This window comes from Pyxicephalus adspersus, chromosome W (assembly GCF_032062135.1).
Source record: "Pyxicephalus adspersus chromosome W, UCB_Pads_2.0, whole genome shotgun sequence".
Lineage (NCBI taxonomy): Eukaryota > Metazoa > Chordata > Amphibia > Anura > Pyxicephalidae > Pyxicephalus > Pyxicephalus adspersus.
This window is the reverse complement of record NC_092870.1, coordinates 12680163-12752251: the sequence shown is the minus strand read 5'-3', so window position 1 is coordinate 12752251 and position 72089 is coordinate 12680163.

The window sequence follows — 72089 nt, the reverse complement described above, 5'->3', positions numbered from 1 at the left end:
GTGCTCCTCCAGATCATCTGAAAAGATAAGGATGTCATCCAAGTAGGCAACGACAAACACAACCAGTACATCTCAGAAGACATAATTTATAAAATGTTGGAAGGTAGAAGGGGCATTGCACAGGCCAAAGGGCATGACTAAGGATTCGTAGTGTCCATATCGGGCTCGGAAGCACTCTTCCATTCATCCCCTTCATGAATCTGGATGTGGTTGTAGGCTCCTCTTAGGACTAATTTAGTAAATATTTTAGCTGAACAAAGTCTTTCAAGTAGTTCAGGGATTAAGGGTAGAGGATACCAGTTCTTAACTGTAATCTTATTTAATTCCCTGTAGTCAATACATGGACACAGTGTAGTCTTTCTTTTCAACGAAGAACAGGGCTGCCCCTGCTGGAGAGGTCAAGGGCCTGATAAAACCTTTTTCTAAATTCTCATCCAGGTACTCTTTAAGAACCTTCAATTCTGGAGAATAAATGCGACCGAATGGTATTTCAGCCCCAGGTATCAACTCTATGAGACAGTCATAAGGGCGGTGTGACGGCAGCTTGTTATATTGCAGAGGATGTGCTACTTTAACTTGGGTGTCCTGGTTGAAGGAAGAACCTTGTAGGCAATGTTTTTTACAGAAATCAGATGCAAAAGTTATTGTCTGTGCTCCCCAGTTGATAGAGGGATTATGGGCAGCAAACCAAAGAATGCCCAAAATGATTGGAAACAGGTGATGCTATTAGCTAAAAGCTGATGATCTTGTGGTGGTCTGATTCAATCTGAAGCTCAAGAGGGACAGTGTAATGCGTTACAGGCCCTGAAGATAAAGGCGAGCCATCAACCGTTTCCATATCAATTGGTGCTATTTTGTTTCTCATTTCAATATTGTGGGTTTCAGCGAACTCAATGTCCATAAAGTTTCCCCCTGCTCCAGATTCTAACATAGTGGAGCAAGTAATCTCACGACCTTCAAAGAAAAGTTGAATAGGGATGACAAAGTTTGAGGATTGGGAGCGAATTGTACTTCCATCTTGACTTAACGGTGAGACAGACTGAGCAATTGAATTTATGTGTTCAGACCCTTTAAGATCAGTGGCAGCAATGATTCTCTTTAATTTATTTTGGCAGTTAACTGCATAATGTCCGGGATCCCTGCAGTAAAGACATTAGTTCCCAGAATGACGTCTCTCTTTCTCTTGAGTGGAAAAGGATTACCTTATTGTATCAATCTGCATTAGTTCAGAAGTGTCATGGTCAGAAAAAGCTTTGGAGTCCCTCTGTGCAGGTAGACTAAAAGAAAAACGCCCGGCACTATTATTTCCAAGCCACCCAAGTCTCTCCTTCCTTCTTTCAGTAAGTCTCTGACCAATCCAGGTACATAACTGGATGAAGGCCTCAGGATCATTAGGGGGTCTCTACTCTGGCGAGCTCATATTTAACCTGTTCAGAGAGCCCACGGCGAATCTGACTTTTTTTGTGCTGCTGGGTTCCATGTGGTATCAGCGATCCAACGTCGAAACTCAGCTGTATATTCTGCAACAGAGCCTTTTCCCTGCCACAAGCTGTGCAGCTTAGTTTCAGCCGTAGCACAGCGGTTAGGATCATCAAACACTTGGTTCATAGCAGTTATAAATTCACCAAAGTCATTTAAAGGTCACTGTCCTGTTCCACATAAGGGGAGGCCCAAGCTGGGGCTTCCTCGGTCAGGAGGTTAATAATAAACAGTACTTTTTTCGCTCAGAGGTAAATGCAGAAGATTGTATCTGGAAATAAATACGGCATTGGTTGAGGAAACCTCTGTATTGTCTGCGATCACTGTTGAATTTGAGAGGTAGATGAATACGTGCGTTGGAGTCTGTGGCGAGACTGTCTCAGGAACGCAATTCCTGTAGTTGCCTCTGCAAAACATTGATCTCTTCTAGTTGACTTCTTACCACATTTTGTAGTTCAGAAAACTTTTCTTGGTAAGTAAAATCAAACTTTTGCAACTCTGCAATTTGCTGCCTGAAGGGGGCCACAGCAGCTGCAACAGCGGACTCCATGTTTTAGGCAGGATTAATCTGTAACCATCAGGGGTCAGGAGCAGAAGCAGAAGCAGGCGGAAGCAGTCCAGGATCTATGCACAAGCAGCGGTAGCAGATAAGGAGCAAACACAAACGTAGTCAAAGCACAAGCCGAGGTTGGTAGCCAATGGTGTAAGTTGGAGACGGAGTGCGAGGACGAGTAGTCGTTTAAACAGCAGCCAAGGGTAGGTACACAGATAACAGTTTAGGGAGCGCAATGTAACAGTAGCAAGAAGAGCAAGATATTGGCAGAGCACAATAATCTGGCAACAGGAAGTTTCAGAGACATGGCTTAAATAGGAAGTTCATGGGAGGGGCCCGGAGTTCAAGGTTCAGCAAGATACTAAGGCCCTGATTTATTAAAGCTATCCAAGGCTGGAGAAGATACACTTTCATCGGTGAAGCTGGGTGATCCAGCAAACCTGCATTGGCTCTGATCCAGAATTGAAACTTGCTAATGACTTTTAGGAAATCCATTCCAGGTTTGCTGGAGTATGAAGGTATCTTTTGTCCAAGGAATCCAACAGAGTGCAAAAGGCAAACCCTCAAGTGGCGCAGTAGACAGAGCTACAGCCAAGCGGTGAAGCATTCCTGGGTTTGGATCCTGCCAGGAACCTTTCTTAAAAAGCTTACAACCTAAAAACCCATATAAACATGGCAGAAACATTTACATGTGTTTTTAAAACAGTCCGTTTAGACTAAGCCTAAATATAAAAAGGCATATATATTTATAAATATATATATCGTTGCATATTTTTATACTATATTTATATGTATTTATATATTTATCATAGATATCTATACATGTATTTGAATCTATACATGTATATGTATATATATATATATATATATATATATAGGCAAAGAAGAACGTGGGTGGATGCTCTAGTCCACTGGCAAAAGCGAGGTCTCACCTGCCAGAGGGATTTATCACCAGGCGGATCCTTGGGTCAGGCAGCGTTTAGGTATGCGCCTATGTAAACAGCTGATATCAGTTAACTCTTTCTGAACCCAATAATATTAGGTCATTTAAAAATATGCCTATTTCTAAGATAATATATATGTTTTAAACATTTTGTCACGCACGGAGAGACAGGACCACTAGGGGGGCGCTATGGCTTTCACAGAGGTGGGGTGAGCACTGAGAAGGAACAAGGCGCAGAGTCTAAGCAGTAAGCAGGTTTTCTGCAGAGCCTCTAGTGGTGAGGATATTGCGCCGCTGGTTACTGCCAGGTTGCGGTCCTTGGACACACCAAGGTGGGCAAAACACGGTACCAAATCACAAAGCAGAAGGCTAGTCGAGCAAAGCCTGGGTCGATGCAGGCAGCAAACAAGAGAGGTCAGGTCAGACGCCAGGGGTCAATTGCCAGGGATCCAGGAAATAGACACCAGTGACACAGAGGCCACTGCGGGCACAGGGATCACAGGGGACACTGGAAGTAACAGGAGGCACAGGTGACTCAGGGATATCCACAGACAGACAGGATCACTGGAACAGCACAGAGAAGTTGGCTGGGAACCAACAGACTGTACAACAAGGGGTTAACACAAGAGCTGGACACAGGAAATACTGGAATAAGCAACAGGTGTACAGGAACTAGCCCAGCAGGGGCTCGGCATTAGACTTGTGGCATGAACACTTAGTGCAGTGTGTGAGCCAGCTAAATAGCCAGGGCTGGTCCAGAGGCTATTTTCTGACTGGCCAGCGGATTGGACGTAATTGACAAATTGACAAAGCTTGGAAACAGAGGCACGGCCAGCGTCAGAACTGCCCGCATGTGCAGGAGAGAGGCGTCTGCACTTTGGAGGGGAAGAGGTAAGTGTGACACATTTGAACACATCATACATTTTTATTTAGGGCTAAGTGTAAGATGTGTGCCATTTGAAAGAATTATTTTTTAGGGAAAATTTTACTTTTAATCCAAGCTCGCTAGTGTCAAGCTGCCTCGAAGCGTATGATCATTTCAGTTGATAAATGTTGGGAGAATGTGCCAGCATATACTCGGCGGCTGAAAACCCGTTGATAAATAGGTTTGAGGGGTCCGATGCCTGATCGTGAATACGTGTGTGCGAGCGAACTTCAGATTTTGCTTGATGAATCAGGCTCCCCGTATTGTTATGCTTTTCTTAAGTATTAGTCTTACGGTTCTATAGCAGTTTTATAAAAAGTGTAGGCATAAGCACATAAGTGTAAAAGTAACATAAGGTGTAAAATTGTGGATCTATCAAAACAAAGCATGGATAGGCAACCAATTTTAAAATGTTAACCTACTTTTAACATATGGCAAAATTTTACACATTTAATTGTTACTCAGCTTTAAAATTAGACACTTCAACTAATGGTTGTTCATTGGATTAACAGTCTGTTATCTTTACTTTACATCTTTAATACCCAGTTATATTCTGTCCTTCAAGAAAAGCATCTAGCTTAGATCATATCCCCCTGTAAATGTCTTTTCTCAAGGAAGAATATATTCAGTTCAGCTAATCTCTCCTCATAGCGGAGCTCCTCCATTCCTTTTATTAGTTTAGTTGTCCTTCTCTGCACTCTCTCCAATCCCACAATGTCCTTTTTGTGAACTGGTGCCCAAACCTGGACTGCATATGCCAGATGTGGTGTGAACCTAATGAGGGAGTCTTGACCAGAGCTTGCTGGATGCAACATGTTTCTTTGATCATCTGCCAAGTTATTGATTTCCAGCAGAATCTTTGGGTGAATTCAGTTTTCTTCTGCAGCTAAGTATCTTTTGTTACCGCTTATTAATTGTTATTACATTATTGCATTGTTTTGTCTATCTATCTTATTATTAAATACTATAATCTTTCAGGTCTCTGTGTTATCTCTCTTTGTACACTTCAAATTCAACCCATCAATATTTGCATAAACCGTCACAAATTATATCCGTGACATAACAACTAACTTACATATTAATCGTCTGTAGGGGACTGTGTCAAATGCTTGAGCAAAGTCCAAGTACATTATGTCAACTGCTACTCCACTGTCTACCTGTTTACTTACTTCCTCATAAAAAGAGAGTAAATTTGTTTGACAACTTCGGTCTTTCTTGAAGCCACGCTATCACTTATAATATTATTTTCTAGCAGAAACTCCTCTATGTGGCTCTTTATCTAACTCTCTAGGACCTTTCCAATTATGGACGTTAAACTTCCTGGTCTGTAGTTACCTGGTAATGACTTTACTCCCTTTTTGAAGATAGAAACCACATTGGCCTTACGCCAATCCATTGGTACCAAGCTATTGATTAAAGAGTCTCTAAAAATGAGAAACCATGGCTTTGAAATAACTGAGCTCAGCTCTTTGAGTACATGTGGATGTAATCCATCAGGTCCTGGTGCTTTGTCAACCTTAGCTTTGCGCAACTGTTTCTCAATCAAATCAATTTTGAGCCATTGTGGCTTATTTAGGCCAGTGACATTGCTATTAGCAATATGGAATTGAGCTCTGCCATTTTCCTTTGTGTACACAGAGCTAAATTTTAAATTGGCCTTTTAAAGGAATCCTTTAAGGGGTCTACATGCTCAGATCTGACCATTTTGCTATTTATATTTTCAAAACATTTTTGGGGGTTTGCCTTACTTTCCTTTGCAATTTCCTTTTTACATCTTTTGTTATATTCTTTATAGTTTATAAATCATGAAGGTGATCCTTAATTTTTTATAGTTTTGGAATGCCCTTTTCTTATTCTTTATGGCTTTTTTAACATAAGCTGTGAGCCACATATGGTTTACTTTTAGCCTCTTAAACATATTACCCATTGGAATATATTGTTCAGTGTGTTTGTGTAGAGCAGACTTAAAACATTCCATAAGTCACAGGGAGCCGCCCATAATAATGGAAACTTTGCTCTCCTAAAATTGAATGTTTGTTTTTATCTTACCTGTTTTTGCTTCCGGTTTACAGCTTACATTAAATAAAATCATATTATGGTCACTGCTACCCAGATTCTCTTTTATATACACATTAGTTATAAGCTCTGCATTGATATAAAAAAGAACTAGGTCTAGCAGAGTATCATTTCCAGTTGGGGCTTCTATAAACTGTACCATAAAATTATCTTGTATTAAATTCATAAATTTCCTTCCTTTTGCTGTTCCTGTAGTGCCATTACTCCAGTCAATGTCAGGGTAGTTAAAATCTCCTATTAATAAAACATTGCCAGATTTTGCAGCCATTGCTATCTGTGCTAGTAGTTGATTCTCTATCTCTTCCTTAGCACTGTTGGGCCTATAGCAGACTCCAATAATTAACTGTGTATTATGCATCCCCACATTCACCTCCGCCCATAATGCCTGAACCTCATCGCTTGTTCCATCAACAATTTCTTCTTTCACATTCACTTTCAGATCATCTCTTATATACAGACACCACCACCCTTCCGTGTGACTCTGTCTTTACAAAAGAGCATATAACCAGGAATATTGACAGCCCAGTCATGTGAAGAACAAAGCCAGGATTCAGCAATACCAACTAAGCTATAATTCTCCTCACTCATTAAAGCTTCCAACTCCCCTATTATGTTTGCCAGACTTCTAGCATTGGTGAACAGGCTCTTTAAACCATTACTGTAGCATGTTACCAGCACTGTTTGCCAGTACTAGGTACTGTGCAATCCAATGTTTGTGTATAACTTGGCAGGCTCCTTATATTTATCCATAACCCTCTGTTAGAAACCCATAATTTTATCATACTCATGTACGTAACTGAACATGAAGTGAATGGCAGAACATATGTCATATATTTATCTTACTTGACAGAGTTGAGTTTAAGACTGTCCAGAAGGCTGGAACAAGTATTCATGAGCTGTGTTATCATGTAGTCTTTGTTATCTATTTCTGTATGTATGACCACATTTGAATGTATGGAATGGTATATAACGCCTTGTAACTATATCGTGAGATGTCACATCCATCAGGCGTCACCACACACACATACACATAGTTATACTCATGTATTCTTATTGAACTGCTGCTGTAACTTTCTATGAAGATTTTTGAATAAATACACAAGCTTTTTATGATACAGAAGAAGACAATCCTGTTCCTAATGCGCCCAAACATTAATTTATAATACTTATTTTTTTCACATTGGCGAAAGCCAGCCATCGAAGTCTCCAATCTTGTTGAGGAGGACTATTTTGCATATTTCACTGAAATAAGTGAACAAGATTTGGGAGAAATAGAAGAACCTAGAATCAGGAAGAACAGGAACCCAAACAGATGATCCAGACGTACTGAGACGTTCAGATGGAAGGAAACAGAGGAAGGTTACAGGCAAGAAAAGTTTTAACCCTTTTTGAAAAGGAAATAAGTGCAGAAGACTTCTGGGGAGTAAGTATTGAATTTAATAATTCTTTTGCTGATAAAAGTGATGTGCAGTATTCTGTATTAGGGAATAGGTCAGTTGCAGCATTATGGAATGAATTAGGTTCTCAGTGTATTCAAGAAAATTCAAAGTTAGATGAGAAATTCTTCACAGCAAATAAAGTAAAGCATAAGCCGAGAAATGTGATGAAACTTATCACAACATTTAATACTTTAGCCACAGAAGCTGAACAGTGTTGTTCTGATAACACAAGTGAACAAGTGATCACAGTCAGGATGTACAGGACAGATTTACTGATTGTTGGAATTGTCAGATTTTAAGGGAATATATTGATGAGTTAGAACAGACGTTAGGGGCTCACACACAATTGTTTTTACAATCACAAAACAATGTGAGAGAAATAGCTACAAACAGTAAGAATACAGACGATGATTTTTCATCTTCTCCTGATACAGAGGAATCGGTACAGGAATTGCACAGTGATGCTATATTTAAGTTAAAACTGAAAAATAATCTAATCCATTTAGGCAAATAATTTCCTAAACATGATGAGAATATCAGCATATTTCACAATGCTCTCATATTTGAAGCATATTGTGATAAATATGAGCTATACAATGAACAGATAAATTCTGTTTTATCTGTGGATTCCCATACATTTTTTACTAAGGATAAATTTATCAAGGAGCTTTTCAGATGACAGATGTACTGATAGGTCACAAGACACAGACATAAACATTTGGCTTTCTGTGTGACAGGTGACAAAGTGTTAACTGTTGACATCCTAAATGAATTACCAAAAAGATACATTTTCTTTTATGGGCATGTTTGAAAAAGCATACAATCTCATATTTGAAAATCCTCAACCTAAAGTTCTAATGAGAAAGTTTAATTTAGATGCTGTTACTCTTACTTTAGCCAGTGGGAAAGAAACATTATATGAGGCAGCTACATTTCTTAATAAAATTCTCAAAAATGTTACATGCAAAGTTTCCAATGTTAAAATTAGGGAAAGATCAAATTTCCATTAACCTTATAAGAGAAATGTGTCCAGGAAAAATAAGAACGTATCTAATAGGAGTGGAAATAATGCAAACAGTGTCAGTTCTAATCATAATGAGCAAAATCATTCAAGTCAATGGTGAGATCATAGCAATTAATTACCGCACACCTGCTCTCTGTTCTGTGCTTATTTACAGTCCTTTACAGGTCAATTAGAATCTTTAATGCTTCATTAGATTTCAGCTGCGCGATTAAGGAGGATCTGTTAAGCTCAATGGTGAGATCATAGCAATTAATTAGCGCGCACCTGCTCTCTGTTCAGTGCGTATCTACAGTCCTTTACAGGTCAATGAGAATCTTTAATACTTCATCTTCTTTTGGGTAAGTGCTACTTTTTTAGGTTACATTGTACTCATTCACAAAATTAATTCATTTATTGTTACATTTGTTGCACATGTTGTTTTGTAACTTTTTTGTGTGGTTGCAACACTGCAAACTAATTGAGATCAAGCTGTATACATACTAATTAGCAATTTATAATATGTCATCTCACAATAGTATGACTGTAAAAAAAATTCAAATGGAAATGATTCAAATTTCATTCTAGTTTGGCTTTAGAGAAATCAAATATTTGCAAAAAGGAATGTTGGCAAAGATGGTATAATACATGTATTAAGGAACATTTAGTGATTTCACTTGTGAGTGTATGTCAAAATACATTTTAATGTATAGAAATACATATGCATTTTCATTATTACTATTTTAACTGGACTGGTTTGGGGGGGGGGGGATTAATCAAGTAAGTATGCTTGGATATTACGATTTCTGTTGGTTAGCAATTATTCAGTAATGTTTTTTTTTTTATTTTTTCTACAACTATTGAGTGCAAATGTATGCATGGTTTCCACTACAAATTGCTACTTGACTGCTGCTGTTTGCCTTTGTCCCATTCTCAAAGTCACATTGTCACATATCAGTATTTGAATGTCTTATGTACATATTTCTTTTATGTATAAATTGTCATGGTTTTTATTTCTTTGTTTTTTTTATAGTCTGACATTTGCACTCATATTGATTTGCCCCCACACAAATCCTGTGTACATTTGTAGTAGTGTTATAGGTTTGTTGTCATTGTGCTGTGCTGCCTGATCTTAGCACTATTGTATACAAACACACTTCCACTTGAACAGATGTTGTGTTGTTGCTTAACTTAATGCTGATAAATAGTGGAGTGTATGCATTATTTAGGCGTTTCCACAAAACAAATAGTACTAGTATATCAAACTTCCAGGGACAAATCCACTTTATGCCAAATATATTTTCTTGTTTTTCTAGCCTTTCAGAGTGTTTACGCAGGTTTCAATGTTATTTTAGATCTTGGCCACTATATATATTTACTTACTCACCTCAGCTTGGTAGTGGAAGCACATAAATGTGGATTCCTCCTTTAAACCAAAAGCAATATCATCCATGAATGTTGCTTGGGGCCAACCCCATGACATCAGAAATCATAGGAAGAAATGGGCAATCTTTTCAATTTGAAGCATGTTAACCTCCCTAGTGGTCTAATTCCGTGCAAATTTCTATGCAAAAAGCGGTACAGTTTTTTGCATGGAAATGTATTTTTTTTATTTTTTTTTTTTTTATTTTTTTTTTATTAGCAACCAATAAAAACAGACAATTACAGAACTCAAACCAGTATATACAGATGGCAAAAGCAAATAAAAGCGTGAAAAGGCATAAGAAAACCTCCTCACGCCACCATCTCGAAGCCACGCCCCCATGGAAATGTATTTTTCACTGTAGGCTATAATTTTTAAGCATAAGTCACTGATATTTAATAAGTTTAATACATTTATTAATAAACTTTAAATAACAAAACACATAAATCTGTTAAAAAAAAAAAATATTTAAACATGTAATGTAAGTGTACAGTAGCATATATAATGTGTATATATAATATAATTATATATATATATAATATATGAATATTTCTTTGTATTGGACTTAATACAGCTATTTTTTATTGAATGCAATACAAAATTATTTGAATTTCCTGCCAATCCACCCGCCAACACCGACGTCACCAGGAAACCCCAGAGATTGTCGCTGCATTTGCCGGCTGGAGATCGAGGAGGAAGGACGTGTCCCCAGGACCTGCAGGGACCAGCAGGACAACTGGGGACGACAACAGAGCAATGTAAGTGGGGTTTTTTTTTAGTTTAAAGCTACCCCGAGTGTGAGTCACACTCGGGTATACCGCTAGGGGGGTTAAGCAATATGCCAAAAAAAAACCTCTTTGCCTATTTCTTCCTAAAATTTCTCTTTTCTATGTATATGTACACACATATAAATGCCTGGAAAATGGAACGGAGAACTTAAAATGTCCCGATCCATTCCCACTTGAGGGATGTTTTCTCTAAATTTCATATCAGTTGTATAATGGGAATGTGTCTCTCAAATCGAGACGGATGGGGATACAAATTAGACCCCCAGGTCCCAGGATGGGATCCACTCTACATGAGGGTTTGTGGCGAAGTCTGGTGAATGTACCAGAAAGATTATAGAACACCCAAACAACCACCCTCTTATATCCCCTTATACCCCCAATTGTCAGTAGATGAGGATGAGGAACATGATATCTGTCTGCTACATAGTCAGACACAAGCACCCCCTCCAGCCCCTGCTCTGGCGCCTGCAGTGGCGACCGCAGCATCCTCCTCCTCCCCCGCCTGTAACACCCAAGCAGCCTAAGTCACTACAGAAAGTACCAGCCGATTCCACCTTATGCCATGCAGCACCTCTGGTCCCCCCTTTTGTTTGTCTTTCCCAGACGGGACCAGTCACCCGCTCAAAGGCGAAGAGCAGGGAGAACCTAGTAGTACCTTGACCATGCCCTTTATAACAATGGGAAACCAAATGATTGTTAAACCTCTGGGCGTGCAGGTCCTCAATCATTCAAATGTAAAAGGGCTAGCTCCGGGCTGTTACGTATATCTACCTCTGTCAATTCCTCAATAACCGCCGCCACCCCTGACCAGAAAGATTGCAACTTAGAGCGCTCCCAGAATATATGAAACAGGCTGCCAGCAGCAGCTTCACAACACCAGCATCTATCATCTACTCCCGAATACATTTTAGCTAACACTGTCGACACTCTGTACCACTGCGTGAGCAATTTATAGTTCATTTCCTGATAAGAGTTGCTAAGAGCGGCTTTATGACCCGTGTACAGGAGACAATCCTGCTGTTCTGGGGAGAATGCGGTGTCAAGATCACTTTCCCATTTATGCAAAAATGGTAAAGTTGAGGTCGAGGGGGCAGTATCCGTCAATAGCATCTGGTAGGCACTAGAGAGAGTCCCCCTAATGGTGCCTTGGGCCACACATACCCCCTCCACCTGTGATAGGGGGTGCACAAACCTGGATGGTGGTGGGAGAGAGTGAAGAAAATGACATAGCTGTAAGCTGTGCCATGTTCCCAGATCTGGAAGTTCATGAGCAGTTGTCAAATCCGAGACAGGTGCCCACTCCGTGCCCCTCAAAAAATGAGATGCTCTGAAAATTCCCCGCTCCCTCCATGAGCGAAACCTAGGATCTGATGCGCCCGGGGGAAACCCCGGGTGTCCCAGAATTGGAGACAATGGCGAAGGGTAAGTATACACACCAGAGACCCTGAAATAATTCTGCACAACACGTATAGGCGTTCCTGCATAGGCGTTCCTATCAGCGGCAGCTTGAGAATGGGAGATAGTGTGTCTGGAGGGGACCACATGGCCCCTGCTAACGGTAGATTGGCAATGGCTCCCTCAAGCGTCACCCATGGCTTAAGGCCTCCGTTTCTGCACCAGTCTATCAACCGTCCCACATGCGTAGCCTGGTGGTACAATAGGGGATCAGGAAACGCAATACCTCCACGTACTTTAGGCAACCTTAAAACCCGGCGCCCGATACGAGGGCTGTCACCCCCCAGACAAACTGGAGAAACTCCTGCCTAAACTTGCAGAGTACTTGTTGTGGGATATAAACCGGGAGGGTTTGAAGCAAATATAGCAATCTCGGCATAATATTCATTTTCAGAATGTTACATCTACCGAACCAGGAGAATGCATGTTGTTTCCACCGCTGCAGGTCCCGTCGCACCCTGTTTAGTAGAGGCAGAAAGTTCAGGTTAACCACCGAGGACAAATCCCTAGGAATCCTGGAGCCCAAATATGGGATATCTGATTTTGCCCACTTAAAAGGAAAAGATGGTGTCAGGGAGTCCACTAACTGAGCAGGTAATGTAATGGATAACGTCTCTGACTTCTGCAAATTGATTTTATACTTATATAACACTGAATATCTATGGACCTCATGTAATAAATTAGGCAAAGAGACCCTAGGAGAGGAAACAAAAAAAAAGGAGATCATCAGCATAGGCCGCCACTTTATGCACTTGGTCATGTACTTCAATCCCATGAATACTTGGGTTCGCTCTAACTTGCCTCAGAAAAGGTTCCAGGACCAGTATAAACAAGAGAGGAGACAGGGGGCACCCCTGTCGTGTGCCATTACTAATAGAGAAAGGTCTGGACAATAAACCATTCACTTTAACCTGTGCCGTAGGGGTAGAATATAGAGACCCAATCCAGGTCACCAAGGCAGTGGGTAGGCCAATATGGGCCAGGGTAAATTTAAAAATTCCCAGTCAACACGGTCAAAGGCTTTTTCAGCATCCGCTGCTAGTAGTAGTGCCTGAAGTTTACGAGAATGAATATAATTAATTAAATTCAGCGTTCTAACCGTATTGTCTCTAGCCTCACGTCCTGGTAGAAAACCTCTCTGATCTGAGTGTACAATGGATTGGATCAGGGGCGTCAGGCATTTTGCCAGAATGCTGCTAAATAGCTTAATGTCACAGTTCAATAGTGAGATTGGCCTATAACTAGCGCATGAGTTGGGGTCCTTATCAGGTTTCAGAATTAAAGAAATGTGTGCTGCCAATGTGTCCCTGGGTAGAGTCAAACCCTCTGTCAAGGCATTAAATGCTGATAGATAGTATGGGGAAAGTATCGAGAGGAAATTTTTATAATATGGCAGGGTTAGGCCATCCGGGCCCGGTGCCTTCCCATTGGGTGCTCTAGCAAGCGCCGAGGCTAATTCCTCTGCCGTGATCGGAGCCCCCAGGGACTCCACCGCCTCAGAAGACAAGGAGGAAAGTCCTGAGAAACCCAGATATGCCTTAATCGGCTCCCTCGTATGCCTTAATGGCTTAATCCACCCTCGTGGGACCCGCTGCAAGAACTGTATCTTTGTCTAAATTGTATAACTTATCAAAAAAGGACTTGAAGGTCTCCGCAATATCTGAGGAGGTGTGCACCCGCCCGCCCGACGGGGAATCCACACTGGAAATAAAAGTTTTGGCCCTCTTTTCCCGAAGTGCCTGGGCGAGAGTCTTGCCACATTTGTTAGAGTATTCATAGTAGTAACCCTTGCATTTGTTTAACATAAATTGGGTCTTGTATCGCAGAATTTCTCTGATACGCTCTCTAATGCCCACAATCTGCTGTTCAACTTCCGCTGTGTGCTGCCGTTTGAGTGGTTTCTAAGTCATGTAATTCTGCCAGAAGCCGATTCAAATTCGCTTCCCTTTCCTTTTTGCACCTATGACCCGCCTGAATAAGCAAGCCTCGTATGTAACATTTGTGCGCTTCCCAGAGGTGAAGTGGATTGTCCACAGAGGTAGTATTAATTGAGAAGTATGACCTGAGCTCAGCCTCCATTTTATCACGTATCTCCGGTGTATCCAGCAAAGAGTCATTTAGTCTCCAGGAGGAAAATTTCGGCTCACTAGGCGATGCCCACACAGTCGGAGCAATCGGGGTGTGATCCGAAATAGAAATCACACCCACGTCTGCAGATATCACTGTCGCTATTGAGGAGTGTTTGGTGAGAAAGAGGTCAATTCTGGAATAAGTTTTGTGCATATGAGAAGAGAAGGTGAAGTCTTTCTCAGTGGGGTGTAGAATACGCCATATAGATACTAGTTGATGCATGTGTAGGAGGCGTTTGATCTTCCTTAGGGCTGCTTCAGACATAGCTGAAGCACCCCTGGTTACATCCACCAAAGGATTGGGGGCAAAATTAAAGTCACCACCCACAAGCAGTGTGCCTTCACTAAAATCTTCAATAACTTTGAGTAGAGACTACAAAAATATTACCTGGCCATTGTTGGGAAACTAAACATTACCAAAGGTATATATTTGTGAATCAATTGACCCCTTACAAACCGATTTATGTAACAGGATACATACTCCTTTGGATTTGGATTCAGCGGAGGTACTATGATATGACTTATCAAAATAGCGATCAGTCATTTTCTGCACATGCCCGTATTTAAAGTGGGTTTCTTGTAAGAACGCCACTTGACACTTACATCTGTACAGTTCCCGGAGAACTATGGAACGTTTAGGTGGGGAAATCAGCCCTTTTACATTGAGTGAGGTAATTTGCAATGCCATGGATGGGAGGAGAGGAGGGGATTGGGTTAGCGTTAGACACAAAAATTAAAACAAAAGGGAAAAGAAAAGCAAAGACAAAAAATAAAACTAATAAAAAATTAAGTATTAAATCTTATTGGCTCCAAAATTATAAAAATTCCCCTTCCAAGAAGGAAGAGCCGACCTAAGTGGGGAGGAGGTACACCACAGCGACGAGCACGTGCTCGCCAGCAGCTATAACAACCACTGAGCACCAAAAACCCCCAATACCCAACCCATATAAACATTAATCAACTCTATACCCACATAGTAACAATATCAGCTAGTAGGCACACCCAAGTATAGTTGCAGTGGCCTATTTTCTAAACGGTGAGTGCATATAATGACTCATTTCCAGGCTACCACTAAGACATGGATCCGGATCTCCCCGGAGCCCCCCACCTATACACATGGAATGGCCCCGAAATTACCCGTCCCCACCAAAGTGCCTGAGCTTGTAATAACCACATACACATGTATGTACAGCTAGCAGTAAAACTCAGGTAGCAAATAGTATACAGCAGCAAGAATATACCCTCCAGTGCAAAATTAGCATTCAAACATAGAACAATGGCGACCTAAATAAGGCCCGCCATAATAACTATATCACCAATCACCAGCAGAAGAATAAGCTCACATATATTGTCCCAATACTTAAGTTTCGTTAGGGCCAACTTGTCGGCGGAACAGCGGGCCCGTACGGCCTGTCTGCCGCCTGCCTAAGGTGTAATAGCAGTAATAGTAGACCTCAGATCTGTGTTGGCAGTAGCTTCAGGAATGCCCCTAATTCTTATGTTGTTTCTGCGATTTCTATTCTCATTATCCTCAGTGCGCAAATATAAAGAAGTGAGATGAGACTTTATAGTGGCCGAGGAAGATTCTAATGCCAAAAGACGGGTCTCCACACTGGAGGACGTAGATTCAAGCACAGCAACTCTGGTGGTAACAGTTGTGATCTGCTGTCTGAGCCCCTCTATTTCCCGCTTAAGTGAATTCTCAATGCGAGTAGCCAACTCATTCACCATCCCTGCTAAGTCATCTTTAGAAGGAAGTTGATTCAGTCTAGTTTCCAAGTGCCCAGTAAAAAAGTCACTTACTTGAGAATCCATAGGAGCAGCTGTAGATGCAGGGAGTAGCATAGGAGTAAGAGGGCACGGGTCTACTGTGCAGGGAGGCTCAGGAGGAGCTGTAGGAGAAGCAACAGGGGCATCCTCATCTGAGTCAGCGTTTCTATGTGCTGAGTCATGTTGCGGAGCCATCTTGGATTCCCCAGCAGCTGCAGAGGGGACAGCTGCCGGAGGAAAAAACTGCTTGAGGCCACGGTGCTTCTGAGCCCTGGAAGCACCTGGCGTCTTCTGCTTATAAGGCATGTGCAGGGGAGGTCTGAAAAACACAGAGCAGGGAGACCAGACTGGAGAAAAGCCGCAGGCTGCACGGAGCTCTCAGCAAGCACGTCCTCAAGCCACCATAGCGTGACCACGCCCCCCTCATAGCTTTTATCTTTATTGTCATTGGTATATGTATCTTTGCATGCTGCTGTGTACAATGTACTCCTATATTATTGTCAATATGCAAATCAAAAATCACTCAGCTCCCTCAGTTATGTATGCCCAAGAACCTGAAGCGGTCTATGTGTATGTAAAGGAACAGAGGTATGTCAAGTAGTTATCCTTTTTTGAAGGATAAAAAGAGGTAAATGTAAGGAGCTGAGGAATTTTGCTGATTCTTGTAGTTAATAATTTTTGTACTTTTGTTATGTTTAGTAGATGATTGAATTATGTTGAAACTAGTTGTACTCTTCTTATCAGTAATCTAGCGTCTGCTTCCCCCCTTTTTGCCTTGAAACTCTTCCTTTCCTCCCCACGGCCATATATCTGTTACTTGGACAAAAATATCTTGTTCTAGGAGAACCACAAGGACATCTATTATGTCTGCTAATTGTCTGTAGTCATGTGATCATGCACTGATCATGCCTTTGAACTGTTATATAAACTGTGTGCAAACAATAAAGTTTTGAGAGTGATCTAACCACACATTACTGTGATCTGCCCACCTCCGGGATAATCTTCTGAAAAGCCTGCACTTCGTGTGGTGGATACCTCGCTGTGCCCTCACGTTACTCTGGTGCCTGCATGGACCTGTTCGTGGATCGTTCCTCCTCTTCAGCTTCCCTACTTGCCATCGGCAGACGAGACAAACTGCGGGCCCCGCCTTCCGAGATGGCGGCCGCTGCACCTTCTCCTCATCCTCCTGCCTCTCTCTCCTCGCAGGAATGCCCCGCTGATGAGGTGGCTACACCGGATCCGGTAAGGATCGCTGACGCAGTCGCAGAGCTGCTGAAGCCAACGCTCCAGGAGGCTACAGACGCCGCTGTGTACCGGGGTGCACAATCCATACGCAAGGACATGCAGGAGCAATCCCAACGTACTCAAGCAGCTGAGCAACGGATCACATTGGTTGAAGATGATGTATCCTCTGCTAGAACATGTATTTCCTCCTTGCAGACTAAGGCTATGGCTCTGCAGGGAAAAGTTGAGGACTTGGAGAATAGGACCCGCAGGAACAACCGACGCATAATAAGGGTTAAACTATTAAACCGCCTCATTTGCCTGAACTCTGTACCTCCATCATACCCCAGTTACTGGGTATCCCGACTGGCTGCCAAGTTGAGAGGCCTCATAGATTGGGCCCTATACGCAAGGAAGCATCTACTTCCAGACCGGTCTTAGGGGTTTATTCCCATTATACGGATAGGTCTCGAATCCTTCAATCATTCTGTTCTCAGCGGACCCTGCAGTATGAGGGGGCTTCTCTACTCATATTCACAGATTACCTTGCGAAAGTATCTCGGAAATGCCGGGCTTTTCAGCAAGTGTGCTGCATACTATATCGCAATAAGTTGCGCTTTAAAAAAAAAAAGGAAAGTCAATCATTCTATTTGTTTGCTGCTCTTTTTGTGTTTGGTTTTTGTTTTTCCCCTCCCTTTATACTGATGTGGACCCTATTCTTTTTTGGTTTGCTCACATTCAACTCCAGCACCAATGTTCTGCCATGATCGGTACTGTCGCAAGATGGATTTCTGCTGTGTATGTTGGAAATATTTGTCCCAACTGGTCAGGTGGACTACATGCTGCTATGATTTTTTTTTTAATATTTCTTTATTGGCAGACAGAAAAATACAAATATTCATATACTATAAACAACATTGTATCATACAGATATTTCTCCTGTCCTTACACCATTTTCCAATTTTCCATACAAAAATGTCAAATCAACAAAATCTTAGTACATAACCAATAACAAAACATAACAGAACAAATGGGTATTGCCAGAACTCAGTTGCTGAACTCTGTTGCTCAAGTGGTCCCAGGCGCAATCGAACACCTTATTTCAACATTGCAAAGCGCTCCTGGCAAAATATACACAGGTTTCCAAGTAGGACATACATACAGCATCCACAGATCTTCATTCAATCCTATCTCACCAGTATCTAACTAATCACCCGATATTTTTTATTGCATCATTCATGTCATGGTTTTTCTACTGGACAATGATGTCTTATCTACTGCCTTTTATGTGCGCTGTTTTACTGTTCTATAACAAATATACCGTGTGTACAATACTCTCCTATACATACAATATGTGCGGATGATCTCTTGGAATATCAAGGGGCTACGTTCCCCAAATAAATGTATGGCTGTTCTCCGCCATCTTAAGCAGATGAAAGCCGATATTGTGCTCCTGCAGGAAACCCATTTAGGTACTGAGGACTTCCACAGAATGAAAACATTATGGTTTGGAGAAGTATATGGTTCTCCTTCTGCTGATCGCAAAGCTGGTGTTCTGTTGCTAGTGTATATATCATTTCCAGGTACAGTTAAATCTGTTCAGGGTGATTCGGAGGGTCGCATTTTACGGATCATAGTCCAATATTATGACCAAGAGATATCAATTTACAATATTTACGTGCCTAACTCACCTACAGTATCATTTTTCAAAGAGCTCACCTGGTTCGCCCCCAAAACTTAAATTAATTTCATAAAGTGGGGACAGATATTCTCACTCAACTAGTGGAGCTGGGCGTCAGATGTTATCCACAATGCTATGTTAATTTTGTTTGCTCACTGGGTTTAACCCCCCTAGCGGTAATCCCGAATGTGACTCGGGGTGGGAAAACTATGCAAAAAGCGGTAACCCCGAGTCACACTCGGGGTAACTTTGGGGGTAACACTCGGGGTCCCCCTTACCTTAGCCCCGCACTCCAGTTTCTGAGGGGATTACTGACAATTTCTACACCTCTCCTTAGCTTTATGAGTTCCTTCTGCAACACAGAACAGATGCGTATGGAACCGTTAGGGCTAACCGGCACAACCTGCCAGCACTGTTTGCAAAAAGGAAGCTGAAGACAGGAGAAATTGTTGCCTGGCAAAAAGGAAAGATGATGGCCCTAAGATGGCGTGACAAGAAAGATGTGTGCTTGATGAGTACTGTCCATGATGCCTCCACTGTTCTGGTACACACAAAGCGTGGGAAAGAAGTGATGAAGCCACAGGTGGTGGTGATTGGCTACAATAACACCATGGGAGGTGTGGACAGAGCTGACCAAGCCATGACATTCTACCCAGCGATGAGGAAACAGCAAAGGAAGTACTACAAGAAGATTTTCAGGCATCTAGTTGAGCAGTGCCTATGGAATGCCTACGTTCTGTACAAAAAAAAAGTCAGAGGCCTGTGAATCATTCAGACTTCATTTTGCAAGTTTCCGAATCCATAGTCAAGAACCACCAAACACCATCAGTGGATATGAATAGACCTGGACGTCGTGCTTCCACCATTGTCAACCCAGAACGCCTGACCGGTCGTCACTTCACTGAATACATCCCACCAACCCAGAAAAAGGCGGCACCTACAAGGATGTGCGTGGTTTGCTGCTCAAAGACCGATGACAGAGGAAGGAAGAAACACAAAGAAACCAGGTTCTACTGTCCTGACTGTGATGTTGGACTTTGTGCAGCACCCTGCTTCTAAATCTACTACACCCGGGATGTCTACTAAAAATGTAAATATTTTTTTTTTCTAAAATCTGCATTTAATTTATATTATTATTTATCAATAATATTGCACTCTCTAAAATTTAAATTAGATAAATTACATTGTTGTGGTCTAATATTTCATTATTTTTTATAATAATGATTTATAATTATGTATTATATTATAATTTATGATTATAATATAATAAATAAATATAATTATTAAACCCAGGATCAAAAAACTGACAGAATTGTTTTGCATCAAAAAACTGACAGAATTAGAGCGCTAGGGGGGGGTTAAATGATGTCTGGCGTCAGCGGCACCCCCTGGAAAGGGAGTTTACATTAGTTTCCCAGGTTCATCTCTCGCAAGTGAGGCTAGATTATTTGTTTTGCTCAGATACTCTGTTGTACAAGGTTGACTCACCTGAGATACATCTATGCTGGTCTCTGACCACTCACCCATTTCTGTTTTGTTACATGATCGATACCCAAAGGGGATTATGTTTCTTGGCGCTTCCCTGTTTTTCCTCATTCATTCATTTATTTAAGGACCCCGAATTTCAAAGTGTTCTAATGTCAGCGTGGTCGGAATATACGCAACACAATGCAATTCATAGGGATAACCCAATCCTTTTTTGGGAAGCTGGTAAGGCCTTTATGTGATGGAAAATTATTTCATATGTAGGGGACTGCCTTTTTCTATCTGCTAGCTGAGTTGTAACTAAGTTGTTGAAGTGTTTCCTGCCCCTGATAGTGGCCTTAGAAACCCCACCAGGAAATAAGAAAATGCAGGAGGTACAGGGGCAGAGATGAGAACATGTGCTCAGCCAGGGTAGGTGCCTCTGCATCCCTTCCAGAACACACTGACTGCTGTGTCTGTGTGTAGTGAAGTATTATATGTATTAATGGGGTATATGTGATATCAGGGATCACTTTTGGAAATCTCTACTGTCAGTGTATCAGCTACGTACACAAATATATATTATCTCTGCCCTTTCAGTTATCTTTGATCTGCAAAGATCTGCTGATCTGCACCCTCTGTCTAGTTACAGCTAGCATAGGTTAGGCATCCGATGGCCCAGAGGTAGCAGAGGTCCGGTTGCATTGTTAGATTAGTGTGATTGCTGGGGTCTAAGTGGTAGTGCAGATAGATTGTTCCTGAACTCCAGAGACTTTGCCTCCATCCCTGCAATACAGGATCACAGCATACACAGCAAATCCATTCCAGGTTTGCTAGATCACCCAGCTTCACTGATGAAAGTGTATTCTCCTCAGCCTTGGAGAACTTTATTAAATCAGGGTCATAAAGCTTACAAATACTCATTGTATTGTGTGTTCATTTAGCTGCAATGGGTAATGTTGAATGCTGGGTGTAGTGGTTCCTCGGGTGCTGTTTTATATTACGGTTATTATTTCTGGTTAATGTCCCAGGAAGGGAGCCCCTCTGCTAACAGAGACCTGTCCTGGGTGGAGGCACTGCCAACTTTATTAGTATTCTCACTCTTCCACATAGCGAAGGCTCAGGATCCTCTCTGTTATCTACAGGTTAGCCCCATAGCCTGGTTTGTAGGGGTCATTTACACGACCCCTCCCAATACCAGGGCTACACATACGTGGCAAAAAGGCAGAAAAATACCCTAACACAATTTTTAGAGGCCCACCGAGTACTGGAACAGACGCAACGTGATCTAACTGATAATCCTACTGTAGTCACCAGGCAATATTGGTATGATGCTAAATGCACATTTGACTGTCGGTTGTTACATTACGAGCAACTAAAATGTAAATATAAATCTTTGGATTCCGCATATAAACCTACATATATACCTAGGCTGTGTACTTCTTCGGGAGAAAGTGTCTCTGACCCCAAAGACATTAACTATCATCTGGCCCAATATTTTCAAGCTCTGTACTCTTTTTCTGAGGGGTATAAGCAAGCTGCCGATGGCTTCTTAACAGAAGTGAACATGCCCCGAGTAGAACCTAGTGATATTGATAGCCTTAATAGCGACCATATCTGCCTTAAAAAATGGCAAAGCTCCTGGGCCTGACGGCTTCACGGCTGAATTTTTTAAGCTGCTGCAGGATGACGTTGTGGAAGATCTATGTGCTTTATATTCTACAATGTGGGAGGAGAGTTGCTATTTTCCATCGGGTCAAGAAGTATTTATCAGACTTATTAAAAAAAAAGATAAGGACCCCTGTGCCCCTGAATCATACCGCCCCATTTCGCTGGTAAACATAGACGCAAAAATTATGTCTAAAATACTTGCAGATAGGCTGGCCAAATTGCTCCCTTCTCTTACCTCACCTTCCCAGGTTGGTTTTGTTCAAGGGTGGGCAGCATTGACCAATATCAGAAAAGTACTTGTGTTGTTGGAGATGGCTAAACTCCATCCAAATCTTGATCTGGCTATTATCACAATAGACGCAGAAAAGGCCTTCAATAATGTTGATATATCATGGCTTTTTACTGTCCTTGATAGACTTGGTTTGCATGGCCCATTTGTCCAGTTTCTTGCTGCTATGTACAGATCTCCCACAGCCAGGGTACACACTCCGGGATTTTTATCCCATACCATTGCTTTACATAAGGGGACTAGACAGGGCTACCCCCGTCTCCCCTTGTTTTCAACTTACCATTGGAGCCATTAGTAAGATATATGGACAGCACATCTCTTTTACATGGCTTACCGGTCCATGACACCAAATTAAGAACCGCGTATTTTGCGGACGATATTCTGATTTTTACAGCTGCGCCATGTTTGGACACTGCTGTTGTACGATCCCTATTTACTTGATATGGGCAGTTCTCTGGTTTAAAGATAAATTTTGACAAAAGCAAAATCCTGCCCGTCTACACCTCAATCTAAGGCTACTGATGGGAGATAATATACTCCTTTTAAGGTAGCTCAGGACCATATCACCTACCTAGGACTACGAATTGTCCGACTGCCTTCTTCTTTGTAAAGGTTGAATTACCCCCCTTTGGTGGCCAAGATACAGAAGGAGCTTAAGCTATGGGAGAATTTCCCCTTTCTTTTATGGGTCGCTGCTTCCTTATCAAAATATCCAAACTATTGTACCCTATGCAGACCCTCCCATTGCTTATACCGCATACGGATGTTAATATTCTGAATAAGGCGTTTACAAAATTTTCATGGAGAGGCAAATGCCCTAGAATACATTTATCGAAACTATATCTGCCCAAGACAGCCGGGGGGGTCGGTTTCCCAAATATCTGGTTGTATAACCTAGCCAGCGTTTCCAGGCATGTAGTGGATTGGATAAGGGAAACCTCCTATTGCTCTAACGTACAACTGGAGACTGCCAGGGTACACCCATGGAGTATTTGTGCCCTGTTTTATTCTAAACTGCCCATCTTTCATCCGGCATAATATTCTAGTCAGGGACACAGTTGCAACATGGAAGGAAATTAGGAAGAGATTCAGGGTTCCAATTAGCCTGTCCAAATATCTACTCATATGTGGTAATCCAATGTTTCCTTAGGGCCAACATTATGCAGCCTTCAGTGAGTGAAGGAAAAGAGGTCTATTATGTTATAGACATATGTTTTATGAAGATGATTTCTCCAGATTGTCATCAGCGGAGTTGAGGGCTAAGTATGCAATTCCCATGTGGGCATTACAACCACTTTATATTGGTCAGTACATGACTTATCTGGGCACTTTGGTAAGGAACCAGGAGTCGATTTTGCAACCTAATGCTTTTGACCAAATATTGTCACTGTCTCTATCGAATATTTCAAATAGCTATGTATACTTACTACCTGTATTCACAAAACTGTTGTCTGCTACTAATGTGAATCGGTGGCAGAGAGATTTTCCAGACCTGGATATAGTGGACCATGCGATACAAGGATACCAAATGGTTAGAAAGTGTATGAACAATGAAATTTGGAGGGAATCCCAATTCATGATACTCCACAGGGCATACAGGGTTTTTAGGCCCTCTGATGATGGGCCTCAGTCCAGAGCTTGGCATCTTCAATGTCCTAAGTGTAACAGTGTTTCTGCATCACTAGGAAGAAAAGTTATTGCAAAATACTGGCAGCAAATACTACTGCTGGTGAGTAAGGTGACGGGTTGTGTTACATTGGACCAACCTTCTCTCTTGCTTTTTGGCTATTGGGATGACACGGTCTCCTGTTCCATTCCTAAAAGCACGCGGGCCTGGATAGGTGTGTGTTTACTGGCGGCTAGGCGAGCCATCATGAACACATGGATTCATCCACAGAGGTGGAACATTGAGAGAGCCGTTGCTCTCCTAAAATCGTTGTTTCACAAAAAAAAGTTAAAAGCCCAAATTCAGGGAGACGATGGTATAACTTGTTTTCTGCAACGTTGGTATATATTTATACTTTATGCATTTTCTGATGTGGAAAGAAATACTATTCTTGACCAGTTCAAATATTCGTCCTGATACATATATATTATATCAGGGTGATCTTTTCTAGACCTGCTGACTGTTATTTTGCTTTATAGCCTTGCTGTAATCTTATTGTTGGTTCCTATACTGTAGAAGCCGAATGGCTATATATGTTTGCTGCACATTGCGTCTGTAGATTCTTTTGAGATGTGAGCCCCCTGCTTTCCCCATCCTCATGAATGATCTAGTCTGCTGGCAAGTATTTATCACCAGACGGATCCTTGATTCAGGCATCGTATGCGTTTAGATAGGCGCCTATGTAAACAGCTGAAACCAGTTAACTCTTTCTGAGCCTGAAAATATTAGGTCATTTAAAAAATATGCTTATTTCCCAACTAATATATATGTTTTAAACATTTGAACACCACAAACATTTTTATTTAGGGCCTAGTGAAAGATGTGTGCCATTAGAAAGAATGATTTTTTTAGGGGAACAGTGACTTTTAATGCAAGTTCGCCAGTGTCGGCTCGAAGCATGCAATCATTTCAGTTGATAACTGCTGGGAGAATATGCCAGCGTATTCTCAATGGCTGAAATTTAGTTGATAAACAAGTTTTTGGTGTCCGATTTCGGAACGTGAATACGCGCAGGCGAGCATCCAATTTTGGCTTGATGAATCAGGCTCCCCGCCGGTGCGAGGTTCTTTCATCTCATGCACCTTCAATAGAAATGAGTAAAGAGACCAATATAACGGTTTTATTCGGCGAGTCAGAAATCATAAAAAGGGAGATAATGTCTATAAAGCAATCTTACTTTGCTATAAACCCAATGAGAGTAAACAAAGCAGGAAACAGGAGTGATGCATGTTTTAAATATAGAAGAGTGTCACTAAATGATAAAGGGGATAATCAGAATTTAAAGAGACCAGCAGAATGCTTTGCAAGTTTCCAGCATGACAGCAAGTCTACCGCTTCTAGTGTGTATGGGTTTTCAAGGCAAAGGTTAAATCATGCTAATTCAGGAACAAGATGAAGGATAGGCATAGGATAATACCTCAAAAATTCAAATGAATTGTTAAAGCAATGCACAAAAGGATATTCGCTTGTTTAAGGAATTTTTGTATTTATTACATGCAAATAAAATATATACTGTTTAAAATATATTTTAATATTATAGTACTATAATATGATAGACCTAAATTATGATATTATAAATCAAATGTTTAATATGTGGAATCTATTTTTCTTTTCATAGTGTTACGAATATGGTCGAAGATGCTAAATATTGATTAAAAAGCTACTATTTGCTTATCAAATTATATACATTGAGGTAATGTGATATGAATATCCATATGTATACTAGATGTCATGACAAGTTTATAATTAGGACCATACTTTTCTTTTCTCCATTTAGGGATAAAAGGAGGATCATTAATTTGTTTTATTTTGTAATGATGTTATTGAAGTTTTCAATAAATGTGACTAATGTTCTTTATGACTTTTTCTTTCCAAGATAAAGGTTCTATTAAAATAAAAGTGAAAGTCGTTCCATGGAATATATGGTTGCATATTTTTAAAGCATGTTGTTGTAATTGAATGAAATGGCTGATAGCATCTGTGCTTTAAAATGCATGATTATGTGATATATGTTATTCACTAATTACTAAAATTATTAATATCTATGGCAATAAACGCATTGAATTATAACAGTGTTCAATACTTATCAACAAAAATGTAAATTTAAAGAATTCTGAGCCATTGTGACTCATTTAGGGCTATTATGAATTTGGCTCTGCCATTTTGCTTCGTGTACACAGAGCCCCCCTCTTTATCCCCAGTTACCAACCCAGCAACATCCTTTAAGGGGCCTACATGCTCAGATCTGATCTTTATGCTATTAATATATTTGAAATTTTTTGGGGGGGGGGGGTTGCCCTACTTTCCTTTGCAATCTGTCTTTCATTTTGAAGTTTTGTGCATTTTATCTCCTTTTTACATCTTTTGTTATATTCTTTATAGGTTTCAAATGATGAAGGTGATCCTTCATTTTTATATTTTTGGAATGCCCTTTTCTTGTTCCTTATGGCTTTTTTACCATCAGCTGTGAGGTTTTAGCCTCTTAAACCTATTAGAATATATTTTTCAGTTTGCTTTTGTAGAACAGACTTGAAACATTCACATTTCTGTTCTGTGTTCTTTGAGGACAATATTGTCTCCCAGTCCAAGTCACAGAGAGCCGCCCTTAATAATGGAAAATTTGCTCTCCTAAAATTAAATTGTTTTATTTCATTTAGGTGCAAACCATCTCTGGCATACAGGTTGTACAATGAAAAGTCAGCCCAGTGCTCTATGAACCCAAACCCTTCCCTTCTACACCAGGACTTAAGCCATGCGTTTATCTGCCTAAGCTCCCTCTGCCTGCCCAATCCAGTTGTGCAGTATATTAGATGCTTTACTGTATATGTTCTCTGTCCAAGTCTGTGCATATTTGCATATGACTGCAACCCCTAAACCATAGTATGTTCCCTACACTTGTTTTCACTTACTGAACATGCCATTAAAGGACTCTCTATATTAACCCTGTCTTTACATGTATTTGAATTTGTATATCCTGACTATATGTGCTTTCTTTCTCAGTGCTCTATTTGTGTGTACAGTGTATGTCCTCTGATTGTGTATGCTCTAACTATCTAACTAACTAACTATGCATTGTCTATCTTTTGATTGTGTGTGCTCTACATGTGTGTGCAGTGTCTGTCTTCTATGTGTGCTCTGACTGTGTGTGCATTGTATATTCTCTGATTGTGTGTGCTCTAATTATGTGTGCATTGTCTGTCCTCTGATTGTGTGTGCCCTAACTGTGAGTGCATTATCTATACCCCACAGGGAAATATAAAAAAACAACAAAATTAATTTTATAGCTATCAAATCGAGTCCTACATCATAAATATCGGACATAGTCAGGGGATTTGACAAATTCCTTGCAGTAGAATTATGTGTATGAGGTCCTCCATGAGCATGATTTTATTCACAATGTTAAACCATCATTTTATGGACAGGAGGAGGATTTCCAATTCAGAGAGATACACAATTTTGCTGCATTAATGAGGCATCTAACAACTGAGGTTTTATGAAACTTAAGGTAAAGAGAGCTATTCTGCAAAAAAAAAAAAAAAAAAGTCGGATTCTCTGGGACCGCATTGTCCATAAATTTCTGTAAGAGACCTCTCACTGCCGTCCAGAATTGGGACAGTAATGAGCAAGACCAAAAGATGGGGAGCATAAATCCCTCCTCCACATTACACCTCCAACATCGATCAGACACCTCAGAAAAAAATGTATGTAAGTGAACAGGGGTGTAATACCATCTGGTAAGTATTTTATAATTCAATTCCTGGTACTTACTACTAATCATATTATGATGAGCAAGCCATATAATCCTCTCGGATTCATCCAGCAAAAGCCCCAAATCTTGTTCCCAGAAACCCATATATAGCCGAAAGAGAATATCTCGTGGAACCCAAACCAACGTAGAGGGATTCAAATGGTGTCAATGGGCGAATAAAACTACCGCTTGGTGGTAGGGAATGTAAAACGTGAGCCAACTGTCTCGCCCTCCAAAAACCCAAAGGCTTGGCGCCCCCAATTCAGCTAATTTATAAATCGAGAGCCAAGTAGGCCCTTCCATAAAAGTGGGAAGCCCTGAATACGCCCAAAAGTTTTAAGTGTGTAAAATAAGGATCCCCTCTTCCAGGGACAAAAGCTTGGTTGTCCAAAATTGGAAACAGTGGAGAAGCAGAAGGAGAGATGTTAAAATGTGAAAATATCTGCCTACACACTCTCCAAGTGGGGCCTACTGTGGGGTGGTTCCTAAGGGCAGATACCTGTGCTGATTCCAACCAAGGAGATATTTGTATATTTTCCTCAAATGCCATCTGTTCCAATCCAATCTATTGTTTGTATTGTGGATTCCGTGCCCAGTCCTGACCAGGTGAGAAGCCAAATAATATTTATGGGAATTCGGGACCCCTAGCCCACCTTCGTCTTTGGCACAGAACAACAATGTGCGGCTAAGTCTGGGCCTCTTATGACCCCAGATAAATTGAAACACAATCTTATCAAAAAAACACTTGGGAATCCAGATCGGCAATGTTTGAAACAGGTAAACGAGGTAGCACATTCATTTCTATTGTTTGTATCCTACTAAACCAAGATAGAGTGCCCAACCTCCAATGTTGTAAATTCGCTGTAACACAGGACAATAGGGGAGCTAGATTAAAAAAAAATAAACAAGCAGGGTCCCTTGCCAGTCTGAACCCCAGATATTTCAGCTCTTCCTCTGTCAATTTAAAAGAATAGAATTTCCTAATAAAGGAACATTCCCTTTCAGAGAGGGATGTATTCATGGCTTCAGATTTTGTATAATTTATTTTAAAGTTGGACAGATAGCCATAATTTGATAGTTCTTTCAACAAATTTGACAGGGATGTAATAGGGCTGGTGAGAACAAATATTAGGTCGTCAGCATAAGCTGCAATCTTATTAGATTTGTCTCCAATTGTCAAACAGGAAATATTTGTATTAGATCGAACGGCTCTCAGAAGAGGCTCAAGGGTTAGTATAAATATGAGTGGGGATAATGGGCATCCTTGCCTAGTTCCATTGCTAATTTTAAAATAATCAGAAATATGTCAATTAACCCTCACTGCCACCGTAGGGCGGGAGTATACTGAACCTATCCATGATAGCATATGGGGAGTCAACCCAATGTAAGAAAGGGTTTGGATCATAAATGTCCAAAAAACCCGCTGAAACACTTTTTCAGTGTCTATAGAAAGTAAGAAGGCTGGAGTAGCGTACCTCCTAGCCGTATTAATCCAATTAAGTTATTAGGGACTCCTGAAACTGTTTATAGTACTTCAAAGAAAACCCATCCGGCGTTTTCCCCGAAGGAATGTTAGCAATAGCCCCTTGTAATTCTTCACTAGTGAACGGGGCCTCGAGAGACTCTATGTCCTCGGATGATAATTTTGGCACTTTCACACATTTCAGATATTCCTGAACAGCCTTTTTCAAAGAGGGCCCCCCTGACGCTGTATCCGAATCCTTCAAATTATACAGTCCCAAAAAATACTTCCTGAATTCTTCCGCTATCTCTCGGGTTTGATAATGCTATTATCGGGGCTATTTATTATCCACTACACATTGCACAAAAGTGCGTTCCCTCTGACCCCGTAACGAGCGTGTCAGTTATCTGCCACACTTGTTTCCGAACTCATAGAAAGAGGGTCTACACCGGGCAAGGGAGGCTTAATAAAATGACCCCTTATCACCGCCTTATGGGCTTCCCACACTATCAAGGGGTCACTACCAGTAGTACTATTTGAACAAAAATAATGTCACAACCTGATCCCACAGTAGGCACTCATTCAATGACCATTTCCAAAATTTTTGGGATTCAAAAGAACGCAAAAGTTGAACAATCACTGGGGCATGATCAGACAAAAAATGTCTCCCCAATATTTCAGCTTCTAACCCGATACAGGTCATTTTGACGGATCCAAAAATGATCGATCCATGAATAAGACTGATAAGGGTGCAAAAAAATGTGTAATCCCTCTCCTGCAGGTTTTGGATACGTCAGACGTCGAATAACTGATGTTGAAGCATACATTGTTTCAAACGTTTGGCACCTCTGGGCCCTGCACTCTTAGAGCCCCTAGAAGTATCCACCGCAGGATCAGTTGTGAAATTAAAATCACTCCCAGTACCAACAGGTTCTCCCTGAAATCCTCAAGGTGCCCCTGTACTGATTGCAAAAATACTTCCTGATTAGATGCTGGCATATAAACAGTAGCGAATGTAACAGCATGTTCACCTAAACATCCTTTAATACTTAAGTATCTACCTTCTCCATCTCGGTATACCTCTCCTAATTTCCAAGGTAGAGTGTTTGAAAGTAATATTGAGACTCCCCTCTTTTAAACATCCTTAGCACAACTATGGTAAACTATTGGAAAACGCCTGTTGCACAATGAGTGAATACTATCTTCTTTTAAGTGTTTCTTTAAGAAACCCCACCTGTATATGCTTCTCAGGAATATTTAACCCCTCTACATTCAGTGTAAGAACCTTAAAAAGGTTCCATTAAAAAAAAAACATAGCCACAAAAAAAAGCAATGGTCCTAACTCTCAACGTCGGGTGTTGTCAACGTCCCAAGAAACATGAAAAAGTGGGGGTAATGCGGAAAAGACCCATGTCAGGGCTCCCGCTCCAACTTTAGAAAAACTATGAGCTTTGTAGAATAGTGGGACCGGCACATTGAAAACAAAATCTATCACTAGAATCGTGCCCGCTCCACTACAGAACAAGTCTTGCAAAATAAAAACAACACATACCATATCTCCTGAGCAATAAAGTACATTTGTATAGCCAAACTAATGAACCCTTTTCCAAACAATTAAAATACACGTTCCAATTAACATAAGGCTGAAGATTAAAAGAAAGCACTAATCCTTCAAAAATAACAAATCACATTGCACAGAAAACGTCCAACATTCAAAAATATTTGTCAGCTAAAGACAAATAAATATTACTTCAGCTGTGGAATCTCACCCAAACCACTTCATCGATGGGGCTGCGGTGGCGTGGACCCTTCAGAGCGTTGACATTTCTTAGCAACTGTTCGCCAGACATTCTTCACAGGTTGGTTTGCTAAATTTGGAACATTCGGCCAGTCCAATATTGCAGGAACCGGTAAGTTGAAGGCGTCACAGAAAACAGGTAAGTCCTCAAAAGATCAAAGGGAAGCTCTTCTGCCATATTTGTAGGCTGTGAGTTGGAATGGAAAGCCCCAGCGATAACGGATATCTTGCGCACCTGGGGTATCTAACAAAGGTTTTAGGGATCTGTGGAGTGCCAGTGTGCGTCTGGATAGGTCTTGGAGAAGTAGGACCTGGGCATTATTGTAAATGATATCATCTTGGTTTTGTGCCAGCTGCATGATATTATCTTTAACCTTCCTATATACTTAGGGTCATTTACGACCCATTTTAATTTTTTAAATGAATATAAGTACCACATAAATTTGATTATTGCATCAAGGTTTTTTTACTTTGTCAGGATCCTCTATGTAAACAAAATAAAACAAAAATAATCAATTTCACTAAATTATAAAATGCTGTGGCGAAAATGATGACCTTTGTGTTGTTTAGAGTCAGTTTTGACCCGGTTATAATACAAGATTATATAACAATAATTAGTGCCAAAACTGAAATCATACACACACTAAAATAGGATCACAAGGTTTGCTTTGACTAGAGTAAGTGACATCCAGACATGTTTTGAATTGTTTATGCCATTGTCACTAAAAAATTCAATTTCTATGAAAAACCTTGAAGGAAAAAAAGTCCATGGGGACATGTGGAATGACATTGATGAGGAATGCCTGGATGCTTATATTGGCGTTCTTGCTGGAGTGTACAGATCCTGTAATGAGGCCACTCAGTCTCTGGGACATGTCATCAGGCAGAACAATTTTCTGGTCAACAAGGTCACTTCTGACCTTTCGAATGATATCAAGAGTCCTCAGATTTGACAACAGAGATACTAGAAGCAAAAGCTGACAAGCTTGCTCCTATCATGAATGTCAGGGAGAGATGGGTGCAACTCCTTCCACTGTTTCACCCTGGGCCTCAGGTGACACTAGAAGAACGTTTTGTCCCTTTCCGTGGAAAATGCCCCTTCCGCCAATACATGCCAGTGTGCCAGGCAAATACGGAATAAAAATCTGTGATGCAAAAACAAGCTATGCGTGGATTCCACAGATTTACACAGGCAAACCTCCAAGTGGCATCCCAAAGAAAAAACGTGTAGACCTTGATATGACTACTGACTGCCGGGTCACAATATCATGTGTGACAATTTTTTTTTTTTTTTTTTTACCAGCTATAACCTTGGACAAGAACTTCTCAGGAGGAAACTTACCATGGTAGGCACAATGAGAAAAAATAAATCTGAGCTGCCAACCAAAATTTTGCAAGTGAAGGGCAGGGCTCGGAGTGTGATACTTATGTCCACTTTTCACAAAGATGCAGCTGTGTCATCAAGAACTGACAAAAAGCCCATACTTATCCTGGATTACAATAAAAACAAAGGAGCAGTGGACAACTTGGACAAGCTGCCTGCCAACCTACATTCGTCAGCGAATTACCAGGAAATGGCCAATGGTATTTTATAACCTCTTAGATGTGTCTGCATACAATGCGTTTGTGTTGTGGACTCACATCCTAGGAAAACTCCCTTGTCAATGCGCACATTAAGTAGAGACAACGGGTTCCCCGAGACCCAGTCGCTGCAGCCTTTGTCAGACAGCTGCAGAGCTGGCCAAGCACTCCGTCCACAACATCAACACAAATAGCATCAGCGCCAGCATTCTCAGCCAGCCCTGCCTTAGCATCAACCAGCACAGCCACAACTCCACTAAATCCACCCGATTTCTAAAAGAAAGACATTTCAGGTCTGCCCTAGCAATAAGGACAGGAAGACAGACACATTGTGCCTCCACTGCAAAAAATATTAATGCAAAGAACACACTAAAAGTTTCAGTTTTTGCCACACATGCATCTAAACACACACAGACATGCATGTTCTTGCACAAAGATTTTCTATTGGTTTGATTTGCTTGATTGGTTTCTGTTTGTTTAACTTTGCAAATCTACATTTTGTTTTATTACTTGTTCTGCTTTTCTATTTTGAAAGAAAAAAAAAAACTTTTTTTCCTTTTGTTGAAGTAAATATATATGGGTCAGAATTGACCCATAACACCATAGATGTTACTATAGTTAATAATATTACCATAAAAAGAAATAAAACACATCTCCTACATATTTGTTTTTTTAATACCTCTCAGTAATAGTCTGGAAACATAGCAACCTTTTATTTATTTATATAATTCTCCTGAGGTTCATTTTACCATTTTTTTTTTTATTAAAAACAAGAGGTATGCTATCAAAGAAAGGCCAAGTGGGTGACACCAAAAATATTACAACCAATCTTTTCATGGATAAGGAAGCCTAACAAAGTAAACAAAAGGTAAAACAAATTTTATAAAAAATCATTTGTTTTGAAGGTATTTTATGGCTGATTTAGGACACGGGTCAAAACTGACCCGTTAACATTATGTATAGTAACAGTAAGCTAAGTATATAGGAAGGTTAAGATTTAATGAATATAACCGGCGAATCACCTCCCTAGGGCGCCTTGAATCAGTAGGTTTGGGACCAATTGTTCTATGAATACGATCTATATCTATTGGAGCATTCCTGGGCAGCGATAGTAGCATGGTAAAGATAGTAGAGGCTGCAACCATCAGATCCTGATCAATCAACTTAGGCAATCTTCTTATGTGAATATTGTTACGTCTGCTCCTATTTTCCAAATCATCTTGCTTGTTAAGGAGATATTGTATGATATTAGAATGTTCCAGCAATATGGCAGAATTGTTAGTGACATGTACTCTAAAGTCATCTGTAGCTTTTTCAGCTTCCTCTATACAATAGGACATGTCACGTTTAAGTGTAGCTATTTCAGAGCGTCCACCAAGTGTCCACCAAACTTTTCTGGAGACTTATAAAATATTTAATTGTAGGTAAAGATTGCAGCACAGATTCTTTCTCCCAATCTCCTGGAGCAATGGAGAGTCCCTTTGTGGGACTTTGAGAAGCTGAAGTAAGCCCATCTGTGCTGTGTGAAGAAGGAGCAGAAAGTGCAGGGCTCACCTGTGTTAAGGCTGCATTGTACTGTGATAGGCAGGGTCCTAGATCACACTGCTGATTCTCCCTATCTCCCTCCTGGCTGCAGCTGGATGCAGGAGAGGCATGTGAAGCCCCCCCCCCACCCCCTCAGAAGATGTATGCAGCTGCTGCCTCTATGTCCTAGGTGCAGGGAGATCCTCAGATACTGCTGGCTCCCACTAACCACGTGGGGCCCCCATCTCCATCTTAGTGGATGGCTGCTTCCCCCTGCTCTGAGAGGAAGCGGTGAAGTAAAGGCCGATGTCCCGCGAACAGGATCCGCCTGGTGTAGCTGTAAGCCGTGTACCGGGGGCTTTCTAGGATACAGTGAAGTCACAAACAAGGAAAAGCAGCCCACTGACACCAATTTATATAAAACAGGAAGTACTTTACTGCATACTATCACAATAAACAAAATTCCAAACAATAACCCAAAGAAAACACATTAAATACATTCACCCCAGAGGTCAGCACAACGTCCTTTTTCAAGATTGGTTATTATGACCTGCCACATACATAGACCCTAACTCACTAACTATTGCAGGTCTAATCTCAGTCTCTGGTATTTCAGGCGCCAATCCTATAATGCGGTGCGTGCACGATTTTACTGACCCGGGTCTTGTTCTGGATCCATCAATGTCTTTAAACTGAAAAACAGCAACAAGTCTCCTCAGCAAACATGAGGTCCTGCAGGACAGACAGCTCTCCGTTCCTCAGCTTCTCTCAGCCTTTCTGGACAACAATCCTCTTTCCTCTGGACAGGATCTACCTTGGATGGTTGTCAGCTTCACTCAGCCACAGCTTCTGAGTCTCTAGGAACACGCTGACCCTTGGATGCGAATGGATTCTCTTTTACACACCCAGTCCTTGCAAGATGTCTGCTCTCCTCCTTCCTGTTTCCTCTCCAGAACAACCACACTTCCTCTCAATATGAAAACTGGCAACCTATTCAGCTGTGTTAAGAAACAGCGACATCTTGTGGTTGAAATGCAAAACATCAGTAGTCTTATATTTAATTACAACCATTAAACAGTGAATGTTATCTTCTCAATCTCACATAGCAGTGGGGCAACGTTGTTGCTTTTTGCCCATCCTTGCTGTCTAGGGAGAAAAGTGTGCCGGTTCTAACTCCTAGAGAGACAGCTGGAGCAGGAGCCGAGATAGCACACGTTCTATCCATCCATGAGCCAAGCCATGCCCCAGGCTTACCACTCAAATCAAATTTGAGGAAAGAGAGTGTGTCTCTGACTTGAGCTCTGTACACTTCAAAATATGGGTTCATGCCAAACACAGGATAACAGTTTGCCACATCCTGGTGGGGACTAATCAAAACAGGATGGGGAGAACAATTTCTCATAGTCACAACTATGGATAACTCCACTCGGGATCTCCAATCCTTTCTCTCAGGGATCACTATCCATCCTTCTTTGGTTATTATTCCTTCAGGGGTTTGTATGAGGACATAACTCCCATTCCCATGCAGTTCAGGAGCAATGCTGGAGGCTACCCTCAAGACTCTTTTTTCCCCCTGGTTGAATCTCCACTGGGTGTTCACCGATGTGGTACACCACAGAATCCTGATAGCTAATCAAGAGGACATAGCAGAGCTCTTTAAGGTCTGAGGGCATGTCACCTTGACCAGAGGAAGCAGCTCTATCTCCTTCAAGAAACTTCTGAAAAGCACCATGTACTGCCTGACAGTTGGTGGCCAATATCACAGGTGCTGCACAAGCATCTCCAGTGTCTGGACAGATCAAGGCCATGATTTCCATAGTAGTAGCACTCCTATTCTGTAAGCTCCCTAGCCACAATCACCTGTAACCTTCCATCAACAGGATAAGACTCAGAGTTCAAGCCCCACAGCTCCATCTGTCCTGTAGACCGAAGGGGTACGCTGCTCAAATATTTTTCACAAAAGGAGCAGTAGATAAGTGTGACTTGAGATCCGGTGTCAAACAAAGCCGGAGCAGTACGCCCATTAACAGTGACTTCAACAATGGATTTAGCTCCTATGACAGGCCCTCTTAACTTTCAGTGTGTGATACCTGTTCCTATTTACCAATGAAGGATGATGATGACTGTGATGTCACCTGGGAACCACCGGTGCGTGTAAGGGCTAGCAGCAGTTCCGAAACAGACGTAGAGGAAAGGCAGCAGCAGCAACAGACTGGGGATGGGAGGGGCCACAAATCTGCCTCATGTGAGTCCCAAAGAAGAGACAGACAAGTGGGCACAAGCAGGGGAACAGTCAGAGATGATGTGACCGTGGGGGAGATGGAGCTGGAGCAGACGCAGGGGACCCAGCAGACACAGAGGCAAGCAAAGACAAAGAGCAGCAGAGTGGTTGCACGCACCTCTTCAGTGTGGTCCTTTTTCACGCTGAAAGAGGATGAGGAGTGCGTAGCAATCTACATCCTGTGCCACAGGCAGATCCACAGAGGGCAGGCCGGATCACATTTAAGTACAACATCCCTGCTTTCCAACGTGCACAAGAACCACAAACCAAAGTCGGAGCAGTACTTGCGTTCTCTTGAAGGAGGTACAACCACGTTATCGTCTCTTCTTCCACCTCTATTTACTCCTTCTACACCTCCAACTGTCATTGCTACTACGTCTCAGGAGGCTGGTGCCAACCAGATTTCTAGAGGCGAGGAAGTATCAGCTTCTGGCCGCAGGTTTTGTGGTGTCATACGACGTTTATCGCCGCAAGATGGGTACCCCAGTGACTCCTTTTAGCTCCCCTAGTTCCTAGTCCCTTCAGCCCACTCTACTGGAGTTCTGTGCAAGGCATCAGGCTATGGGCTCAACCAACAAAAGAGTCATTGAACTCAATTTACGTCTAGCCAGACTGTTGGCCTTGCAGCTAATGCTGTACAGCATTGTGGACTCCGTGTTCACTTCCGTGACCTGATGGCCTGTGCTGAGTAGCGGTGGAATAAACCAAGCAGGCATTACTTCTCCCGCACAGCTGTACCCAGTTTACATGGACATGTAATAGATAACCTCTCCTGGCCATTGGCATTCTCGGTGTCTAGCCAAATCCACGTCACCATGGACAGCTGGACAACCTGGCACAGAGTGGGACGCTACCTGTCCTTCACCGCTCACTGGGTGGCCTTGCATAGCTCAGTGGGCGGTAGTCTGCAAGAAGCATTACAGCACCTGGTACCCCTGCCGAGGGGTGTGGTGGGAAAGCATGGGCCACCCCAGTCCTCTCTCTCCTCCTCCTGCATTCCTTCTATCGTCAACCCCTCTCTTTTCAACACTCCTCCTGAAAGGCCAGCAGCGGAGGACACTGTGGTTAAGCGGGCACGCCACTACGGCTCCCTCAAGCACATGCGTTGCCAGGCTGTGCTGAAACTGGTATCCCTGGGGGTGAAAAGTCACACCGCCAGAAAACTCCTGTCCACTTTGCATAGAGAGGTTGAGGCTTGGCTGACGCCCTCCCGGCTCACAACAGGCAATGGCATGTGCGACAACGGAGCTGCGCATGGGCCGCATAACACATGTGCCCTGCTTTGCGCACATACTGAACCTGATGGTGCAGAAGTTCCTCTGCACGTACCCAGGGCTGGAGAACTTACTGAGACAGGCTCGCTCCATCTGCAGCCATGTCGGCCGATCCCCTACTGCCGCCACAGCACTTAGCAAGATCCAGCCCCAACAGAGGCTGCCACCGCATAAATTCATTTGTGACACTGTGACTAGACAGAACTCCACCCTGCACATGCTCCAGCGTCTGTATGAGCAAAAACTAGCCATCAGCCATTATTTGGTCAGCGTGGTGCATGGAGGCAGCGGAGCCCTTGGTACAGCCACACAACCGAGCTATTTTACCAGTGACCAGTGGCTGCAGATGGAGACGCTGTGCAAGGTATTGGCCCCCTTTGAGCAGGCCACAAACATTGTGAGTCGGGAGAGGTCAGGCTGGAACGACGTCATACCCATCATCTTTTTGTTGGATAATATCTTGTGTGGCCTGATGGAAAGTGGCAATGGGAGAGGAGGGGAAGAAAGGGGGGAGGAGGATGAGGGTGACATTACACTCCATACCGCACAGCCAGCATCAGGAGGAGCAAGAAGGGACACTGGCCAGCATCAGGAGTTCCAAGAGTAGGAGGAAGAGGATTATGATGATGAGGGGGACCATGTTGGGGCTGCTAGACAGGATCCGTCCAACCCGCATTTGTGCTGTCACGCCCCAGGCATTGTGCGGGCGATGGAACAACAGGAACTGCTGCAGCTTGAAGAGGAGGTGGTGATGAGGAGGAAGATGTTTTGGCGCCTACTGAGGGACAGGAGGAGAATGAGCCCAGGGAACCCCTCTTTCATATGTGTGTCCACATGTTGCGATGCCTATGGAGGGACCCCCGCATTTGCAGCATCAAAAACCAGGATGATTACTGGCTACAAAGACAAAATGTCACAGTTTATACCCAACCTGGCGCAAGAGAAAGAAAAGATGACCCGCCTGAGCAGACTACTATGCAACTGGCTGTGTGAAGAGTTTCGCGCACCACATTCCACACAGGGAGCTCAGGCGGACACTGCCTCCACCGTATCCTCCTGTAGCGGTAGCAGCAGCAGTAGTGGCAGCAGGCCGCACACATTCAAAAGTCTAGGCCAAGGCAGGGGGGATTTTCTGGATGCCTGGCCAAACCTGATGCGGCCACCTCAAATAAGTAAAATGCCGGGGCATAACTATCGAGAACGCATAAAGTGCATGGTGCACGATTACATTGGCTCTTTTCTGGCTGGTGGTGGTGTTGACAACAGCAGTTATGAGGAGGATGCCTGTCCTGACAGTAGTGACACCATTCATTTTTGGGTCAACAGGCTTGAAATCTGCCCGCAGTTGCCACAGTATGCCATAAAGCTTCTATCGTGCCCAGCATCCAGTGTTCTGTCCAAAAAGAACCTTCAGTTCAGGTACCATTGCCTTTTCCTAATTTTTCAGCTAAGTATTCTAAGATTGAGGGATGGCATTCATGTCTTCCACTTCATGATGCAAACTAGCAATATCGTCTACCTTCCTACCGCTCCTGGCACCACAGACCACAGCAACAGTGGATAGCCCCCACAGTGAATGGATAGCCCCTATACACCCCAATGTCATGCTGTGGAGTTCCTCCTTATTATTAGCGGAGTCGGACTTAACGGCACCTATGGTATTCACGAGGAACATGTGGAGGGCCTGCAAAAACAAATATGGTCTGGCATCCTCAGCCTCGAGGTTAATCTCCATAATCCTTAACCCACAAATACCAGATAGTCTGTCTGGATCAATGTCTGGCCCCTGGAAGGACAGAGGTCTATCCAAATCAGGCACGTCCTGCACCCAATTGAGAGGAGGCTGCTCTCCTTTGCCGAGCTAGGTGACAGAGTGGAACTGCCCCGTACTTCTTTTTACGCATACCTCCAAATAAGGCAATATATTTTGTCACTCCAACCCACAGCCACCTTCCAGGGCCTCACTGCATTTGAAAGATTATGCATGGAAGGCCCCCACACCAAAGGAACAGTTTCTACCATCTACCGCCTCCTACATACTTCAACACAGGGGAACTCAAATAAGTTTGGCTATATGCTCAATTGGGAGGAGGTTCTGGGTCGGTCCTTATCCCCAAAAGAATGGCTTGACATCTGGGAAGCAGCACATAGAAGTTTTATTTGTACACTGTATAAAGAAAACCTGTATAAAATTGTGCTCAGGTGGTACCACACGCCGACGGTCCTTCACCGATTGTTTCCTAACGTTGACCCCATGTGTTGGAGGTGTAGAAACCACAGAGGCACGATAGAACATATATTTTGGTTCTGCCCTCTTATCCAGACGTACTGGTCACGGGTTAACGACTTAATATAGGCTGTGGTCCAGCAACCCATGACATTAGACCCTCTCTCCCATCTCTTTGGTCAACCTTCCCCAACGGCACCTCACGACACTCCTTGGAAACACAGTGATTAAATTTGAGATGGTTTGGGAGGCTTGGGATCGCTATTATGCTAACCTGCCCGGCTGATCTCCTTGGCTCTTTTCTTGCTTGACAATGTCACACTACCCAAACTTTGTTTTCCCCACCCTCACACCCCAGGATGTTTACGTGATGTGCTATGTTCGGGAATTGGTTACTGTTACCCTTGAAACTCAGATATGTTTTGTTACGGTCTCAGAATGTTATTTCCCTTTTGTGTATTTCCTTTTTCTCTTCTGTACCCTGTTAAAATCTTTCAATAAAAACACAATTTCAAAAAAAAGATTTTTTCAGACTTATGTTTGTGTTATCCTGATTACATTGTATCCATGAGCAATATGTGCATCTCCCACAAGGATATGTTCCCACTTTTAGGGTGTATTTTAAGTGGTTCTCTTCTTTAAAATGACCCTTCACCGATTTATTTGTTTTCTACTGGATAAGTGCTGAATCCTAGAAAGGAATCATTGCCCTTCCTGCTGTGTGTGTTTCCTTTTCCAAGATGGCGTCCGCTGTATGCCATCTATGGGAGGGGCGGCGATCCCTCTAGCTGGGCGGGACCCACCTTCTCCACGAGGGATGCTGATGCACAGCGGGCAGTCACATAAGGAAGAGAGTGTTTCACCTGCTGGCATATATATATATATATATATAAAAATATGTATATGTATATATATGTGATTCTAATTGAGTATCATTGTATTTGTAGAACAGACTTTATGTTCCTCCAGAGGAAGTGAGCAAAGTAACGAAATGCGTCGAGGACAAGTCTGTTATGTCAATGTAATCAGGATAACACAAACATAAGTCTGAAAAAATCTTTTTAATAATGTTTTATTAAAGTTGTTTTTAGTACAAAATATGAATGTAAATCATTATTTGCTGTGTAGCATTAGTCAGTAAAATATGGGATTTAGTATGCCTCAAGTCCCTTCTTCCTTCCTATTTTTGAATTATTGTTCTATGAATTTGTTTTATTTACACTTCCAAGCCTAGTGTGTTTTTGCCAATTCTATTTCAGTACATTATTTGCTCTTCTTTGAGGTACTATCATTTGTTATCTATGTCATCCGACAAAAAGAATGTTGTTGAACATCGTCTCCATATTGTAACTTTGTGATAACCTGACGATAAAACATAATTGTTGTGTGTTTGATGGAAAAAATACCATATCACTGATGCATTTGGGCTGATACATATAAAAACTGTTGTAATGAAAATAGGAACAAAATAGAGCAGTTACCATAGCAACAAGTCAAGTTTAGTTGATAAAGCAGGGAATCAGATAGGAGTCCATAGCAAAGTGTTTTTTAAAGATTAATATTTGAAAGGCAAAGTTATAAAATGCAAAAGTTCACAGAATGAGAAATAGCACATAGAAAATCTAAATTATTTAGGAGATTACTGTAAAAGTGTAAGTTCACTTTCACACCTTGGAAAAAAAAGAAAAGAATGTAAACTTAAGCCTCACCCATTAGCTCTTTTTTGGTTGTAGATATGATCCAGGTCAGATCATAGCAGGTCTTCTCAGTGTGCTCTCCCTCTATGTTTCGATTCTCTTCTTGATATTTTAATAAGACAGCCAGGTCATCCACCACTCGGCCTTCAGGACCACTTTGTGGTCTTTTGGACCTCTGGGCATCATCATCAATCTTCCATGCCGACAAGTAAAACATACATGAAAGGCAACAAGGGTCATTGAGACAGACTCCCTTCTTGTTCTGCTCATGCACACTACAACCACTCACCCCCAGTGAGGCTACTGCATTGTCTCCTAAAATATGTAGTCCCAAAGCAGCAGTGCAGGTCACTGAAGGGTTAAAATAGCTAATCTAATTTGAGCCATATATGTTCCTGTAAGTAAGTTGTATTTCTTCTTCTGTCTACTCAGTTTAATTGTAACCAGATGGCGAAAGTTGTAAATTCCTTGAAATACAATGTATGCCTTGTATACCTTACAATGTATCAAATAACACTATATATGGCTAAAACTTAAACAGCTGTATGTGAAAAATGACAACCCCTCTATAAAAAGACCGCCTCGTCAAATAAAGATCAGAGTATATTCCTAAGACCATACTGCTTATCAAACATGCTTTTAGATCTACAAGGAGTAAGAGGAGCGGTGCTAGAAACTAGATTTGCTGTAGATTATTTGTTACTTAAACATAATGTAGGGTGTCAGGATTTTAAAGGAATGTGTTTTAATTTATCTGACTACTCCAGATCAATCCAGTTCCATATTCAAGCGTTACATGAAATTGCCAATAATATCAAGGAGGATGTTGATTCATCCTCCTGGCAGGACTGGTTATTGAGCTGGTTGCCAGATTTGAGTTGGTTAAGAACATTATTTATCAGTATTGTAATTACAATTGCTTCCTTGATTATTTTTGTTGTTGTATTCCTTCCCTTATACAAACATTCCGCGCTATGTGTCCAAAGCCCACAGATCCTGGACAAAAATATGCTATTTACCTCTCTGTTAGAAGAAGATAAGTCATGTTCATGACTTAAGAGGGGATTGAAGGGTTAAAATAGCTAATCTAATTTGAGCCATATATGTTCCTGTAAGTAAGTTGTATTTCTTCTCCTGTCTACGCAGTTTAATTGTAACCAGATGGCGAAAATTGTAAATTCTTTGGAACGCAATGTATGCCTTGTATGTCTTACAATGTATCAAATAACACTATATATGGCCAAAACTTAAACAGCTGTATGTGAATAATGACAATCCCTCTGTATAAAAAGACCGCCTCGTCAAATAAAGATCAGAGTATATTCCTAAGACCATACTGGGTCATGGGTTATTGGGATATCTCTCCAGACGTCTGTCTCTCTGGTGCAGGAGAAGTCACGGTGCATTCGAGGAACCAAAAGTAGAAGCAGATCCTTTCAGTCACTGCTTTGAGACATGCAGAGGCTGTTTGATCCCTACCACTATGCAGTACTATGTAAATAACACTGTAGTGATTCAAGTCATGTGACTTCCCCATTAAAGTATTTTAAAGCAGTGGTGGAAGTAGCCAACAGTGGGGCCCCTATGTAGAGCTGACTTGGGGACCCTGTGAAGACCCCTTGTGGCTGAGGAAGAAACAGGGTCCTTCTGCAAGGCATACTATGCGCCTTCCTATGTCCAGCCCTGTTTTAAAGTATTACTGTCATGAGCGGAGAGACAGGACCACTAGGGGGGCGCTATGGCTTTCACAGAGGTGGGGTGAGCACTGAGAAGGAACAAGGCGCAGAGTCTAAGCAGTAAGCAGGTTTTCTGCAGAGCCTCTAGTGGTGAGGATGTTGCACCACTGGTTACTGTCAGGTTGCGGTCATTGTGCACACCAAGGTGGGCAAAACACGGTACCAAATCACAAAGCAGAAGGATAGTCATGGAAGGCCAGGATCAAGGCAAGCAGCAAGCAAGAGAGGTCAGGTCACACACCAGGTGTTAATTGCCAGGGATCCAGGATACAGACACTAGTGACACAGGGGCCACTGCAGGCAGAGGAAACACTGGAAGCAACAGGAGGTACAGGTGACTCAGGGATATCCACAGACACACAGGAACAGCACAGGGAAGTTGGCTGGGAACCAACAGACTGGACAACAAGGGGTTACCGCAGAACCTGGAGAGAGGAAACACTAAATAAAGCACCAGGTGTACAGGAACTAGCTCAACAGAACTAAGGGCTCGGCACAATGGAGACATGTTGCACGAACACTGAGTGCAGTGTGTGAGCTAGCCAGGGCTAGTCAAGAGGCTATTTTCTGACTGACCAGCGGATTGGATGGAATTGATAAAGCCTGGAAACAGAGGCACGCCCAGCATCAGAACTGTCCGCATGCGCAGGAGAGAGGCATCTGCGCTTTAGTGAGGAAGAGGTAAGTGTGACAATTACACACAATACATAGAGAATATTTAAAAAGTTAAGCAACAATGGGCAGGGGGTAACAAATTTGTTTGATTAGCATGGATTCTGAAATTCTACTTTAAGGTGTAGGAAAGTCATATCAGGCCATTAACAAAGCAGGTGATATCTAGAAAAGATCTCAGGCTTATGTGATATTTTAGATGTCTTTAAGAACCCTTGGCTCCAAGCATATGAGCCCTAAAAAGTCCTCAAGGTGAGTAAGATCTAAGGGTATAGAACAATACGTAACAGGTACATTTTTGTTAAAATTTATTTATTTATTTTTTTTAATCTCCAGAAAAAATATTTTCCACCCTCACACACACCTCAATACCCTGAAAGTATAGAAAAATACCAGTTGATGTGCCAGAAAATGCACCCAATTCCTAATTCACGTAGTGAGCTGTTCATTGTTGGGGTTTATTTATACTTTAGATAGGTCTAAATGAGAGATAGAAAATAAAACAAAGAAATCGAGAAAGTGAAAAGGAGATTTATGTGTGAATCTATCCTGTGTCTATGCACTGAGAAACTGATATCAGATTTTTCATGATGTGTGCATTATTTTTTTTAATTTTTTTTTTCGATGACTGGTTCAAAGCATTTTTGTTGCTGTACTTTTCATTATTTTTGTCAACACCATGAAAGACTGAAGGCCAAGCCTGTTTTTTCAATTAATTTTGCTAGAAACAGTACATTCATTCTGTAATTACTTTTGATTTTTTGCTTAGATAGACCCTAAGAATGCTTTTGAAGGTAAAATCTAGCACAGGGGTACACTCTATTTAAGATACACTAAAGCATCCTTTCAAAACGAATCTATTCAAAGTAATCTCAGCAAACAAAACACACAATGAAAATCAGGAATATGAATGATATCCAGTTAAAGAAACAGTTGTAATAGTCAGTTGACCCCATTCACCCTTTCAATGATGTACAAGATCCATGCATATGTTTATAAAAAGATAGATCAGCACATTTGTTGAATAACAAAAATTCATTTTTTTCACATATTTAAAAAACATTTGGGTAATAATGTAAAAACAATATAAGAAACAAACAGTCAGGGGACCACAAGTCATGCCTTTTAGATTTCCCAGATGATCACATGTGGAAGAGTTACAGTTTCTGTCTATTTATTTTTTTGCTGTCTGTTTTCCTATGAAAGATATTTTCTTGTACTCTCAGGGCAGTAAGTAATGGGAGATCTCCTTAACAGGGATACACATAAAAACAAAAGCATCTCTTAGGGTAGAGTGAGGAAGGATTAAGACCAGGATATCCGCTCCCATTTTTTTTCCAGAGGCCACAGAATGAAAGTGTTTGCTTCAAATCTAAGGAAATTAAACAATCAAGGAATAATAATCAAAATCTTACATCTACAGTCTTAAAACCAATTAGGTTATTAAGGGGAGGAATAGACCACTAGGGAAGTACATAAAAACAAACAACACAACATCAAATAACCTGTTTTTATGCATTCAAAAAGTGTTAAAAAAGGAATATTAAATTGAATACCAGAGGTCTCTATGGAACCCTAAATTTTAATGCACCTGTGTTTTTTTTTCAAGTTAATACTGAGATCATATTAAATTGCAATGTGTGGGGGGGAGGGGTACATTATTCTATTATATGCATATGTATTGTGCCTTTTGATTTATTAAAATGTTATGTATCACTTTTTTCAACATTAAAGGACTATACTTTTCACTGCTTAGAATTGTTCTCGTTTTTATTACTCTATCTGTAAGCAGGTGCATTGTGTTTTTTGAGATGGGATTTCAGTCTTTAAAGGTGGAGTAATTGGCACTGAAATGACCATTTTTAACTGAGTTTTTTTCATTTCTCTAGAAAGGCATATAAATTTGTTAGTGGAGAGAAAATAGTTCTCATGGGACAAATAAATGACTAGAGTGAACTATACAGGCCTAAAATAATATGGCTGTATAATGTAGCTGGAGTCAAAATGGGTAAGGAGTTTAATTTTTTTATGAGTGGGATTATACATTCTACAGTTGCAACCTTTAGTGCCATATGCTCAACAACAATGCAATACTGCACATACATGGAAATGGGAACTTTATGTGCTAACATTGAAGTATTCTTGTCATACAGATTTAATAGGACGCATCTCCGCATGGTTAAACAATAGAACACATGAACTAATCTGTTTTATGTATCAGTAATCTTCAAACAATATAAAATAAATCTAAATTCAACTATTTTTTTTTTAATTTTTCTGCTTTGGATGCAGAGGAGGGGAATTTGAACTGTTAAGTTGGGAGAGACTTTTTCTTGCTTCCTGCCATGACGGTGTTTACTAGCACAGGAAGAAAGTGAAAACCCTCTAATAAGGGCACATAAATAAAATTACCTTTCTTGCATAGGCTACTTTTATTTAATTATGTCTGGTTCTAATAAGCTCCTGAAAATTCTAAATAGACATATGTTAGCATTACCATCACCATATTCATATTCTATTATCCTACCATGTAGGATAGAACTTCTGTTTTAGGTTGACTTATTGCCCTGACAATGGGCCTGATTCACCAAGCAAAATCGGAAATTCGGTCGGACCCCTCTTACCTATTTATAAATGGATTTTCAGTTGCTAAAAATACACTGTGGCGTATTCTCCTAACATTTATCAACTGAAATAATCTGGCACTTCAAGGCGCGCATCTCCAGCAGCTTGACACTAGCGAGCTTGCATTAAAAGTAATTCTTTTCCTAACAAGTCATTCTTTCAAATGGCACACATCTTCCAGTTAGCCCTAAACAAAAATGTGTGATGTGTTTAAATATTTAAAGTATATATATATATATATATATATTCGGGTTAAAAGAGTTAACTGATTTTGGCTGTCTACGATGCCTGACCCGAGGATCCGCCTTGTGATAAATCCCTGAGTATACTGTGAGGAGAGACCTCACTTTTGCCAGTGGACTAGATTATCCACCCACGTTCTTGTTTGCTTCTATAGAGATTATATATATATATTATTGTGGCATAGCACAGGGGGATTGCTCATGGTAATGGGATGCTTGAATCCTCTGGCTCTCTCTCAGCCTGGAACACTCTGGCTGCCTTCTCTTCTTCTCTTTGACTGATCACTCACCGCATCTGAGTGCAGGGGAATATAACCCAAATCAGGATTGGGTTGGGCCAAGGAACACACCCTTCACTTCCCTTGGCCGGCTCCAGGGCCCTAAAGAACCAGGTTTCTTTTCTAAAACCTATACAAACACATTGACACACTCTTTCCCTGGAGCCTTTAACACTTTCGCTGCCATTTCAACACACTATTTCTAACCTTTTTTGGGACACTGTCACAATATAAATATATATATATAAAATATTATTATTATTATTATACAGTATTTATATAGCGCCATCATATTACGCAGTGCTGTACAAAGTCCATAGTCATGTCACTAACTGTCCCTCAAAGGAGCTCACAATCTAATGTCCCTACCATATGTCTTATTCACGGGTGAGTGTCTTATTTTAATTATTTTTTCAAAAATCGGGGGTGGCTTATTTAATGGGGATGTCTTAAAATCGGGGAAACACCGTATGTATATACACAGTATATACACATACATACATACAGTATACACATATATAGATATAAATACATATATAGATATTTTGAGATCGCCCGTAGCAACGGGGGGTGTTTCAAAGCAGGAAACAGGGCCAGCAGGTTTAAGCATACCAAGGGTTTATTTCACTTCACTATTTCCACACAAAAACAGGCCAAATAAAACAAACAGCAAAAAAAAAGCCTGGTCACTTGGCCACTAACTCTTAACTGTTAGTTCCATTAACTAGCAATCCAGCCCAACCTAGTGCTGTGCAGGACTCTAAGGCCCTAACCATACAGCTTTTGTAACAAAGTCTGTGTCTTTACTCACAGTTCACAGTTCACAGTTCACAGTTCACAGTCCCTCCTCCCAGCTCAGCAGCCAAGAGAGAGCCCCAGGAATAAGCAGGCTGGGAGTTTATATTCCCAGCCTAATTTACAGGATGCATTTCAGGTGAGACAGTTACACCTGATCATACCCAGGCCTCTTTAACTCCCCCACCTGGCCAGGAAGCTCATGGTCATTAAGCCTGGTACTTCAACCCCACCTTCAGGTCAAAAGGAAAACTGACTAAACAGAAAAATACTCTGCGTATAACCTGTATCTGGGGCAAATGTACCTGTCATCCTGGACGAAACCCTGTGATTTATTTGGCCAGCTGTCACAATATCTATGATAAATATATAAATACGATATATATATATATATATATATATATATATATATATTGTGAGATATCACAGGGGGAATTGCTCGTGGTAGCGACGGCTTCAGGGCAGATAAGAGGCAGGAGACTTCAAAAGTCCAAACCAACAGCAGTAGGGTTTATTTAACCTGGTGTCCATAAATTTGCCCGGCCCGTCTGGGCATCTGGCTGCCTCACTTGTTGCCCTGTTTCCCTATCACATATGCACAACATCAAAACTGTTAACTCACAGTTTGAAGCGTGGCTTGGATGCTTGCTTTCCTGGAGCTCTGCTCCCTTTTAATGCCTGGAACACACTGCCCTCCTTCCAGCCTCTGACTGATCACCTTTTCACTGCACCAGGTGAACACATCCCAGCACAGGATTGGCCAAGGAACCCACCCTTCACTTTCCTTGGCCCACCCTTCACTTTCCTTGGCCCACCCTTCACTTTCCTTGGCCGGCTCTAGGGCCCTAAAGAACTTGTGTTTTCCCCAAAACCTATACCAAAAATGACAACTTTCTTTGCCCTGGAGCCATTATGACACATAATACCTCATTGGCTCAACATACCTGCCATCAAACACTTTTCCTGACATTTTAGGGGACACTGTCACAATATGTATATTGTCCTTTCATATTTGTTTACTGTATTCATATGTATTTATATATTTATCATAGATATGTATAAATGTATTTATATATAATTATATATATATATATATATATATATATTTTTTTTTTTTTTTTATTAGATAGCTGTTCACTGGTGTACACAGTCAAATCTAAATTATCATAGTAATTGATTATGGGATGACCAAGTCAAAAAAACAAACGAACAGCCAAACTTCACAGAATGTGCAGGTCCCAATTACAGGCCAATTTGCAGCAGCTGTGCGCATAAAGATGTGCATCTAGAAGGGTGTTGTCTAAATTGCTTTTTCTTGTTTTTGTTCTTTGTTTTTTTTTGTCTTGGAGGAGGGGGGGGGGTCTTGTTTGGTGTGTTCTCCTAATCTATGTTGTTACATTTCATACTTTGCTTACCATTTAGCACAATAGCTGCTTTTATTTTTTAAACTTTGAATGTTTCAATGTTCATCTTGCAATTGATAAGTCAATGTTAATGCTATGGTATTCTTTGTAGCCATGTTGTTTCATTGCAATAATATGCCTTTTATTATCTCTATTATTATTACATAGTTACATAGTAGGTTAGGTTGAAAAAAGACATAAGACAAAAAGACCATCAAGTTCACCCACTAGAGAAATAAACATATCCCAGATATAAAACCCTATAGGACATAGTTGGTACAGAGGAAGGCAAAAAAAAACCCCGGGTACAATTTGCTTCAACAGGGGAAAAAATTCCTTCCTGATTCCATGAGTCAATCGTATGTTACCTGGATCAACAGTCTCTGTTATCTTTACTTTAAATCCCTAATCCCCAGTTATATTCTGTGCTTCTAGAAATCATCCAGCTTTTTCTTTAAGCAATCTATAGAACTTGCTGAAACTACTTCCTGAGGGAGCCGATTCCACATTTTCACAGACCTTACAGTGAAGAATCCCTTCCTTATGCAACTTCTTTTCCTCCAGACACAAAGAGCGCCCCCTTGTGCTTTGTAATGATCTCAAAGTGAATAATTGGGAAGAGAGTTCTCTATATGGACCATTTTTATATTTATACAGGGTGACCACCTTTAAATGTTTGTTCTGCATAAATATTTATTTTTTTATATTGAAGTGTGGGTTTACATGTGTTTGTGTGAATGGGTTTTTTGGTCATGTAAATTTAGTGGTGTCTGTGTGGTCTCTATATTTTAATCTGACCTTTTTGAAAATGTGGGTATCTTGGATAAAGTTGTTTTAATAATTTTTTAGTTGTGTTGAAAGGCCAAAAACAGCACAATTGTCTTAATAAAACTCAGGTGTTTGATGCACATTGTTGTGCGCCAATGTGAACTCGCTATGTGCCCGTGAACTGTGTTCACCAGCAGTTTAAAACCGCTTGCCACTTTTACAGAGAAGGCGCATCATCATTCGGGTAAGTTTTTTTTTTAATGTGTACATACTTGCATATATATATATATATATATACACACACACATATAAGAGAGAAATTATAGGAAGAAATAGGCAAAGAGGGTTTTTTTTGGCATATTGCTTAACTTATATGTACTTCAAATTAAAAAGATTGCCTATTTCTTCCTAAGATTTCTGATGTCATGGGCTTGGCACAAAGCTAGTTAAGATTTTAAAGGAAAGCGTACAGTCTTCTCTTCCTCTTGGTTTTTTTCACTGTTCATGCATATACATGCACATATTTAGATTTGATCAAGCATTGCTGATGCAGCCTGAAAAGCATAAAAAATACAATCCAGCACCATCTACCGTATTTTTTGCCGTATAAGACGCACTTTTTCTTCCCCAAAACTGGGGGGGGAAAGTTGGTGCGTCTTATACGACAAATGTATTATAAAATAATTAAAATAATATACTGACCCGATACCCGATCCTGCGTGTCATTTAAATCTATTTTGACATACACACATAAGTGAAATCATTAAATGTTTCTTGATACATGTTTGTTAGTTTGTTCCACCTGAAAGAAAAGCCCCAATGGATAATCAAAGAGGAGTGGACTCTTATTTGCCCAGCCTGTGATTACATATCATGTGTCTGTGGGAGGAAGTGAGGAAGAGGAGGGAGGGGAAGCCAGGCTTTTGAAGGGCAACCAGTTAAATTTAAAAACACAAAATGTTATTGTTCTAACAACATAATTTAAAAGTTTAAGAGCTGTGTCTCTATAAATGAATCCTAGGCTAACATATAACCACTAGTTTCACAAAAGAGATAGCAATATCGTTTAGTATCATACTAGGTTAGTGATGGCGGTAAGGTGTCCCACCTGGCGCGTTTCGCACGTACCGGGCTTCCTTAGGGGTAAGGGGAGACCTTGGAATTTATAACAATATACAGTATTACCAATCCATATATATGCATTGAATGAACGTTAGACTGATGTTTACAATGAATCAGGAAAGGAGAAGAAACCAAACAAGACTTACATAGTATTATTGCTGGAGCTTTTTACCGCATTAAGAGCCTTGTGATACCGAATTGCTACTTGTAAGTGATTTGATAGTGAGACCGATATCAATTTGGACGTACTGTGGTTTGGAGAGAGTAGAATGCAAAGCATGAGTAAGTATGAATGACTATTTTATTATAGGAATAAAAGTGTGTGAGCACAACTGATATTTATAGTGTGGTTTTGCTTATGTATTATATAGCTAGCTAGTAGGGACACTGTAACTTGAAAGAGGATAGTGTTAATAAAGATAATGTAGCAAGTATTAGTAGGACATTGATTTACTAAAGATAATTTTTGGTGTTACTTCTAGATAGAAAATATATGTTGAAGATGTTATGATGTAATTATAAAATTCGGCCACAAGATGGCGCCAAAATGGCGTTACCTACTGTTGTTTCCTGCTAATGTGACTTCTAGATAAAAGATATATTTAGGATGTTGTAATGTAATAAGTTAGGCCACTGGATGGCGCCAAAATAGCGTTACAAGCTGGTGTTTCCAGGTGTCCGAGTGGAGTGAACGGTGTGATAGAAGCTTGAAATGTTTATTCCAGGACTAGTGTTGATGTTCGAATTCAGGTTGTCCTTATATTCGACCCGAATATGGCTGTTCGAATTCGGGTAGACCCGATCCGAAAAACACGGGATTCGACAGCAAAAATTCGGGAGGAAAAAAAAAAAATTTTTTTTTTTTCTTAAACTATTTGTTTCGTATGTGTTTTTTATTTTAAACTTGTTCTTTTTTTATTTTTTACAGGTTATCCGACAATGACATTATGAATCATGGACCATGGGAACTTTGCGGTCACAGCTATTTGAAAGCATGTGCATTCAATTAGCTGTAACCGCAGGCAATATGAGGGCAATAGAGGTTGAATGGAGATACTATCTCCATTCATACCTCTACTGCTCTGTGATTGGGAAGCTCTACACAGTGCTGAAACAAACCCGAATTTTTCCTCCCATTGACTTTAATTGGTGTTCGGCTTTGACATTCGACCACTCGAATAATTTTGCTATATTCAAACGAATAGCTGACAAATCGAATAGTGAGCTATTCGACCAACACTATCCAGGACCTTCATATGCACAATGGTTATCACATCTCCGTCTGTCTTTAATAATGGGGATAAGAATTTGTGATGAAGAAATGGCTCTTTTGTGAATAAGGAATAAATAACCATAGTAGAAGTAAAAAACAGTGATCCAGCAGGGGAAAAGAAAGTGTCTTCTCGTATGGAGCTCAGACAGAGACAAGGGGTTTGCATTAGTAAGTTTGTTGTTTTGTATTAAAGATGTTTGAGTGGTACTTCAGAGAAAATACTCACTATTTTAGTTGTGGTATGTGGGTGAGCTGCAGGCAGCCGTCCAAAAGTGGACAGTGCTGTCCGCTGCTCCTGCTTAAATGAGTTAACCCATCTGTGTGACCTAAGAGTGCTTCTTCCCTGACTCTGTAAGGCTGATTCATCAAGCAAAATCGGAAGCTCGCTCGCGCATTCGTATTCGTGTTTCAAAATCGGAAGCCTTCGATCAATTTATTAACTAAATTTCAGGCGCAAGCGTATTCGTGCGGAATAAATGAATATGGAATGTCAAACTGTCAAAAAACCAAACAGCCACATTTCAGGTACTGCACATGCCCAATTGCATGGTAATTTTTAACACCTGTGCGCATAATGATGAGCATATATAAGGGTGTTGTCTAACTTGCTTTTTTTTCCTTTATCTTAATTTTTTTTGGGTCAAGGAGGGGCTGTTGTTTTGTTTGTTAGCCTAATCTATGTTGCTACATTTGATACTTTGCTTACCATTTAGCACAATAGTTGCTTTTGTTTTTTGGACTTTGAATGTTTTAATGTCCATTTTGCTATTAAGAAGTCAATGTTAATGCTATGTTCCTGTATTTGTGGCCAAATTGTTTTATTTCAATAATATGTCTATATTACCACCTTTAAATGTTTGTCCTGCATAAATATTTTCTGATCCAGGTTTCCACCCTTGATAGGTCACAATAGCATATTGGTTTAGTAAATAATTTTGGAATGCAATATTTTTGGGCCCACTTTGGAAATAAATAGGCTTTATATGCAAGTGTGGGTTTCCATGTGTATATTTTTGGTTGATTTGGTCATGTAAATTTAGTGTTATCTGTGTGTTCCACCCTGAAAGGCTGGAAAAGCAAGAACATATGTTTGGCTCAAAGTGTACAAACCAGCATGTTAGTCCATAATTCAGAAAAGAAACATAACAAAAAATAAATACAAAAAGTATATTAATATGAAATAATATGCGCGTACCTATGCGCAACATAGAACACCGGTTCCATGCGGGTGTTAATGCGCATACAGCAGACGTACGTGCAAATGCGTGGTGTATGCACGTTTTACAGTAGGGGGGAGTAAACCAGGAAGTTTCATATCTGCATTATCATCATATCGCGTCCATTGCTTGCAGAGAGGGACCTGCGCTTCATTATTCAGGTAAGTGATTTTTTTTTAAAGTTTTAGTGGGGGGCGGGAGGGATTTTTTTTAGTACAATAAGCATACATGTTTGTCCATGTTTGCAAATTTAAATGTGTTTTAAGGCTGCTTCTCATATTTCTCAGCCTAAGAACTCACCATCTTTAATCCTTCACATGTCCTAAACCCTTGTTTGTAACTACTTGAAATGTTGAGGATCCTACTAGCTACTAATCAACCACATTTCCTGGAGTTTGTTCCTGTTTAAAAAACAAGTGCATCTAGGAGGCAAAAGGCCCATTCATGCCCTTCTGGGCCACTTACATAGCAAGGAGAATTGGGGTGTTACCCCGAAATTTATACCTACATTTCAAGGAACCCCAATTTATTGGGAATGGTGAGGTGCATAAAAACAGCAAAACAGTCAGATGAGATGACATAACTTGAATTCTTTAGCACTGTGCAATTTAAGAACTAGCTGTATATTATACTGTTACATTTGGTCAGTACTTACCTCTCTTATTTTTTTGGTCTCCTTCTACAAACACAGCCAGTTCCACATGGAGGGAGGCAGCCAGCCCTCCTGAGGAGCTTCCGAGCCCCCCACCACCGCCACCCTAACCCCAGCGACATGGCAGACATCCTCCTGGTAAGTTTATATTTTCATTTGTTTGGTTTTTACAAGGACAGTACTTTTAAAAAATGTTTGGACCAAACTCTTCTAGTTAATATATTATTTGTTTTTCCTCACCCGCCAGGAAGTAGACAGGATAGCCTGTATTGGCTGCACCGGAGGATGTCTGCCATGGAGCTCCGCTTCAGGATGGCCCCTCCTCGGTATATGCCCAGGCTGTACCGCTTTTAAAAATATTGTTTTTTGTACATATGTTTAAAAAAAAGTTTGGTTATATTTTTATATTTGTTAGGTTTTGCACATTTTAAGTATTTAGGGTGAGAATAAAAAAAAAACTTTTGTAAAAAAACTAAAAGCCAGATTTTGTGAATGTTATTTTATTGTCTTTCAAGTGCACATTTAAAATCTGTTTCCAGCCTGGCCAATCCAATTCCATCTCTAAAAAAACACAAAAAAGAAACCTTAGTTTTTACACAATGGTTCTTTGAACCATATAATATTGAACATGCTCTTATCCTACACCAACTTCTTTTGCAGCTTGGCCGAGTTTCCTCCATTCCTGCATTGGTCACTTCATTAGCCAAATATCCTGTGACCTTAAAAGTAACAGAGTTGGGTATGTTAGATATGTCCCCTTTAGACTACTCCATCCTCCAGTCTAGGTCCCTTGCAATATACGGGCATATCCTATATAACCAAACCCCCTCCCCCTCCTCTCACGTTACCTGCCTCCCCCCACCCTTCTCCCTCTTCTCTATTACTCTATCTTATTCTTTTCTACTCTAACTTTTCTCTTTCTTCTTCTTTCTCTGCCTCCACTTATTAAGTACAAAAAACTAGTCACCAATGGTACTCAGATTGAGTTTGACCTATGTTTTAGGAAGCTGTTCTCCACAGGATGTTTCCTTTCCTTATAGACTGCACAATGGTATTGGATGTTTTCTATACAAATTAAGTAGTGAAATGTATCACTATGCTCTGTAACTTTCTCTCCTATGTAATGCTTCACCTTTTGTATATGGTTTTAATGATGTATCTGTATGTACTGTTGGTTCCTTCAAAAACACAAAATAGAAAAAGAAAAAAAAAAAAGATATGTCCTCTTCAAAATACATTTGGCATAGAATACACAGCTGAACACCTTAGTATGTCATTTTAACCAACAGAAAAGCAGTTGACCTATTAGCATGCACATTTATCTGTTACAGCAAAATAGAGATTAAGCTAATTTATACAAACAAGCATCTTCACACAGGATACCAACTCAAACCCACACTGGCGAGCTCATAGAGTCCTGAAAAAAATGAGTGAAGAATGACAGGAAGAATGTGAAGAATGTTCTCACCTGGCACCCAGCATCCATCTACATACTTCGGCCGGACCGGGCACGGCCATGGACCACTTCAACAGCCCGGCCACATTCCACCTCCACATCCTGGCCTCGGCCACGGGACCCCCCACAGCCCGGCCACGGCCCACCTCAACATCCTGGCCTCGGCCACGGGACCCCCCCCACAGCATGCCCACAGTCCACCTCCACAGCACGGGCGTGGGTGTGGCCCACCTCCAGAGCATGGCGATTACTTGCCCGCGTGCTAGGAGGTGGGCGGGCAGGGGCACAGGGTGGGCGGCCAGGGGTGGATGGCCAGGGGCACGGGGTGGGCTGGCAGGGGCACTAATTGGCCGGGCAGGGTCACAGGGTGGACTGGCAGGGGCATTAATTGGCCGGGCAGGGGCACAGGGTGGCCAGGCAAGGGCACTAATTGGGCGAGCAGGGGGACTAATTGGGCGGCCAGGAGGTGGAAGTGGCTAGGCAACAGCTGGGGAACAGGGTGGAGCCGGGGAGAAAGATGGAGCCGGGGAGAAGGATGGAGCCGGGGAGAAGGATGGCGCTGGCTGCTCTGCAGGAGATGGGGGGCAAACAGGATGAAGTACTGCGCTGGAACAGGATGAAGAACTATCCTCTTTCGTCGGCGTCGTTGGTTACTTTTGGCCAATCGGTCGTTCGTCGTTCGTTCGTCGTTCATTTCCAGCGATAAAAATTGGACGTGTGTACGCAGCTTAAGACTTGGAATCTGTTCCACAGAATTAAAACAATTGTGTATGTATGTAGTGAGGAGGTTGCAATATATGAAATGTATATAAGAGGTTTTTAACTTGTTTTGTTTGTATGACCTTTTTACATCATTTAAATCAAGCAATGATTTTAACAAGTTTTAATCAAGCATTGAAATCAACATTTTTTCATTTTTAATAGCAATGTATTAATGAGTATCTATGCAATACCACAAAAAGTCCCAAAACAATTCTGTTAATGTGGTTGGTTAAAATCCACTAATCACTGATCCTTTTGTGGTAATACATTGACAGAGCTTAACAGACCCACCTCAATCGCGCAGCTGAAAATTAATCACCTTAATTGGCGAATTCTCGACCCCACTGCTCATTTATCAATGCTGTAATCCGGCAGGCGAGCGCACCAGCACTCGCCATCGGATCTCAGTAATATGCTGTGCCCTGCGGATCGTATATGCGCTTGGCGAGCTTCCGTGCATTCGCTTGATAAATCAGCCTTAATGAGAGATGCAGGTGGTAAAAATGACAAGCTTAAGCTGCATCCTTAAAAACAACTCAGTGTTTAAACTTTGAATATGAAGCAATATTTATTGAATATTGGATAAACCATACTGGTAAATGTTTATTTTTAATCATTCAAGTTTTTTTTGTTGGGTATATTTATTGAAGGTGGAGTTACATAGTTTGTTAACATTTCTCTACATGTTATTTAATACAGTGGTTTTATTTCCCATGGTTTTCACATGTTTAATAACAAAATTGGTATTTTAGAATTACATGCACTACGTGCTCTGATATGTCTGGAAAACTGTATATACCGTAGTTAAGAAGATAGTGGACTCCCTAAATTATTATGTGAAGTATTGAAACTGAAAAAGGGGAAATAAGCAGCTCGGTTTACCACAGTGCTCTTGGTATCAGTAAAGGTAAATCTTCCAAATGGAATATGGACAAAAAAAACTTATCTAAACGAAAAAAGGGTTGCTGCAAGATTTTAATTGAAATGCATTGTAACAAATTTTTGGCTTTTCCTAGTTAAAACAAAATTATTGCAAGGCGTCCTTGACCCAGGAATCGTAAACCCCTGATTTTGTACAATGCTGTAAGACCTTCAGGACATGACCCAGGTATATAGGATGCTCACATTCCCATTTACCAATACCTACCCACTCATTCTCTACCTTCTCCACTCTCCACCCTTCCATTTACCCATTCCACTTCCCTCCAACTAAGACAAAACACAACTTTTATGGAGAAATGGCCATAATGACCGCTTTACTGACACATTTAAATATTAAAATTTACAACTTGCATATTTAAAATTTAGGATTAATAACCAAAATAACAGTAACCCTAAATTGCCATCATTATTACTAATAATTATAACTATACAATTATAAATATACAAATATACTATACAGCATTTTACTTCCTTTAAATTGTGAACCTTTTCATTCAGATCTTTAGCCCGTATTATATCTTCGCTGCCCCCCGAGGCACAGTTCATCGCACCATACTATTTGAAGGAGCTGCCCCAAACTGACATTAAACAGCGTTCTCTGATATACACTAACAGTCTTCGGTTGCATAAGATATGGCATCTCAAAAGAGGATGGGAATAGGGAAGATGGTCTAGTTTGAAATATACTGCTAGGACTTTCTAGTTATTCTAATGTTTTAGAAGCTAGCGTTTCTAAAGTGGTCCAATTCTATTTTATGGCATGATGTATTATTGAATGATGCTAGGTTGTCATTTCAATGCATTGATGCTAGGTTGAGTGCATCCATATTGCCAGACAGTAATGAAAATTAAAAAATAATCTGATATACAGAGAGTATTTGTTCTTGCTCTAATAGTATGTATATCAATAGATTTTCACAGTCACAGCAGAAGTTTGGATAGACAGAAACCCCTTGCATAGCATTGAGGTATATACAATACTACAAAATCGGTTAAAAGGGTTACTCAATCTGTAACTGTGATACAGTAAGAATGTGGATACAGTTGGGTTATTTTGCTTGACAACAAAAATGCTATGGAGGTATTATACCATTTAACAACTGAAAATCTCATATTGGAAATAAACATTTCATGTTGAATGCGTGGCTACAGATTCAAAATTCCATTAGTATTCTAGCAGCTAAACAATCTGATATACTTTCAAGGATATTAGTTAAATATTTAGTATCCCAAATTAATATGCTTTGAACAAATGCTTAGCTTTATTATTTCGTACAAGCTGGATTGTCTCATCTCGGGCTGATAACAAAGTTCTAAAGCACAGGTTATGTCATGTTGTTACATACCAAAATTATGGAGTGTTGCTAATGCTTTGCTTGACAGAGGGTAGAATCAAGGGTTGGTGAATGTATTCATGAAATTATCTAATATTTACTTAAGTGAAAATGCCAGAGCACAAATGGAGTCACCTCTTCTCCACAATAAAGTTTATGAACAGCTGTGAATGATAGAAAATTGTTTAGCACATAAACTTAAAGTCAGAGAAAGAAATCTAAGTCCAATCACAAGACGCTGTATGGAAAACACAAAAAGAGCTGGATACCAAATTAGTCACATGATTACCACATAATGGCCCTGATTTAGCAATGAAATGCGCGTACGCCCGCACTTCCCGCGAGCCGGTTTCCCGCGGTCCGGAGTCGTGTGCGCTCGTACACGCACCTTCACTGTCAGCTGGATTCCTGCCTTTATAATAATGAGCAATAGGGGTTGCGAATCTGCCAATTAAGGCGATTAGATTTCAGCTGCGCGATTAAGGAGGATCTGTTAAGCTCAATGGTGAGATCATAGGACATTATGATTCATAATGTCATTGTCGGATAACCTGTAAAAAATAAAAAAAGAACAAGTTTAAAAAAAAAAACACATACGAAATAAATAATTTAAGAAAAAAAAAAAAGGTCCACTTGGGTAGTCCAGGTCTACCCAAAGAAATCCGCTCGCCTGAAGAAATCTACCTTGACCTTCCTCCACTCCTGAGCTGTTTGAGGAAAATTAATATATAGTGGGACAAGGTCCACAATGGCATCGATGACCTTCGTAAACACCCTGGAAACTGTAGGCTGGCTCAGTCCACAAATTAAGGCCCTAGGAGGTTTGAAAGTAACCCCTTCCTAAAATATACAGAGTGGCCAAGAGCCTGGTCATTCCTGGCACTGCCTGGCTTCTCTTAGTTTTTGGAGCAATTTTCTCTTTCAGCAAGCTGTACAGGTGATGGATGACCTGGCGAGACAGGAGGAAACGCCTTTTGACATCCTGGTCACGCAAACTTTCCAGGCGGCTACGCTCTAAGAAGATGCGTGGTGCCCGGACTGTTTGCGAAGTCTCAGCTTGCTCTTCTGGTTGCTGCTGTTGTTGTTGTTGCTGCTGCTCCTCTTCTATGACCAGATATGTGGTGTTTAATGCCACAACAGCAGTTGTGAAGAGAAAGTCGAGTTCCAAATTTGGATTCATGACAACAGCAAACAAAATCCTTGAGCCGGCGCACATTTGAATGCGCGTTTGGGTGTGCACGTACTGAATCCCTATAAATTTTCCCAGTTTCTTAGCCATTCTGCTCATGCAAACCAAAACTTGGGGAGAAAACAGAAAAAGAACAAAGGTTGCAACAAGAACAAGTAAGAATACACCACTGACTTTATTCCTCCAAAAAATGTTTTGGGTGTGTTGTCCCACAATCTCTTTTATTTTGTGACTTCTAGTTACATGGAGCCAAGGAGAATGGCCACCACCACCACCACTACCACCTCAGGGTCTTCAGTCCATAGACCAACAGGCAGCTCCCTCAGGCCAGCTAGGTTGCTCTGTGAAGCAGGCCAAGTAACATCTAGGCCCCTGGTCCCTCAACCTGGCACCTCAGCCAGTTTGAGCTGGACAAGGGATTCTGCTTCCAGGGCAACCGGCTTCACTCCTGAGCAAAATGCAGCCCTCATGGAGTCCTACGTACAACATTTTCCTAGACTCCATGGGGACTTGCACTCCCAGACTTCCCATGCTGTAAGGCAGGGACTCTGGGAGGAAATTGCCAGGAGTGTAAATGCAGTGGGCAGTACACAACGGACCATAACCCAGTGTCAAAAACGTGTGAGTGACATCTTCAGACGTGCCAAAAGGGTCCTGGCCACAGAGGCCGGAAGGAGTGGGACCTATCCTGAAGATCTTGTGCAGCGTCTCAAGGAGTATGAAAGATTGGTGTTGCCATTCATTGGGCCAGAAACGGTGGTAGGGGTGGACTACCGGGATGACTCCGATGCTTGCCAACCATGTAAGTTCAATCCTTTTACATTACCTAATTACCAATGTGAATTGATTTTTGCATGCTTGTGGGATTGCAACAGTTTAGTCATTGGCACTGAGAACAAAATAGCATTGTGTTTTTACGTATTTAAGCGTGAAATATGAGATCATTTTTGGAAAATGACCTCTTTGGTGTATTTTTATCTTCTTTTGACTTGCATCAACAATGTGTGTATTTCCATTTTTTTACAATAGTACGCCCTGAGACGCAGCAGTCCCCTCCTGCCCTCTGTGCTCGGGGTGATGTGGATGATGAGGATGTCACTTCGCATCGAGATGAAGGCTGGGTTGGCAAATCCCAATAAGCCCTGCTGGTCCCCCCATCTCCTGCAGAGCAGCCAGCTCCACCCCCTGCCCCTGGCCGTCTACCCAGTGCCTCTGCCCGTCCACCCCGTGCCCCTGGCCGGCCACCTCCTAACACACAGACAAGCAATAGACATGCTCTAGAGGTGGGCCGCACTTGCTCCCGTGCTGTGCAGGTGGACCATGGGCGTGCTGTGGGGGTGTTCCGTGGCCGAGGCCAGGAAGTGGAGGTGACCCGTGGCCGGGCTGCTAGGGTGGGCCGCGCCCGTAGCCGGGCTGGTGAAGTGGGCTGTGGCCGGTTTGGGCGAACTATATAAGTGGATGCCGGGTGAGAACATTCTTCACATTATTCCTGTCAGTCTTCACTCAATTTTTTCAGGACTCCATAGGATAAGAGCATGTTCAAGATTTTATGGTTCAAATACCCATTGTGTAAAAACTAAGGTTTATTTTTTGTGTTTTTTAGGGATGGAATTGGATTTGTTTATCCGGTTTTAGTGAAGCATTAGTAAGTGGCAGACATACATACAATCTAGGGGCAAAATGTAAGCACTGTCGCACTGGGTCAGATAATCCAGCACATGTGGATTTATTTTGTTGACACGTGAAAAAAAAATCTATAAAAAAAAAGTGGAGAAATACAAAACACGGGAATATCTATGTGAGACAGTAGAATAATGTGCCTTCACCAAAATCAGGATTGTGGGGTGAGCTAACCAGAGCTAATATTCTAGCAGAAGGCTTCCACTGTCCTCTGGACAAAGAAAGATCATTTCCAGCCTTGCGTGATAGAGAGGAGGCAAATTAGTGCTCTTCAAATGATCTACCTCTGATTGATTGAGCTTAATGGGGTAGAATCCTGAAGATTCTTACAAAGCATACATACACACATTGAAATATGTGCATGTACATAGTTGTCACCAGCCAACTTTAGGTATGGGGACCTCTACCCAGCTCTCATCTGCACCTCTAATCCATTGAAAGAACAATAGAGAACGCTCCATTCTCAGCTGTCATCCGTGCAGAGGATTCCAGCTGCCGATAAGAGCTGGGCAGTGAGAAGAGCGCAGCTAGAATGAGATGGGGACACAGGCTGTCCCTCCCCCATTCTATAGTTGTGCTGTGACTTCTATATAAAAAAACTGCTTGGTAAAATATATCCACTCTGTGGGCATGTGTAACGACATGGGCACAGTGTGATATCTGTGTGTGGGAATTCTGCATGTCATATCTTGTAGCCTATGAGGACACTCAGATAATAGTCCCAAAATATCTAAGAAATCCCAGGCCACCAAATTACAAGCATTTGAAGTACACTGCAACAACCTCCAAGAAATGTGGCTGATTAGTAGCTAGCAGGATCCTCAACATTTCAAGTAGTTGCAAACAAGGGTTTATGACATGTGAAGGATTAAAGATGGTGAGTTCTTAGGCTGAGAAATATGAGAAGCAGCGTAAAAACACATTGCAATGTGCAAACATGCATGATGCATAAAACACATTTCAATGCGTTTCAAACATGGACAAAAATAGGTTTATTGTAGTAAAAATAATCCCCCTCACCCCCCCTAAAAAATTTTTTAAAAAAATCACTTACCTTAATAAAGCGCAGGTCCCTCTCTCCAAACAACGGGTACAGCATATAGTCCAGATCTCTAACTTCCTGGTTAACTCCCGCCTACTGCATTGCACGTACGCCTGCTGTATGCGCATCTGTACCCGCTTGTAGCTAGTGTTCCGCACATATATTTTATATTAATAATACTTTTTGTATATATTTTTGGTTAGGTTTCCCTTTGAGCCAAACATATGTTGTTGCTTTTCAAGCCTTTCAGGATGTTTATTCAATGTAAGCAATATCCAATGTATATCTTCCAATACCAAATCCGAAATCATGGGTAGAAATAGGCAATCTTTGCAATGTGAAGCAATATGGTCCAAAAAGCCCTCTTTGCCTATTTCTTCTTGTAATTTCGCTTTTCTATGTATATGTACACACACGTTTGGCTTTATGTGCACTCATGTCTATACATACATGAGTGCATATGAAGCAAAACAAGTTAGAAAGAATGATTTTTTAGGGGAACAGTGACTTTTAATGCAAGCTCGCCAGTGTAAAGCTGCCGGAGATGCGCAGCTCCAGCCGTGAGCTCATTCCGTTGCTGAATTGCGCGACGGCTTCCCATTTCAGATCGCGAATACGGATGCGCAAGCGACCTTCTGATTTTGCTTGATGAATCTGGGCCAATGAATTAGCAGCCATCACAGGGGAAAGACCCCTGACCTAGAGATAACCTAGGGTTAGGGATAACCTTTAACAAGCACATAGCAAACAGCTGCTCTTAGTGAGTAAATAGGATTTTTTATTGTACTTACCTTGTGTCACAATTGGGGGTCAGAGTCCAGTAGCTGGAACAGCAAGCAAGCTCACAGTGAAGGCAGGCCTGGTTTTGTTCACACGATAGCAATATAATCCAATAAGGGTAATCAGTAGTCAGTGTAGTCAGTAAAATCAGCAGCCAAAGACTGGTACATAGGTAGTCAGCAAACAGGACCAGTAGTAACAACCGCAGGAAATTGGAAGGAGCACAATAATCTGGCACACAGGAAGCTCCACACAACCCTTTTATAGGAAGTAGCTGGGAGGAGCAAAGAAGTTCAGAGTGCATCCAAGAACAGTATCAGGCAAGGTTTAACTAAGGTATCAGGTACAGAGCTTTCTAGCACTTTAGGGGGGTTCAGTTCAATGGTCCACTGCCAGGCACCACAGAAGCCCCAGGTTCGAATCCTTTCAGGACGGCCCCTGGACGTCTTAGGACCTGGTTTGTGAGGGAATCTCTGATGGAATTCTCTGGTGAGCCTAGGAGCATGAACATTTTCTTCAGGTTCCCACAAATTCTCTTCTAGACCATATCCTTTCCTTTGAACCACATATTGCAATTTGTTCCTGACGATCCTGGAGTCAAGAATTTTTTCAACAATAAATTCTTCTTCCCCTTCTACCTGCACAGGAGGAGGAGGTACATTGACTCTGCAAGGAAAAGTGTTTTCGATGAATGGTTTGAGCAGCGATGTCACAAATTAGCAGCACAACTGATCTGGTGCTTGTTCACCAGATATAGGTCAGATCAGCAGCAGTTTTTCTCCTTATCTTGCTTCAGGCTGCTCTGTCCAGGCCTTGGAGGTATAGGCATCGCCAGAGTTTTCCAGCTGATTTATATGCACCTGCTCATTCAGTCCCCCACCCAGCCTGTCTGTTAGCCTCACTATATAATCCTTGTTCAGACAGGCTTTCCTTGCCTTTGCAATAGGTGTGTTTACCTGAGGCTCCATTTCGTGTTGGTTTCTAAGTGCTGATTCCCTGGCTCTGACCTTGGCTTGTTTGACTTTGCTTGTTCGCTGCCTGCCCTGACCTGGTCCCACTCTGATTATCGAGATTGCCTATAGATTTGGTACTTCGCTCTGGTTCCATCTGCAGTCAACTGCCGTCTGCACTGGTGTGTCTGAGGGCCGCATCCTGGGCGCTGTCCGCAGCAAAGCCCATCACCCCTTGCGGGGTGCTCTGGTGAACACCGGGTGGTTCCTTGATTTCATCTCACGCCTGTATTAAGGGCCAACATTACGTCAAGACGTTAGAGACTACATTGCTGCCTGCTCCAAATGTGCTCAAAACAAAGTCCCAAGAAGATTACCATCTGGTCCACTTCTTCCTCTGCCTGTATCTAAGCATCCTTGGACCCATATTTCCATGGATTTTATCACGGACCTACCTCCATCAAATGATTGCACAGTCATTTTGGTTGTAGTGTAGTTTTTCCAAAATGTGGAACGGCTCCACAGGGCAAAGTGCAGGACCCCCTGTGTCACCAACCCAGTTGGTGGAGACGTGCATGGAGCGCAGGGTCTAAGCAGTAGTTCGGTTTTCTCCAGAGCCTCTAGAGGTGAGGTTGTTGTTCGGCGAGCTGCTGCCAAGTTGCGGCCCCTGTGCCCGCCAAGGCAGGTGACTGCTAACTAGCAGGAACAGAAACGTAGTGCCAGAGCGAACTCCAAAGAATAGTCGAACAAGCCCAAAGGTCAAGGCAGGCAACAATCAAGAGTCGCCAGAAAACAAGCCGGGGTCGGTACACAGATAGATCAGAAACTGGAGCAGTAGAAACCTAGGAGTAGAACCACAAAGAACGCCTTGTCCAGCCAACTTCCTGTTGCCAGCCACTTTCTGAAAAAGAGGATGTCTCAGGTGTTGTTCACATGCCTGCCAGTAGATGCAGTGCATCTGCGGAACACTCTAGTCCTCTGAGGCAAGGGAGCAGCTGATTGAATCACATGACCTGAACCAGGAAGTGTGCCGAGAGTTGGATCCTGAAGCAGAGTTGGTGCTGGCAGCAGAGGAGTGCAAGGTGGGTGAGCCAGCAGGAGGCACAGATGCCCTTGATTTGCAAGGATCTGTGACAGACAGTACCTCCTATTTTAGGGCCCCCACCACCCCAAACCTTCCCAGGTTTGTCGGGAAACTTGGCATAGAATTCTCTGAGTAAGCGGGGAGCATGGAGGTCTTTTAAAGGGACCCAGGAACGTTCTTCTGGACCATAACCCTTCCAGTGAACCAAGTATTGTAAGCAGCCTCGGACAAGCCTGGAATCGAAAATTTGTTCAACCTCGTACTCTTCTTCCGAGGCGGCAGGAACAGAGCAAGGAGGGATGCACTTTTTGGAGAACCTGTTAAAGACAACTGGCTTGAGCAGAGAAATGTGGAATGAGTGGTGGATTTTAGGAGATGGAGGCAATTTCAACTTGTAAGTGACAGGGTTGACCTAGGCCAAGACAGGAAATGGACCGATGAAGCGGGGAGAAAACTTGGGAGAGGGCATTCACAAGCGAATGTACTTAGTGGAAAGCCAAACCTTGTCACCAGGGAAAAACTGGGAGGCAGGCGCTCTCCTCTTGTCAGCCCAACCTTTATAACGTGCAGAGAAATTCAGCAATGCCTCTTGGGCTTTTTTTCCATTGGGGCCTTCAATGGACAATTGTGTTTGTAATGGCCCTCCTCAGCACAGTACAAACAGAGCTTCTGGTGCCTGCAGTGGGCCTGCTCTTCAGGGGTAAGTCGAGCATGGTCCACTTGCATAGGCTCAACTGTAGGCTGAGGGGGGTTTTGGAGCCAATTTATTGGGACACCGAACTTTCTGGGTTTCCTGGGCCCTGGAAGAAAATGTCTATCCGGACACAAAGAGACACCAGGTCATCAAGAGTAGGGGGAAGATCACGGCCAGCAAGCTCATCTTTATTATGGCCTGCGAGCCCCTGCCACCAGGGCGTCATTGTTCTAATTTAATTTGGATGTCAAGGTTTGGAATTTCACTGCATATTGGCCCACCAAGAGAGAGGCTTGACGCCCAAGATTTCATAGGCTGCAGAAGAGGTTGGGCCAGGTGCATCAAAGACCTTGCAGAAGGTCTGTCGAAAGGCATTGAAGTCTCTTAGGATAGGATTGCCCTTTTCCTAGAGGGGAAAAACCACAACTTCCTGTTGCCAGCCACTTCCTTAAAAAGGAAATGTCATGTGATGAGTATGGGTCATGTAAGCTTCAGACAGCAAACCCACCAGCAGAGGGAGTGCTGGTGACGAGACAGTCTCAGGTGTTGTTCACATGCCTGCCAGTAGATAGAGTGCGTCTGTGGAACACTCTAGTCCTCTGAGGCAAGGGACCAGCTGATCGGTAATCACATGACCTGGACCAGGAAGTGTGCAGAGAGTTGGATCCTGAAGCACAGTTGGTGCTGAAAGCAGGGGAGTGCAAGGTGAGTGAGCCAGCAGGAGGCACAGGTGCCCTAGACTTGTGGGGATCTGTGACAATTTTATTCCGTTGAAAGGGCTTCCTTCAGCTCCAGCCTTGGCTAAAATTTTCCTCCAGGTAGTGTTCCACCTCCATGGTCTTCCCTCCAGCATAGTCCCAGATCGAGGAGTTCAGTTCGCATTTCGTTTTTGGAGGGCCCTGGGTCATCTGTTAGAGATGCAGCTAGACTTCTCTTCTGCTTACCATCCACAGTCCAATGGTCAGACTGAGAGAGTCAATCAATGAACTACTTCCTTGGGCTGAGTTTGCCCATACCAGCCCATAACAGACCTTTGGCTGTTATCCCAGAGTACCTCCTCCTATTCCTTCTGGTTGAGAAGTTTCGGCCGCCGCAGAAGTCAGTCGGCTTCCTGAAATCTGAGAAGTGGCTCAGAGTGCATTGCATAAATCCTCTCTTCGCCACAAGAAATGGGCAGATAAAAAGAGGAGCCCTGCCCCTAGATTTGTACCAGGAGATAAGGTCTGGTTGTCTACTAAGCATATACGTCTTCGGGTCCCATCTCCCAAACTTGCTCCCCATTTTATTGGACCCTTCTCTGTTTTATCGCAAACTCTTTTCACGTGTCTCTGCTGAAGCCTCTCATCCTCAATCGTTATTCTCACAAATCCCCTCCTCCTGCTCCTGTCCAAGTGCATTCTGAGGAAGAGTTTGAAGTAGAGTCCATTATTGATTCTAGACTGCTCTGTGGCAAACTGCAATATCTGGTCAATTGGAAAGGCTATGGTCCAGAAGAACGATCTTGGGTATCTCACGCAAATCTTTATGCCCCTCTGCTGGTGAAGGACTTTCATAAGGGCTTTCCCAAGAAGCTGGGGGGATTCTTTCCGAGGAGGGGCCCTAAGAGAGGGGGTACTGTCAAAGATCAGCAGCAGCAGCAGCAGTTGATCCGGCACCTGTTGTTCACCAGATAAATGTCGGATCAGCAGCAGTTTGTCTCCTTACCTCGCTTCGGGCTTCTCTGTCCAGGCCTTGGAGGTATAGGCGTTGCCGGAGTTTTCCAGCTGATTTATAAGCACCTGCTCATTCAATCCCCACCCAGCCTGCCTGTTAGCCTCACTATAAAAGCAGTGTTCAGACAGCCTCAGGTAAATATACCTATTGCAAAGGCAAAGAGTGTCTGATTCCCTGGCTCTGACCTTGGCTTGTTTGATTTTGTTTGTTCAATGCCTGCCCTGACCTGGTGCTGCTCTGATTTCCGAGATTGCCTTTTGATTTGGTAGTTCGCTCCAGTTCCATCAGCAGTCAACTACCGTCTGCATGGGTGTGTTTGAGGGCCACAACCTGGGCGCTGTCTGCAGCAAAGCTCATCACCTCTTGCGGGGTGCTCTGGTGAACACCGGGCGGTGTTCCTCTGCGCCTCTGCTCATACCTCCGCCAAACGTGCAGATTGCACAAAGGGTCCACTTCCCCCCACTTGTGGCAGAAGCCATGACAAGTGAAACATGAAAGACAGGGTGAATCTTCATACTAACAGGAAGTTTTAAGCGAAAAGTGACTGGATTGATTTGAGCTGAGCTTTGGAAGGGTCCCAGATATTTTTGTCTGAATATGGAAGATGGAACATGTGTCTTTAGATTTTTGGTAGATAACCATACCTTATCTCCAATATGAAATGTAGGAATTCCTCTGCTATATCTATCAGCAGTCCTCTTGTAACTTTCTTGAGCTTCCTTTAGTGTCTCAATCAATTAGTCTCTTGTAAGGCTGCTAGTCTGTTATTTACAGCAGGAATGGGAGTAGAGATAGGAAGATTAGGGATAAACACTGGATGATACCCCATGTTGACAAAAAAAGGGACTTTGAAAGGTAGAGCTGTGCTATGTGTTATTATAGGCAAATTCTGCTTTGGGAAGATAATCAATCCAGTCATCCTGAAGATAGCTGACAAAACATCGAAGGTATTGTTCCAAGGTCTGACTTGTCCTCTCAGTCTGACTGTTAGATTGGGGATGAAAGGCAGAAGATAAACTGACTGTTATGCCCAAGGCTGTACAAAAACTCTTCCAAAATTTAAATGTGAATCGTACCCCTCTATCTTACACAAGGTTATCTGGGATTTCATGAAGTCTGAATATTTCTTGAATTATTAATTCAGCCGTCTGTTGAGCGGGGGGTACACCACTAGTAGGACAAAATAAGCCATTTTAGTAAGGCGATCAATGACAACAAAAATAGTAGTTTGTCCCTTAGAGGAAGGTAGGTCTACCACAAAATCCATAGAGATTGACCCCCCAGGCCGTGAAGGTACTGGGAGTGATTGCAATAATCCAAAAGGAGACACTCGAGGGTTCTTATTCCGAGCACAGATCTGACAGAAAGCTACATAGTTCTCAACATCTTTCCTATATCTGGACCACCAAAATAAACGCAAGAGGCAGGACGTAGAGGTGCTGACCTCTACGTCCAAAAACCATCTTTAAAGGTAAGATTAACATCTCTATGTGAGTGATTAGGAAGTGGATCATTTTCATAACCTTCTTTCAGAAGATTCAAAAATGTCTTGAGTTGGTGGCCCCTAGAATTTTTTTTGAGGCAGAATAGTAGTCAGGGTAACTTTCCTGAGGAGGTTCAGAAAGAGTTCTTGACAGTGCCTCCCCTTTACCTTTTCTGGTTTCTGGTCATTAAGAGATAACAAAATTAAATCGGGTGAAAAACAGGGCCCAGCGTGTTTGTCTAGCGGTCAGTCTCTTGGCAGAACGGATAAATTTTAGGTTTTAGTTATCAGTTAGAACTGTCACAGGATGATTAGACCCCTCCAGGAGATGTCTCCATTCAGAAAAGGCTTCTTTGATAGCTAGCAATTCCTGTTTCCCGATGTCATAATTTCTTTCAGCAGAGGACATTGAACTGGAGAAGTACACACAGGATAAAGCGGCATCTTTTCTCCTACTCGCTGAGAAAGGATAGCTCCTATGGCAGTATCGGAGGCATCTACTTCCACAACAAAAGGTAGCTCAGGAATGGGGTGAGCCAATATGGGCGCAGAGGTAAAAAGAGACTTGAGTTTGCAGAAGGCAGCCTATGCCTCTGGAGACCAAAAAAAGTTTTTCCTTTTCTTGGTTAGTTGGGTGATTGGTAATATTACTTTTAGGAAGTTCCTTTATAAATTTTTGTTAGAAGTTAGCAAAACCAATAAACCGTTTAGTCTCCCTATGTTTGTGGGAGGCGGCCATTCCAAAACAGGTTTGATCTTACTATGATCCATTCTCAACCCTGCTGGAGTATTAATGTGTTCCAGGTGCATTGCTAAGACCAAATGGCATGACCAAAGATTCGAAATGTCCATATCTGGTTCTTAAAGGCAGTTTTCCATTCGTCTCCTTGACTAATGCAAACAAGATTATATGCTCCCCGTAAATCTATTTAGTAAAAATCTTTGCAGAGCGTAGATGTTCTAATAGTTCAGAGATCAAAGAAGGCGGGTAACAGTTCTTTACTGTGATGGCATTTAGTTCCCTATAGTCTATACAAGGACGTAAAGTACCATCCTTCTTTTCTACAAAGAACAGTGCTTCCCCTGCAGGAGAAGAAGAGTGTCTGATGAAGCCTTTCTTTAGATTCTCATCCAGGAATTTTTTAAGATATCTTAATTCCAGCTAAGATAGGTAAAAAATGTGACCAAATGGTATATTTGCACCTGGTAGCAGTTCAATGGGGCAATCCTAGGGGCGATGTGGAGGCAATTTGTTAGCATTCTTCTTATTGCGGACATCTTGAAATTCACTATATTGTGGAAGCAATGTTTCATTATGTTGAGTAGCCAATTGATAGAGGGGTTATGGGTTTGAAAACCAAGGGATCCCCAAAATAACTGGAAACTTGGGTGCTGCAATAAGCTGGAAGCTGATAGTTTCACAGTGGTCGGACTTAATCTTTAGGTTAAGAGGGACGATTTCATGGGTGACGGTACCAGATTAAAAGGTGAGCCATCAACAGTTTCCGATAGGTACATCTTTGTTTCTCATTCCTATATCGTTGTTCTTAGCAAACTCTATGTCCATAAAATTTCCTCCAGCTCCAGAGTCTAGCAGAATTGAATAGGAAATTTCATGGTTTACCAAGATAAGTTGGATAGGAGTGACAAAGAGGGATGGTTGAAAATAAATTGTTCCTCCTGGTTGTATCAGCTGCAAGACTGACGGAGCAATGGAATTCACTTGTTCCTGTATTCTGATGTCAGTTGCAGCAATTGTTCTTTTCAACTTGTTTGTACAGTTAACTGCATAGTGCCCCGAGTAAAGGCATAAATTCTTAAAGGCGCGCGGTCTCGCCTTCTCTTGAGTAGAGGTATATCTTTTAATTGCATCAATTTGCATAGGTTCAGGTGCGTCTGGACCAGACAAAACTTTGGGACCATTTTGTGCTGTTTAACTAAACGGAAGGTGCATACCCCCATTATTTCCAAACATCCCCAGTCTCTCCTTCCTTTTTTCAGTGAGTCTCTGATCAATGCAGATGCATGTTCGAATAAATGCATGCAGATCATCTGAAGTTTCCACTCTGGCGAGCTCATCCTTAACTAGTTCAGAAAGCCCTCGGCGGAACTGACTTTTCTGAGTGGCTGGATTCCAAGTAGTATCCAACGCCGAAATTCAGCTGTGTATTCAGCGACTAAGAGTCTACCCCTGTCGCAGACCATGCAACTTTGTTTCCCCAGTAGCACAACGATTAGGATCATCAAAGACTTGATTCACTGCAGTTATAAATGCATCAATGTCATCCAGGATTGCCCTGCCCTGTTCCACAATAGGAGAGGCCCAGGCTAGGGCTTCCTCAGTCAGGAGATTAATAATGAACAGTACCTTTCTTTTCTCAGGAACAAAAGCAGCAGGTTGCAGCTGAAAATATATGAGGCATTGGTGGAGAAAACCTCTATACTGGTAGCGGTCTCCATTGAATTTAAGTGGTAAAGGCATGCCTGCATTAGAATCAGTAATGGGGGGGTGCATGGCTTGGATGGCTCCGAGTGAAGATGCATGTTAACCAGCTCCTTCTTGGCCTGCCACCAAACACTCTGTAACGAGCGGTCCTGCCTACCATGGGGAAACAAAAAAAGCTTAAAGT